Source organism: Cucurbita pepo, chromosome 7, assembly GCF_057944985.1.
Source record: "Cucurbita pepo subsp. pepo isolate OVF chromosome 7, ASM5794498v1, whole genome shotgun sequence".
Lineage (NCBI taxonomy): Eukaryota > Viridiplantae > Streptophyta > Magnoliopsida > Cucurbitales > Cucurbitaceae > Cucurbita > Cucurbita pepo.
Window position 1 is genome coordinate 6967732 of NC_141804.1, and position 72089 is coordinate 7039820.

The 72089-nt window shown below is 37.9% G+C and overlaps 4 protein-coding genes and 1 pseudogene across 6 annotated transcripts; 3 read left to right on the forward strand and 2 right to left on the reverse strand.

Annotated features, from left to right (window-relative positions):
• The first annotated feature begins 9612 nt into the window (after nt 1–9612).
• On the forward strand, nt 9613–11637 carry LOC147791881 (uncharacterized; annotated as a pseudogene).
• A 17413-nt stretch (nt 11638–29050) lies between these two features.
• LOC147791882 (uncharacterized) lies at nt 29051–30822 on the reverse strand. The gene is made up of 3 exons (XM_087125580.1): nt 30622–30822; nt 29527–30469; nt 29051–29433 (listed from the first exon to the last, which is right to left on the reverse strand). The coding sequence occupies exons 1-3, from the start codon at nt 30820–30822 to the stop codon at nt 29051–29053; spliced, it is 1527 nt and encodes a 508-aa protein (XP_086981706.1).
• Nucleotides 30823–33736: 2914 nt separating this feature from the next.
• Nucleotides 33737–49635, forward strand: IPT2 (tRNAisopentenyltransferase 2). Of its 3 annotated transcripts, XM_087125369.1 has the most exons (11): nt 33737–33951; nt 34072–34127; nt 34221–34300; nt 34981–35049; nt 40192–40261; nt 40342–40463; nt 42686–42760; nt 42975–43385; nt 48368–48443; nt 48552–48709; nt 49222–49635. In XM_087125369.1, exons 1-11 carry the CDS (start codon nt 33902–33904, stop codon nt 49357–49359), a joined length of 1305 nt encoding a protein of 434 aa, XP_086981495.1. In that variant the 5' UTR covers nt 33737–33901; the 3' UTR covers nt 49360–49635. The 3 variants fall into 3 exon arrangements, with proteins under 3 accessions (XP_086981495.1, XP_023537419.2, XP_023537421.2); XM_023681651.2 differs by having other exon boundaries at nt 33737–34127; XM_023681653.2 differs by lacking the exon at nt 33737–33951 and having other exon boundaries at nt 33997–34131.
• Nucleotides 49636–52510: 2875 nt separating this feature from the next.
• Nucleotides 52511–53926, forward strand: LOC111798838 (stress-response A/B barrel domain-containing protein At5g22580). Its single transcript, XM_023682184.2, has 2 exons — nt 52511–52689; nt 53421–53926. Exons 1-2 carry the CDS (start codon nt 52571–52573, stop codon nt 53740–53742), a joined length of 441 nt encoding a protein of 146 aa, XP_023537952.2. The 5' UTR covers nt 52511–52570; the 3' UTR covers nt 53743–53926.
• A 10006-nt stretch (nt 53927–63932) lies between these two features.
• Nucleotides 63933–64583, reverse strand: LOC147791883 (uncharacterized). Its single transcript, XM_087125581.1, has one exon. It carries the CDS (start codon nt 64581–64583, stop codon nt 63933–63935), a length of 651 nt encoding a protein of 216 aa, XP_086981707.1.
• Between the last annotated feature and the right edge of the window lie 7506 nt (nt 64584–72089).

Here is a 72089-nt window from a genome sequence, read left to right on the forward strand (position 1 = left end):
TACGTTTTTTTATGCATAATTAGACTTAGTTTAAATTATTTGGAATAAGTTTTGAAGTTAGTTACCCTTTTCATGTCGGCCAAAATTTGATGCATGTTGTACCAACTCATATATATCTCATCCAACTTGTGTCACGAACCTCCCACATCCCCTTTCCGAAATGTCTCACCCAAAACCTCCTGTCCCTCCCTCCCCTCTTATATTTTGAAATCATTCAATCCAATTGAGACAGTTTCTCACCTCTTCCCCCATTTCTTTTTAAGTCTCTCTCCATGGATCTCGTATGTACAGATCACAATCACCATTTTAGTGGTTTCGGCCTCATTGATTTTGTAACAAGCTTAAATTTTCTATTTAATCTAATGTCACTACTGTATATATATTAAGAATGTTTGATTAATCCACCACACCTAAATAGTGTGAAAGTTATCTTATTTATAATCAAATAAATTACAAGGATATGGAAATAGTAACAAATGGAAATAACAATAAATGGAAAGATACCTATGATAATAAGACAAATATTAGATAATAAAATATCAAATATAATATATATGGTAAACTATAATTTATTACTAAATATCCTTAACACCCCACCGCAAGCTGAGCGTCGGATTTGAACGAACGTGAAGCTTGGATCTGAAAAATTCAAAGAGGTTGAAAAACATTTTTCGTGAAGATGTCAACAACCTGGTTCAGAGGAGACGTAGAGAAACACGTTCTTGGCTATCGAAAATTGCAGAGGGATCGCCGTTCAGCGGCGATGCTGCCTTGGCTTCGACAAGAATATGTTTAACCCATGAAGAGGGATTGTCGCTTAGCGACGATGCTGCCTTGGCTCTGGTGAGAATATGTCTAACCCCAAGAAGTAGAAGGGGAAACCTAGAGCAAGGGACAAAAACAATGTTGAAGCCGAAAGAGTTGCCACATTGGGCGAAAGAGCCAATTTTGGCGAGAAGGGCAGCTGGAAGAGTCGCCACATTGGGCAAAGGAGCCAATTTTGGCAAGAAGGGCAGCGGCAACTTGGTTGGCGAAGAGGCCAGTGTGGCACCCAGATTCCAAAGGTAAATCTCTGCAAAAGGTTGATGGGCTTGTCGAGATTCCGTATATTTCTAAAGAGAACATTGATGAGGATCCTGAGATCAGGGTTTCTGTGAAGGATGAAGGGTTGATTGGGAAGAAAATGGGAGAGACTATATTGGATGAGGGAAAACCGATTGTGTTGGAAAAGGTGAGGTTGTATGTAGAAAGTATGACGAAGGATGATTTGGAGGTCAAAAGGGTGGTGCCGAAGAGTAATCAATCGGCTCTGCATATGGCAGCCATGACGACTGCCCCTGCGGCGTCAAAGGCGACAGTGGTGGTGGAGAAGAATAGTAGAAGATTTCAAAAGCCATTAAAAAGAAAGGATCCGGGTTGCTAAACCAAAATGGCTCTGATACCATAAGAATGTTTGATTAATCCACCACACCTAAATGGTGTGAAAGTTATCTTATTTATAATCAAATAAATTACAAAGATATGGAAATAGTAATGAATGGAAATAACAATAAATGGAAAGATACCTATGGTAATAAGACAAATATTATATAATAAAATATCAAATATAATATATATGGTAAACTATAATTTATTACTAAATATCCTTAACACATATCATGAACATTGAGTGTAAAAATACTTAATTTAAACTTTTTCATAAAACATAACTTCATCTAAAAAAAATAGCCATGGACTTACGTGTTCCAACATCTTTAAAATGACACAACAATAACTAAATGAAATAAATAAATATTTAAATAAAAAAAAACATCATTTTCTAGCCTAAGACTAAGAAAATAAGTGCGACTACCCTATGCATGTGTCATGGTCTCGAGTTGCGATGTCGTCGTTAGCCGTACAGGGATGTCTTGCCTTTACATGAAATAGAAATAGCACTGAGTATTACTCATTAAATGACCCCACTATTAAGGTTAAATGCAAACTCATACAATTTCATGAATGGAACCTATCATATCAGTCTATTTTCCTACGTCGGCTATTTTAACGGGCAATTGAGATGTACTTAATTTTCCTACACACGATCCACACGTGTGAATATGGACCCACTAGTCGGTTCGCACACCTCATGTACCCCTTTTCTGGTCGGATGAGCATTCTTTGATAGCTGTTGATGCCGGACACCCGTTAGGAATAGTGACCATCAAGGCAACATTATGTTAAACATAATGAGCGTTCCCGTGCCTCATAGCGTATGCGTTCGTACTATTTTGAAGGATAAGGGGTATCCCCCGATGCATGAGCATACAACAATGCATGAGGTCCCGACATTTTTCCATTTTCTTTATCATTTAATACAACTCCGCTAGCGTCTTCCTTCATATCATATCATATTGTCATATCATTTCTCAATAACTTTTATCATATCTTACATGTATATGTCGGGGTTGTATTTCATGCTAGTTCAACTTTTCGCATATCAATTATATCATATCATTCATATTACATACATATGTCATATCATAACGTTTCCATATTTCCAAACATAACAATCCTCATTATGTACCTATAATACCATATCATATATCACAACAGTTTTATAACATAATCCGTGTATATCTTCCACATATGACACCATAACATATCATTTCACGACCCGATTTTCAAAGCCTCGAAGCTTGAACCGTGACTAAAAAAATGAAAGCAAAAACAATTAAAAAGAAATTAAAAGAAAGGTAATAAAACATAAAAACCCAATAAAATTAAAACAAAAGAAAGAGAAGTTTTGTTTCAAACATTAGGAAGGGGATACAAGCATAAAAGAAAATTCAAATTTTTAAAAGGAAGTTCTCGAATGATCCCTCTGTGACCGCACATCTCTCCAACGCTCCCCCACCTCGACCGACAACCTGCGAACACCTAAAAAAGATAGGAAAATAGGGATGAGTATAAAAATTATACTAGTAAGTCACCTACTTGTAGGCTCTCATCGCATCCTAAGCTTGACAGATTCCCACAAACTTCTCATTGGCTCTTGGACGTCTGGTTTTGGTCTTATCCCCTTGGGGGCTGTTCTGGTTCTCAGTCGTTTCATTTAAACACTAAGAGTTCCTTATGTCGAGCTACAAATGACCGTTGTCTCTTTACGAGGTGCTACCTCTGCATGGCTATCTGAGACTATATGGTATCTTACTTAGGGGTGTACTGAGTACCTCCTAGGTCCATGATAATCCCCCTCATTGGGGGGCACGGCCTCTCCCTTATCCCATGTAGCTAATGGGCTGTATGGCATGGGCTCACGTTTCCCATGTGAAACGGCTAGAAGCAATGGGTACTAATAAGGAACCCCTGGTCCCCCACGAAGCTATAAATATCGTTCACACAACTAGCAGCCTAAGAACACTCTAAGGTACTTCGTTTTCCATAGTGATATGTTAGGCTCCTAGGGAAAGGTTAGGTCTAAACTCAGTGACTTGTCACTCTAACCACAAATCCCTAGGCTTATCATAACAATGGGTCATGAAAAATAACTGAGTGTCCATACAACCGTCATATAGCATCATCATACATAATTCATGCAAAATAAGCATACATGCTTAATGGGGGGATAATCTCCATCAAGCTCCCGGAGCACAAAGTTCACAGATCTCCATCCTTCTTTCAGCATGAATCATACACATACTATTATAGCGGAAGCATAAAGCATAATTGCAACACTTGAATAATTCTCATAATGCTTCACGCATTACATTCATACTCATAATAATCAAATTACTAATTTTATAAATGGAAAGCTACCACATAAGGTAACTTCACTGGCATGCATGCATTCAAAGAGAATCCTACAAGTATTTCTTCCTAAATACCGTGTGGTGACTTACATGATTAACACATGCCTTTTCGTTTAGCGTTCCTATGCGAATATGGTGTCCAAAAATATTGATTTTCGTCAATTAGGTCCTAATTCACATAAAAATACGGTTAAGATTAAAATCAGGATAAAAATCGAGTAAGCAGAAGTCGAACTGGTTGAAAACTGACGCTCACGCGCCTGCACGGGCTTCCACGCGCATACACACACGTGTACGGACGCGGGCTCATGTTCAGCCATGTGGCACATTCTGGGTGTTTTGTCTGAGGTCGAGGATACGGGTTTGAGACTGGAGGCGCGCGCTGAAACTTGAATTTCCTTACATTGACGTGTGGCTCCATGAAGCTCAGGTCAAACTAGGTCGGACGTGGGTGTGAGTCGGAAGAGCTGTCGCATGTTGCATGTCAAGTGGAGCTGTGTCGCTCCACAACGCGCCTGACGTGTTGCTCCACCCAAGCGTCAACAAGTGTCCCTCACACTTTCCAACGAATTTGAAGAAAAATAGTGAAAGTTTACCTCGCCGGTCTTCTTGATTTTTGACGAAAAATGGGACTCTAGTCATCTGAATCTTCTTCTCCCTTCTAAGAAAGGCTCCTTGCATCATGGTCTTGGCTGGAATTGACTCCGACGGTTGTTTCTGATGAGTTTTCAAGAGGTTCTTTCTTCGTGCGCTCTCTAGTTTCTCTCTAGTCTCTCTCTCTCTCTCTTTTTCTTTCTTTTTCTGGTCCTTTGCTAGGGTTCCACTTGGACCCCTATCGTGGTTAGAGGGGCAAAGACAAAATTACCTATTTGCCCCTCTGTTGACTTTTACCTTTTTTTTTTCTTTAAGTGTTACATATTGTATCACAATATATCATATCATATGATAACAATTGATCACATATATCGTACCATAACATATATCATATCATTCTCATATCATATCAAAACATATATCATATCATTCTCATATCATATCAAAACATATATCATATCGTTGTCATATCATATCACAACATATATATGTCTGTTGTTCACATGTCATATCATAATCATATCTTTCGTAAACACTTCATAGTCATATCGTTTCCTTATGCATGTTCTAGTCATATCGTTTTCTAAACTTGTCATACCCTTATCATCCTTATACATCTTATAGTTGTATCATTTCATGAATATACCTTATTCATATCGCTTTCCAAACATATCCTAACCATATCGTTTCATGAATATACCTTGAACGTAAGTCTTTAGGTTCATGCCTCGTATGATAAATTCTAAGGGAAATGTTCTTCGGGCAAAATAAGAAATAAAAACAACAATAAGAACCAAGCACAAGAACAACAACTTAGAACCAAGGATAAAAGCTAGAACATGAATCAAGATCCAACTTCTCAAGACTAAGAACTCAGAACCACGTAGCAAAGGTCCTTAGATCATAACCAAGGTTAAGAACTCAAAACCTAGGATCACGATTGGATCATAAACAAATTTTTTTATTAAAGAATCAATGGCACTTGAGGTAAAATATGTAACTATAAGGGTAAAACGAACTTTTGATCCAGCTATAATTACGAACAATTTGTGAATGGTCGACTTGCTTGTAATGATTATATCAATGGACACAACTTGTCTTAGAGTGCATCAAAGGTCAACTATTGGTCTATAATGAAATGATATATATAGTTAATAAATGAATTAATTACTTAAAGAGTTTAATTAATTAACTTAGTATTATTGGAGCTTATAACCTGTATATCCATAACGTTCTCTTACTAGTGAATAGTCACACTAAAATGTTCAATTTAATTAAAAGAAAATTTTGAAGCGTTCAAATTAATATAAAATATAAAAGATAAAATAGATTTAATTTGGAGGGTTCAAATTAATATTTAATATAATAGATATAAAAAGAAATTATATTTATTGCATTATGTATTGAATATTAAAATAATTAATGTTTATTAAATACATTAAATAAAAATATATACTTAAAATTGAACTAGATTCAAATTAATTAAATATATATTGAAATATATTATGAAATTTAAATATGATTTGAATAAGATATTATATCCTAATATACTAAATATCTAAAACTATTATTTGGTAAGATTTTCAAGTTCCTATGAATAGAAGGAATAGAAGGGTTAGTTCGTTTTATTCATAATTCTCATTTTTATTGTTGGTTTTCGAACTAAGGCAATTTAATTTTTCTGATGAGGGGATTTCTCTCCTAAACTCTCATTCTCCAATCATTTTAGATTTTCTTTCAAAATGCTCTCACAAGGTCTCCTAAACTTTCATTCTCCAATCCTTTTAGATTTTCTTTCAAAATGCTCTCACAAGCTTTGACCTTGTGTTCATGTAATATCCGAAGAAAGAGAAATAGAAATAGAAAAAGAAAAAAAAAAATAGGAAAAGTCAAGAGAGGGGCAATAGGTACTTGCCAAACGGGTCCAAATGAAACCCTATCCAGAGTCCTGCAAAAGAAAAATAGTGAGAGAAAGGGGTTAGAGAACCTAGAGAGAGGAGGAAGAATGAACCGCTAGGAGACTCACCGAAAACTACCGTCGGAGTCTATTCCGGGGTAGATCATGATGCAAGGAGCCTCTCTTGGAAGGGAAAAGAGAATGTGGGTGGCAGAAGACCCATTTTCCATCAAGAAATCAGAAAAACTCGCGAGGTAAGATCTTGAACGTTTTCTCAAATCTACGGTTTTCCTTTGTGAATCAAGATCTGAAATCTTGATATATTCATTTAGGAACAACTCTCTACAGGATCTTTGAAGAAGTTTGGCTGAAACCTCGATCCGAAGGCAGAAATTCGAGAATCGTCCAAGAACGGTAAGCGAACTTCCGATGCTCTTAACTCATCCAGTAGTCAAGCAAAAAATGACAAAAAAAAAAAAAATACTAGGACGTAGCCCGTAACATGATCTAGAACTTTTCCGAAGAAATCATATCGATCCGAACTACGAATCAAAAAATATGAAAATCGGAAAGGGGATACTGTGTTACAGATTGTAGAGGATAGAGATGAAAAAAAAAAAAAAAAAAAAAAAAAAGTCGACCGACGAGCGGCGGAGGGAGGCGTGACAAGCGCCGGACACGCATCGACCGTCGGTTGGAGCAACGCAGCTCCAACAAAGGCAACGACACGTGTAACAACTAAAAAATAAAATAAAATAGTAATAATAATAATAATAATAATAATAATAAAATAATAATTAAATAAATAAAAATTAAAAGAAGAAAAACCTTTGGTAACTCATCCCTCCTCCTTCCTTCAATCTCTAGCCACTCCTTCCCTAAAAAAAAATTTGGCAAATTAAAAATAACTGCATATTTATCGAGAATTTCTTCCTTCCTACAAAAAAACAAATAGAAAAAAAGAATTTCTTCCTTCCTACAAAAACAAATAGAAAAAAAAAAAAGTTTAAGCAGATTTAGTGGTCAATAGTCCTATGTTAAATCTTCCTTTTATTTTATTATATAATATTAATTTGGTTACAATTATTTAGTTTTGAATTAGAGATTAAATTAAAAGAATTCTGTATGAGTTTAGGAAATCACAACCAATTATATTTTAGATTTACTGAATTGTTGCAATGAATTGGATCTACTGAATTGTTGCAATGAAATAGAGATGGAAATCCAAAACACTTTAGATGTAGAAGAAAAGAAAAAATAATAATAAAACTAAAAAGGGAAGATTTGGAAGTAGGAATAGATTAACAAAATTTCCGAATAAGGAATAGATTAACAAGATTGACAAAAGATTTGTCGAAGAGAATTTAAAAATAAAACAGGAAATATTAAAGGGCATGGAACTCCATTAAATTTTGTCTACGAGTAAATATCAGAATTTTAACCATGTAAATGAGAGAAATAATTTTATAGAGTTCAAATTTGAAACTGATGTCATGGGCTCACGTAGGTTGACTTGGATTTCAAAGAACGGAATCAAACTTTCATTAAGGATATATTCGTGACAACGACTTAAGCTAACCAGGTAAGTTACCTTACTATCGGCATGGTTATATTTGATGTTGACACGTGCCCTGTGGTTCTGCACGTGTCATATATATTAATATGTGTGAATTGTCTGTGGATCGATATGCTTCCTATATGTTATGTTATGTTATAATATGTGGTTTGTATGATAATAATTATGGTACGATGTGCTCAAGGATATGTTTGAGATAGGATACGAGAATGATGCACAAAATGAAATGTAACGATAGGAGTAAGATACGTTGATGAACGTTAAGGTTAGGTTATGTACTGGAGTGCTACGGATAGGAGAGATTGATGAAAGAATACGGTTAGGTTATGGGTAGAAAGGGATAGGTTTGTGATAGATTGATAGAACGATAGCGTTAGGATGCGTTATTGTGACGATATGACTAAGGTACGTTACGTAATGATATGTCTGTGATAGGTATAAGAACGTTATGGCTATGGTAAGTTAGAGAACGATATGACTATGAAGTGTTTACGTTATGACTTGTTTATGATATGATACATTGTATGCTAGATTATTGTGCTTAAGTACGTAGTTATGTGAACGTGAATGTATGCTATGTATGCTTTTAGTCTGATGTGATGTGTAACGCATGTAACGATATGAGGTCCTTGAATGATTATGGCATGTTTGTATAGAATATGTGAATGTGAACAGCATGAATTGTATGACATGAAACATGGTAAACTGTCTGGAACCATAACCCTGATAGAAATGTGTATGAAATGTGAAATGAAAATGAGAATGACATGAAGCCTGGAACGTGACAGGGGGGTTATGGTCATTAAAGATAAATGTAGAGTCTTGGGGGACCTCATGCATTATGTGTGTTCATGCATCTGGGGGATACTGTTAAAATGTCATCACTAGCCCAATAGGATTAAGCCCAACCATTGTATGAGTAATTATATTTATGATTTAGGAGTTTAGGAATAAATGTAGGAAAATGATTTAGAGATTTTATGAATAAAGTTAGGAAAATAATTTAGGAATTTTAGGAAAAATATGGAGAAATTTTAGGAATAGATTGACTACCATCCAGTATAAATACCCCTCCACTCTACTTAGTTCATCATTCCAAGAAATACCAAGCAACATAAAGTAGTGGCTTCTACAAAGTGTCTTGTATTCTCTTCTCAATTGGTCTTAATAAAGTGTGTGAGTGTTTCCCACAGAGAGTTGTGTTCAACAATCTGGTATCAGAGCCAGACACCGGACGATGTGCCAGCCTTCTCGCTATTCCCCGAAGGGGGTAGACACGAAGCGGTGTGCCAGGAAGGACGCTGGGCCCCGAAGGGAGGTGGATGTGGGGTGGTCCCACGTCGATTGGAGAAAGGAATGAGTGCCAGTGAGGACGCTGGGCCCCGAAGGGGGGTGGATTGTGATGTCCGATATTGGTTGGGGAGGAGAACAAAACACCCTTGATAAGGGAGTGGAAACCTTCCCCTAGCAGACGCGTTTTAAAGCCTTGATGGAAAGCCCAAAGAGGACAATATCTGCTAGCGGTGGATCTAGATCGTTACAAATGATATCAGAGCGAGGTTAGTGTCGGTTATTTGATCTCCTGGAATTCTTAGTATGCTCTGTGGTTGCAGCTCTGTCTGATCTTCCACATCAGAAACGATTTCTTGAGATTAGTTGTGAGTGAGTTTTTTTTTGTGTCGTGAGTAGTCTGTGACTCTGCAAGTCTTGTGTCGAAAGAGCTTATTTGGTATTACTGAGGTATAGCCAACACGATGGGTGATTTCCAAATCGTTGGAGGAATCAAGAAACTCAACAATAACAACTACAACACATGGGCAACATGCATGATGTCCTATTTACAAGGACATGATCTTTGGGAGATTGTTGGTGGGTGCGAAACTACGCCGCCAGAGGATGATTCTAACGACGCCTTGCGCAAATGGAGAATCAAAGCAGGCAAAGCAATGTTTTCTTTGAAGACCACAATCGGAGAAGAGATGTTAGAGCATATTTGGGATGACAAGACACCAAAAGAAGCATGGGACACGTTCATGATATTGTTCTCAAAGAAGAATGATACGAGGCTACAACTTCTGGAGAATGAGTTGTTGTCAATTTCACAATGTGACATGACGATTGCTCAGTACTTCCACAAGATCAAGTCGATCTGTCGGGAGATTACTAAACTAGACCCGAAGTCCGCCATTGTAGAATCTCGAATGAAGAGGATTATAATCAATGGATTGCGACCAGAATATAGAAGCTTTATTATTGCTGTACAAGGATGGCCCACTCAGCCATCACTTGTAGAGTTCGAAAATTTGTTAGTCAGCCAAGAAGCCATGGCTAAACAAATAGGAGGCATCACATTGAAGGGTGAAGAAGAAGCACTCTACACAAGTGAAAGCCGGAGCAATAATAGGCCGTCTACAAAACGCGGATACAATGGTAACAACAGAAGAAGTCACCAAGGAACTGTACAACCAGGGAGAGCTCAGAAGAATGATAACAATAACTCTCAAGGGAAAAGATTTGAGGGCATTTGCTACAATTGCGGGAAGAAGGGCCACATGTCCAGAGATTGTTGGTCCAATAAAAAATCTGTCGAAAGCAATGTGGCATCCTCCAACATGGAGATGGAGGAGGAATGGGATGCAGAGGTACTGTATGCTATAGAAGAAGATGAGCTAGCACTCATGGCGATAATGGGAGACCAGATCGATTATAAGAATGATTGGATCATTGATTCAGGATACTCAAACCACATGATTGACGATCAAAGTGGTGCAATGGAAGAGGGGTGGCCCTCAGAGAAGGAAGTATTACCAAGCCTTGAGCAAATTGAAGAAATTCTTCTACAAAACACAGAGGAGAAAACTGACGAGATCCTTCCACAGAAGACGGGGGAGCAAACTGTACACATTTGCTTAAGTGTTGATGTGCCTGAAAATTCAAGTGACACTAGTGTTGGCGAGTAAGAAGTGACTCAACCAAGCGAACCTAGTGAAAATGAAAAGACACCTCAACAGCTTGGACATTCAGAAATAATCCTAAAGCCAAATCCAGAGTATGCCAACGTAGTAGAAGATAAAGTTAATGAGTCGGAGACATATGAAGAAGCATCACAAAACTCAACTTGGCAGAAAGCGATGGAGGAAGAAATTATAGCCCTAGAGCAGAATCAAACTTGGGAACTAGTGCCAAGATTAGGAGATGTTAAACCCATCTCTTTCAAGTGGGTCTACAAAATATAGCATCGACCGGATGGATCAATCGAAAGATACAAGACTCAACCGGTAGCTCGAGGGTTTTGTCAACAATATGGACTAGACTATGATGAAATGTTTAGTCCAGTGGCGAAGATGACTATCGTACAGGTTCCTCCAGCACTTGTTAATAAAGATTGGAAATTTTGGCAGATGGATATGAAGAATATTTTCTTGCATGGAGAGTTGGATCAGGAGATCTACATGAACCAACCAAATGGATTCGAAAATGAAGTTGGTGTCATTAGTCAGTATATGCGAAGTCTAAAGAAGCCTCATTTGGATGCGGCCCGACGGACCTTGAGATATGTCAAACAATATCACGATACTCGAAGGTCAAGCACCGGGTATGTGTTCAATCTTGGTTCGAGAACAATTTCTTGGTGTAACAAAAGACAACCAACAATATCATTGTCAACTAGAGAAGCAGAGTACATAACAGCAGCTGGAGCAGCTCAGAAAAGTACATTGCTGAAACTCTTGATGGAAGATTGGCACCAGAAAATTGACTATCCAATACCAATTCTGTAACGACCCGGGAAAGAAAGAAAGAAAAAAAAAAAAAAAAAAAAAAAAACTCAGTCGCCGGAAAACCCGCGAGTTTTCCGGCGACCGCCGAGTTTCGCGGAACCCACGCGAAACGACGGTCACAGCACGCCCACCCTCAGCCCACGACACCCAGCATCTTCAGAAGACCTGCAAAGGGAGAAAAGAGAGAAAATTTTGAGAGAGAGAGAGAGAGATTTCGGACAAACGTCGGCGAGTGTCCAATTTCTCCGATGAGCCCTCAAACCACCCTCAAACCGACACCAAACGACCTGTTACCACCATAAGAGGGATCCCTAACGAAAGCACAATGACTCAGGGTGCGTTTTGTGTTATTTCGTAAGAATCGTCGTTGGTAACCGAGGTCGGAAAATTAGGTTTCTTAATCGATTCTTAGATCTATGGCTTTTAGGAGCTTTTAGGCCGCAAAACTCCCAGAAAGGAAAGAAGGACGACGAACAAAGAGGAAAAGGGAAGGAAGAGGACCGAAATCGGCAACGGAAACGCCGCGGGAAGGAGAGAGAAAGCTCGCCGGAAAATCGGCCGAAGTCGGGTAAGGAAGACAAGATCCACGGATCCGGGTCAACCCGAACCCAGAACCCGGGAGAGCCAGCCCGTTCCTCCCTTGGCCTCTGCCTTCGGTCCAGCCCAACTACAGCGGCCCAAACCTCAAACCGGCCCAGAAGCTACGGTTCAGTTGAACCAACCCAGACTAGACCCACGGTCCAATTGAGCCGGCCTGCAAACCAAACACTTGCGGCCCAGCCCAGTAAGCCGAGGCCCAACGATTAGCCTTGGCCCAGTAGCCTTCCACAGCCCGCGACCCGAACCACGACCCGAACCGGACTTCGACCCGCGCTTCGACCCGACACTACCGCCCAACGTGGCTTTCTCTGCTGCTGCCACGTGTCACACAGCGGCACGGCAGTCCCTCGGCTAGGCTCAGTGCAAACGGCTCGGGCTCCCTCCAGTGACGCTCCGGCGGTTGTTCGGCTCGGCTCACCTGTTTTCAGCCCGGTTTCCACTGTTTCGACCCTCCCGGATCTGTTTTCAGCCCCGATTAAGGTATCCGAGGCCGTTTTAGAGCCGTATTTCACATTTATTAAATTATAGGTAAATTAATTGTGAAATACTAACGAAAAGTGGTGAACGGCGTGATAGGAAACAAACCCAGCGAAGTAGGAAGCAGCTCTCACGGAACGGGAGCTTACGTTTAGCTATTTAGGGAGTACTTCGGCCGAGGTCAACCAAGTAAGTGGCCTTACTATAGGATAGGCTAAATAAATTGTATGATGCTTGATGATATGTGCCAGTTTATACATATTTGGTTGAGTGACGCTTAATATGTTTGACGCACGTTGTGGCATTATGATGAGCATGATGATTGCATGATTTTTACCTTAATATGATGATGTTTTCCATATTGAGCATGCTAGATGATGATGAGTGCCATATTGGATCATGTCATTAGATCGACGTAGGACACAACCCTAAGAGCATGAAAATGATATTAATATAAATATCCACGATATGCGTTACCTAGAGTAACAAAGAGATGAGACTAGAGGGTTGTGTCAGAAGAGACATTACGATGGATTTAGAGGGACCTCATGCATTTTGTATGTTCATAAGCATAGGGCTACTTCCCCTAGAGATGATGAGTGCGGACGCGCACCTTATGATGAGCGCGAATGCGCACAGGTGCGAAAGCACACAGATGAGGGTGTTCATGAGGCGCATGACACTATGGGGTTCCGCTGACCTCCGGACGTCGCTACAGATTAGCTTGACTAGAGGGTCCAGGGGGTGTGCGATCGCCCTGGGGACTCACACTCGCACGTGTGAGTCGTGTGTAGGGAAGTACTACACATCCAATTTGTCCGAGACTGGAGGCCACCCCTAAGATGATTAGAGATAGGTCCCTATTCATGATTGCATGTGTTTGCATTAGCATGGCCCCTATAGTGGGGCCACTTACTGAGTATTCTTTGAAATACTCAGGCCGTGTGCCACATCATTTTTTTCAGGTAAAGGCAAGGCGCACTTGTACGGAGGACGGCGGCATCGCGAGCAGAGTCTGTGGCACGTGCATAGGGTAGACTCATATTTGAATTTGTAGTCTTAAGTTAGAATAGGTTGTTTTGCATTTCATTGTTTTAAATTATTTTGTATTTGTTTTTGTTTTCTCTAAATTTCAGTATTTCATATTTAAACACGTAAGACCATGGCTGTGTTTTCCAGAGAAGAAGTTGTTTTAAACGTTTTTTTTTTTTTTGAAGTTTACGTTATCAGTTATATTCATGTAAGAGTTATATTTCCGCATTATAGATGAGCATGAGACGTTAGTAGCGACTCTGAGTATGTGAAAATTTAGGGTCGTTACAAATTCATTGCGACACCCAATCTACGATTCGCCTAGCAGAAAATCTGGTGTTTCATGCTAGAACAAAGCATGTGGAGGTACACTACCATTTCATTAGAGAGAAAGTGCTGAAGGAAGAAATCGAGATGCAACAGATCAAGACAGATGATCAAATGGCAGACTTGTTTACAATAGGGTTGAATACCGGCAAACATGAGAGTTTTCGCTGTCAGCTCAACATGGTGCAACGAATGAGGACTAGTGCTGAGGGGGAGTGTTAAAATGTCATAACTAGCCCAATAGGATTAAGGCCAACCATTGTATGAGTAATTATATTTATGATTTAGGATTTTAGGAATAAATGTAGGAAAATGATTTAGGTATTTTAGGAATAAATGGAGAAATTTTAGGAATAGATTGACTACCATCTAGTATAAATACCCCTCCACTCTACTTAGTTCATCATTCCAAGAAATACAAAGCAACACAAAGTAGTGGTTTCTACAAAGTGTCTTGTACTCTCTTCTTGATTGAGCCTAATAAAGTGTGCGAGTGTTTCCCACAGAGAGTTGTGTTCAATAGATACCCCCATCCCATCACGAGGGTACGGACGCATACATCCAATGGCAGGACAACGATCGTTATGCATTGCATAGCGTTGCCATGACGGTTCTAGTTTTAACAGGTTCCGGCATAAGGGACTCCCAGAGTATGCCCACCAGATAAGGACAGTGGCCCAGCGGTGTGCGAACTAGCTGGTGAGCCCATACTCGCACGTATGGGCTGTGTGTAGAGTATATGGTACACGTTCACGATTACCCGTTAGGACAGCACCGTAGGGAAAACGAAACGAAACAAAACAAAACGAAAGATAGGTCCCATCATTTCATTGCATGTGATTGTTGCATTTAACCCCAATAGTGGGGTCACTTACTGAGTATTTCTTTAAATATTCAAGCCATGTGCTACTACATTTTTTAGGTTAAGGCAAGGCATTCCTGTACGGCTGACGACGGTATCGCAACTCGAGATCATGGCACATGCATAGGATAGTGGTATTTATTTTCTTTGACTTAGGAGAGAATAGGATGTTTTAAACTTAAATACTTATTTATTTTATTTTGGGTCTTTTCTTGTATCGTTTTAAAGATGTTTTCGAAACACGTAAGTCCATGGCTGTGTTTTAAGTTAAAGGTTATGTTTTATGGGATTTAAATGAAGTCATCCGCATTCAATTTTTATGGTACGTATACAGTAGCGACCTTAAATTAAGTAGAAAATTTTGGGTTGTTACAACACGTGTCGCTTGCAAAGTCCGAGCGGAACCGCAAATGCGAGCCGAGCCGAGCCGACCTGCGACTGTGCAGAAGCTGCCGCGCATGGTAGGTGCGCATGCGGCCTGCGACTGACACACTTCCACGTGCGTGGCCAGCGCACTGCCGGCGCGTGAGCACGTGTGAAACGGCCGTTTTGGCCCGTTTGCCCTCTGTTTGCCCGATTTTGTTCCGGTTCTAGTTCTAATACTGTTTTTATGTGAATACTCGCAAGTATGGGTTGTGTGTAGAGTATATGATAAACGTCCACGATTACCCGTTAGGACAGCACCGTAGGGAAAACTAAACGAAACGAAACGAAACGAAAGATAGGTCCCATCATTTCATTGCATGTGATTGTTGCATTTAACCCCAATAGTGGGGTCACTTACTGAGTATTTCTTTAAATACTCAAGCCATGTACTACTACATTTTTCAGGTTAAGGCAAGGCATTCCGGTACGGTTGACGACGGCATCACAACTCGAGATCATGGCACATGCATAGGATAGTGGTATTTATTTTGTAACATACGACTTCTGATCTTAATAAAATAAATACCACTATCCTATGCATGTGCCATGGTATCGGGTTGCGATGTCGTCGTCAGCCGTACATGAATTCCTTGCCTTAACCTGAAAAATGTAGTAGCACATGGCTTGAGTATTTAAAGAAATACTCAGTAAGTGACTCCACTATTGGGGTTAAATGCAACAATCACATGCAATGAAATGATGGGACCTATTTTTTGTTTCGTTTCGTTTCGTTTTCCCCACGGTGCTATCCTAACGGGTAATTTTGGACATGTACCATATAATCTACACACAGCCCTAACGGGTAATTTTGGACGAGTTTGAGGATTTGGTAACTTTCGTAGGAAACATTGTCAAATAGGCTTCTCTCTCTCGGTATACCTTATCTACTATAGCCCAAAACTAATGTTCCTATAACCTTAATGAAAAGACATCACAACCCTTTCAACGCCTTTTTAATATCAAGAATAGGCTTAACACAACTTAAAATGACAGTCTTGAAATTTTAACTATAGTAATACCTTTTAACTAGGTTGACATTGCTAGGAAAAATTGATTGGTAATTTTCTACAACAATTTGTTTATGTTGAGCTTCCTGATTGCATTTGTGTACCCTAAGGAGGATTACCACAAAACTTCTAGTTGATTTAGAGACAATGTCTCACTCTAATCCTCGTGTATCCCCCACCCAAGTTCATCTTAAATCATGATTTCTTAAATTTAAGGTATCTTGACAATCTCACCGTAGTCCCTCTCCATATACCTTTAAAATTTTGACCATGATCGTAATGCCTCGTCCAAACTATGGCTCGATACTTTTAAATCACCTCACAACTTCCATAATTGGTTGTATTATTTTTTTTTTTAATTTTCAACTCGTATTAAGGCAGGAAAGTTTTCTACCTCTCAGTACTTCCAAAGCTCAGCTTCCATTAAAGGCACTTATGTCATTCGCCAATCAATTTAAGTATACATGTTTTAAACTTTATGGTCTTAACTCAATTTTTTTTTCTCACTAATACTTTAATTTCATCTTTACATACTTCAAAGTTATAGAATTTTCTTTCAGACACTACCACTTTGAATATCTATAGTATACTATAAGATATTGACATCTATCAAGTTTCTTAGGTCATTTTATTTCATTTGAAACTACTTACTCTTCCGTATACATTGGTACATTCATTCTCATCTCTATGGTCATAAGACTGTGTAGTTTATCTATGTTCGAGACGTCTAACTAAAACATAAGATCTTGCTTAGCAAAATCATTTTCATGCATACACTAACATTTAGTAGCTTACTAAAACTATAGCTACTAATTCACAGCAACAATCTCAGTAAACCTAAATATCATCAATACAACAATTTACATTCACATTCCATGCAAGGTAAAACATAACGTATTCTAAATTATAATAAATATAGAATTAAACTAACATGAATGCAGTAAATTACAATACAATCTAACAATACAATCAATAAAGTCCAATTATGAGTTATATTTTATAATGACCAAGCAATAACAACATACACAATTAACGACATTTCATTTTCTTATCTTACGCAAGACATACGTGACGGAGACGGGGCACCGACAGTGGGACTATGGAACATGTCAAGCCTACATCGTAGGCTAGTCTACAAGATCTATAACCTAGAGCTCTCATACCAACTGTAACGACCCGAAATTTTCTACTTAATTTAAGGTCGCTATTGTATACATACCACAAACATTAAATGCGGAAGACTTCATTTAAATTCTATAAAACATAACCTTTAACTTAAAACACGTCATGGACTTACGTGTTTCGAAAACATCTTTAAAACGACACAACAAAAGACTAAATAAAATGAATAAGAGTTTAAGTTAAAAACATCCTAGTCTAGCCTAAGTCTAAGAAAATAAATATCACTACCCTATGCATGTGTCATGGTCTCGAGTTGCGATGCCGTCGTCAGCCGTACAGGAATGCCTTGCCTTAACCTGAAAAATGTAGTAGCACATGGCTTGAGGATTTAAAGAAATACTCAGTAAGTGACCCCACTATTGGGGTTAAATGCAACAATCACATGCAATGAAATGATGGGACCTATCTTTCATTTCGTTTCGTTTCGTTTCGTTTTTCCTACGGTGCTGTCCTAACTAGTAATTTTGGACGTGTCCATATACTCTACACACAGCCCATACGTGCGAGTATGGACTCACCAGCTAGTTCGCACACCGCTGGGCCACTTTCATTATCCGGTGGGCATACTCTAGGAGCCCCTTATGCCGGAACCCGTTAGAACTAGTAACCATCACGGCAGCACTATGCAAAGCATAACGATCGTTGTCCTGCCATTGGATGTACGCGTCCGTACCCTCGTGATGGGTTAGGGGTATCCCCCCAGATGCATGAACACACATAATGCATGAGGTCCACTGATATGAACCAAGAGACATCAATCATACAATATACTTCAATGAAGATGTGAAGAAAATGTTGTCAAAATTATCAAGCAATTCATGCCACATTGAAGAGGAATGAAGTTTGATTGTTATAAATTTTGGGTGGGTTACAATTTAGAGTTATTGTATTTCATTATTGTATTTTAAGACTATTAATTTACTTTAGGTTACAATTACATAATGGCTAATTATGGCCATTAAGTATGAATGTTACAACTCTTGGAATGTTTTTAGTAGTTTCATTTTGAGGCTATATAAAACCATGTATGTTGTGATATGAACCAAGAGACATCAATCATACAATATACTTCAATGAAGATGTGAAGAAAATGTTGTCAAAATTATCAAGCAATTCATGCCACATTGAAGAGGAATGAAGTTTGATTGTTATAAATTTTGGGTGGGTTACAATTTAGAGTTATTGTATTTCATTATTGTATTTTAAGACTATTAATTTACTTTAGGTTACAATTACATAATGGCTAATTATGGCCATTAAGTATGAATGTTACAACTCTTGGAATGTCTTTAGTAGTTTCATTTTGAGGCTATATAAAACCATGTATGTTGTATTTGTAAGCAAACTTGAAAAATATTATTAAAGAAGCATTTGTGCTCTTTTTTAGCCAATGGCTAAGTTTCTTTGCAATTCTATGTAGTTTAGGTTGCATGTAGAATCATTCAAGCTCGACATAATCAATCTTGCTAGTGGAGTGATTCGAATCTCAAACAAGTGTTCTTGCGTTGAGATATTTGATCAACAAGAATCATTCAAGCTAGACATAATTGATCTTGCTTGTAGAGTGATTCGAATCTCAAACAATGTTCCTGCCTTGAGAATTCGATCATAAGGTAATCCAAATCTTATTCCTCTTGTATTGATTCCTTATCCCCCATTACTTCTACATTTTCATTATTCTTTAATACAACCCCGCTAGCATTATGTACATATCATACCATTTTTCATATCGTTTTAGATATCGTTCATCACTCATATCATATCGTTTCTCATTATTCAGTTCTCAAATCATACATAATTCTAACGGGGTTTTATTTCATGCCATTTATCATAATTTCATGTCATTCATATCATGTTGTATACACACAATTTAAGAGACCTAACATAACATTCTATGCTTTTAACATAACATTTCATCATATACACATCATACCATGACATATTGCATCACAATGTATCATATCATAAACAAGTCATAACGTAAATCGTAGTCATATCGTTTTCTAACTTATCATAGCCTTAACGTTCTTATACCTATCACAGACATATCATTACGTGAACGTACCTTAGTCATATCATCACAAGAACGTAACCTAACGCTATCGATCTATCAATCCTAACGCTATCGTTCTATCAATCTATCACAAACCTATCACTTTCTACCCGTAGCCTAACCGTATTCTTCCATCATTCTCTCTTATCCATATCACTCTAGTATGTAACCTAACCTTGACGTTTCATAAACGTATTTTACTCCTATCGTTACATTTCGTTTTGTGTATTCTTCTCGTATCCTATCTCAAACATATCATTGAACACATCGTATCGTAATTATTATCAAACAATTCACATATTATAATATATACATAACAAATAAGAAGCATATCAATCCACAGATAATTCACGCATATCAATATATATGACACGTGCAGAACCATGGGACAAGTGTCTGTAATAGCCCAAAAATAAATAAAGAAATAAAGAAATAAAAATAATTATAAAAAAATAGTTAAAGTAGTAATAATAATAAAATAAAATAAAATAAAATAAAAACAACAATAACAACATTTCCCCACTTCTCTCCACTAACCTCTCATTCCTTCCCACAATTATCTCTCCTCAACTCATCCTTATGTCGGGAACTAACAGTTACTACAAATAGAAACAGAAAAACAATAATGGTCGGATTCACTTGAGGAGAGAAAAAAAATGAGAATGACCTTTACCTATTTCAGATTCACCGTAGATTTAGGTAAGATAGATATGATCAATAATGTATATATTAAATCTTCATTTTCTTTTATCTATTTTTTTTAGAAATCAAAGTTAATTATAGTTAGATCTTTATTGAATTGTTACAATGGTTTAGCTCTGAGTTAGAAACTAAATGTCAATCATTTATATGAATTCTAGCAAATCACATCAGATTAGAAATATTATATTAAATTTTTATCAGTAGCCAAATGAATAGATTAAAAATATAATGACTAATAAAACTTCTGAATTCGAAACATTGAGATAAGGAAAGATTTGGAAACAGAGATCACATGATATTTGTAATACATGAGAAAATTAAAAGGTAATAAATAAATAAATAATTAATGAATTAAAAACCACAAACTAAATATAGAGAGAAAGGTAAATATAGAGGGTAAATACATAGAGTAGTAAATCCCAGAATAAATTGAAATAGTTGTATCTACTTTCTTATACAACAGTAACCATGAAAAATAAGATTTTTAATAAAAATATAACTATAGATATATAACATTTCAAGGACCAATGTAAATTAGAGAAATAATGTTGTAAAGTTCAAACCTGAAACTGATGTCATGGGCTCATATAGGTTGACTTGGATTTCAAATGACGGAATCGAACTTTCATTAAAGATATATTCGTGACAACGACTTAAGCTAGCCAGGTAAGTGACCTTACTATCGGCATGGTTATATTTTGATGTTGACACGTGCCCTGTGGTTCTACACGTGTCATATATATTGATATGTGTGAATTGTCTGTGGATCGATATGCTTCTTATATGTTATGTATATGTTATAATATGTGAATTGTATGATAATAGTTATTGTACGATGTGTTCAAGGATATGTTTGAGATAAGATACAAGAAGGATGCACAAAACGAAATGTAACGATAGGAGTAAAATACGTTCACGAAACGTTAAGGTTAGGTTACATACCGGAGTGATATGGATAAGAGAGATTGATGGAAGAATACGGTTAGGTTACGGGTAGAAAGGGATAGGTTTGTGATAGATTGATAGAACGATAGCGTTAGGTTAAGTTCTTGTGATGATATGACTAAGGTACGTTCACGTAATGATATGTCTGTGATAGGTATAAGAACGTTAGGCTATGATAAGTTAGAGGATGATATGACTATGAAGTGTTTACGTTATTACTTGTTTATGATATGATATATTATGATGCAATATGTCATGGTATGATGTGTATATGATGAAATGTTATGTTAAAAGCATAGAACGTTATGTTAGGTCTCTTAAATTGTGTGTATACAGCATGATATGAATGACATGAAATTACGATAAATGACATGAAATTACGATAAATGACATGAAATATAACCCCGTTAGAATTATGTATGATTTGAGAACGGAAGAATGAGAAACGATATGATATGAATGATGAAAGATATCTGAAACGATATGAAAAATGATATGATATGTACTTAATGCTAGCGAGGTTGTATTAAAGGATAATGAAATTGTAGAAGTAGTGGGGACCTCATGCATTATGTGTGTTCATGCATCTGGGGATACCCCTATCCCATCACGAGGCTACGGACGCGTATATCCAATGGCAGGACAACGATCGTTATGTTTGGCATAGCGCTGCCGTGATGGTTACTAGTTCTAACGGGTCCCGGCATAAGGGGCTCCCAAAGTATGCCCACAAGATAAGAAAAGTGGCCCAGCAGTGTGCGAACTAGCTGGTGAGCCCATACTCGCACGTATGGGCTGTGTGTAGAGTATATGGTACACGTCCAAAATTACCCGTTAGGACAGAACCGTAGGGAAAACAAAACGAAACGAAACGAAACGAAAGATAGGTCCCATCATTTCATTGCATGTGATTGTTGCATTTAACCCCAATAGTGGAGTCACTTACTTAGTATTTCTTTAAATAGAAATACTCAAGCCATGTGCTACTACATTTTTCAAGTTAAGGCAACGCATTCCTGTACGGATGACGACGGCATTGCAACTCGAGACCATGACACATGGATAGAGTAGTGGTATTTATTTTCTTAGACTTAGGCTAGATTAGGATGTTTTTAACTTAAACTCTTATTCATTTTATTTAGTCTTTTGTTGTGTCGTTTTAAAGATGTTTTCGAAACACGCAAGTCCATGGCTGTGTTTTAAGATAAATGTTATGTTTTATGAAATTTTAATGAAGTCTTCCGCATTCAACGTTTATGGTACGTATACAGTAGCGACTTTAAATTAAGCAGAAAATTTCAAGTCGTTACAGTGTCAACAACAAATATAACCATGCCGATAGTAAGGTCACTTACCTGGTTAGCTTAGGCAGATGTTCCGTCGTTATCCTTAATGAAAGTTCATTGAAATCCATGTCAACCTATGTGAGCCCATAACATCAGTTTCAAGTTTGAACTCTATAAAATCATTTCTCTAATTTACATTGGTTAGACGAAATTTGATAGAATTCTTTGCCCTCTGATATTTCCTGTTTTATTTTTTAAAATTATGTTGAACAAATCTTTACTATCTGCCAATTTTGTTAATCTATCCTTACTTTCAAATCTTCCCTTTTTATTTATTTTCTTTCTTTTTCACGTAACAGTATTATGTATTTCCTATCTCTATTTAGTTTTTTCTTATTTCCTTTGTCTTCCTCCTGATTTAGTTAACAATTATATTCTTAGCTTTTAATTTAATCCATCATTTCCTTATATTCTTTTCATATAAAATTATTGACAACCTAAATCATTCCTAAAACTCATATAAAATTCTTTTCATTTATTCTCTAATTCAAAACTAAATAATGGTAACCAAATTAATATTACTTCATAAAATAAGAGGAAGATTTAACGACTACTGACCTCTTCAAATGACATATCTCTTAAACTAAATTTGCTTAAACCTTTTGTTGTTTTTTCTTTTTCGATTTGTTTTCATAGGAAGGAAGAAATTCGGGATAAATCTGCCCGTTGTTTTTACAAAAAAGGAATTACTGATTTGTTGACAGATTTATTTGTAGGGAATGAGTGGTGAGAGATTGAAGGAAGGAGGAGGGTTGGGTTACCAAATGTTTTTTTTATATATTTTTTTTATTAGTTATTTATTTATTATTTTATTATTATTATTATTATTACTATTATTATTTTATTTTATTTTTCCCGGTTGTTACATTTTCAAAACACGTAAGTTTATAGTTGTGTTTTAAGATGAATGTGATGTTTTATGAGAGTGATATGAACCAAAAGACATCAATCATACAATATACTTCAATGAAGATGTGAAGAAAATGTTGTTGAAATTATCAAAAGATATTTCAATTCATGCCACATTGAAGAAGAATGAAGTTTCATTGTTATAAATTTGGGTGGATTACAACTTAGAGTAATTTAGAATTATTGTATTTCATTAATATAATTTTAAGACTTTTTATATACTTTCGGTTACATTTACATAATGGTTAATTATGATCATAAAGTATGAATGTTACAACTCTTGCCTGCCTTCAATAGTTTCATTTTGATGCTATAAAGTCATGTATGTTGTATTTGTAAGTAGACTTGGAAAATAGAGTAAAAGAAGCATTTGTGCTCTTCTTTAGCCAATGACTAAGTTTCTTAGCAATTTTATGTAGTTTAGGTTACATGTATAATCATTCTAGCTTGACATGATCAATCTTGCTTGTAGAGTGATTCGAATCTCAAACAAGTGTTATTGACTTGAGATATAAGATCAACAAGGTAATCTGAATCCTACTCCCCTTTACAGTGATTTCCTTATCATTTGGTATCAAAGCCCTTGGATTGATTTCATATTATTTGGTAGGAGAGATTTCCCTTGGTTTGATTCCATATCATAAAGTTTAAAGGAAGTATTTTCGCATTCAAAACTCATGAATGGCGACTTAAATTGAGTAGAAATTTTCTGGTCATTACAAAAATATTTGGATAAATTTAGAAAAATAGTATATGAAACAATGAAAAAAATTATATTTAAAAATAATAGTTACATATTTCATATTAGATATTATCAATGAAACTAATAAAAAAATTAATGAAGAAAGACGAATCATTATCGTAATCTAAAGTCTTGCTTTTTATGATTTAGTTTTAATAATAATTTTAATTATTTTAGATTTAATTCAACATCATACCGGATCAAAAAAATTTATAATTTTTAGCATAATATTGAACAATATGTAGTTGATATATGAGAGCATCAAATTCAAGAAATAACTTAAAGGGTCTACCGTGTAGGTATAAAGTTGAATGTTTTATTCTTGTAACATCGTTCATACCATTCACTTTATAATTACTATAAATAAATGGGTGAATACGAATAAATTCAAACAAATTTTTGTTGATGTCGATCCAAATCAATCTCCTCGTCCGTTTTTTATTGGATATATAAGAAGCGAACATTTGATCGAACTAAAAAAAAACAAAGCATTTAGAGTTCAAGAAAGAATGAATCTTTTGATAAACTTCTGCATCATTTCATATCCTCTAGTGATAACGATAACGATGGAGAAACCATCTTTTGCAAACTCAAAAGAGTATACAGCGCCATTGACAAAATGGAAGGTGACGGTTACTAACCAATTGAGTCGAGGTCAAACTTCATTAATTCACTGCAAATCAAAAGATGATGACTTGGGTGATCAGACGCTACAAGTAGGTCAAAGTTTCTCGTGGAAATTCAAAGTAAATCTTTTATCAACCACCCCTTTTTTTGTGTAATCTACGTACCTCATCGAAAAAGCATGTGTCGATGGAAGTATTTTGGCCGGAGAAACATGATTGGCTTGGTTATAGATGCGCCTACGAGACTTGCAATTGGATGCTAGAGACACTGGCATTTATTTGGAGAATCGTATTAAAAATGTAGATGTGTTTGTGCGTACTTGGGAAAGCTAGGATAAGTATGTCGTGATTGAGGATGGATCGTTGAAAATATTATCTTCCAATAACTTTTATATAAATTTATACATATGTAATTTTTAAACCTTCATCATCCCGCCTCAATATTAATAAATATTTCACATCAATTTATACTAGAAAATTTGAAAACAACAAATTACTCTTAGTGATAAAATATCTGGATAAATTTAGAAAAAATATATAAAACAACTAAAAAAATTATAATTTTAAAAAAGAATCTGACTTAAATATTTTATTTCAGATATATCAATCAAATTTATATAAAAACAAATAATAAAGAGAAAAAGGAAATAATAATTTGTATATATATTGAAAGTGTTATTTCATTTTTTCAATTATTAATTTATTGGTTATTCAATTCCATCACAAATGATAATAAATTTTTTTAATCTATTTTTCATTCCATCTATGTATAAATTTGAATATCCTCGTAATTCTCTAAATGAAATCTTTTTCATTTATTTCTTTTTATCTCTTACCATTTTTAAACCGTCCATAATTGATAAAATAGATACAAATAATATTTGGATCACAATCAATTTATGTTGGGATACAAGAAGGAAAAGATAGGCCAACCTAAAATAACACACTATTCCCAAGTTTGAGAAAAAATGAATCTTTTTAAACATTGCTTCATGCCTTTGAGTGATAATATATATATATATATATATATATATATATATATATATATATATATATATATATATTTATTTATTTATTTTAAGACAAACTTTATGATGCTCGCATGAAGTCTAACACGGGAGCATTATAAAATATAGAGAATTGAACTTGAAATTGATGTCATGAGTTCACATAGGTTGACTTGGATACAAAAGACAAAATCGAATTTTTATTAAAGGATAAATGGGTGACACCAGCCTAAATTACTCAAGTAAGTGGTCTTACTATCAACATGATTATATCTGATGTTGACATGTGCCCTATGGTTCTGCACGTGTCATATATATTGATATGTGTGAATTGTTTGTAAATTGATATACTTATGATATGTTAAGTATATGTTATAATATGTGAATTGTATTAAAATACTTACGGTACGATGTGTTCAATGATATGTTTGAGATAGGATATGATAAAGATGCACTAAACATAATGTAACGATAAAAGTAAGATATGTTCATGAAACGTTAAAGTTAGGTTACGTATCGAAGTGCTATGAATATGAGAGATTGGTAAAAATGATATGGTCATGATCGATTGATAAAACAATACGATTAGGTTATTTGTAGAAAATGATAGAATTATGATAAATTGATAGAACGATAGCATTAGGATACGTTCTTGTAATGATATGACTAAGGTACGTTCATGTAACGACATGACTGTGATATGTATAAGAATGTTAAGGCTATGATAATTTAGGGAACGATATGACCACGAAGTGTTTACGATATGATATGATTATGATACAACATGTAAATAACGGGAATATATATATATCTATATATATATATATATATATATATATATATCTATATATCTGTGTGTGTGTGTATGATATGTATATGATGAAATGGTATGTTAAAAGCATGAAATGTTATGTTATGTCTCCTAAATTGTATGTATACAACATGATATGAATGACATGAAATCACGATAAATGACCTAAAATATAACCCTAAACCCTGTTAGAGTTATGTATGATATGAAAACTGAAAAATGAGAAATGATATGATATGAATGAAAACTGATAGTAAGGTTATATTTAAGTGATATTGAAAATGGAAAAATATTGAGACCTCATGCATTATTGTGTGCTCATGCATTGGGGGATACCCTTATGCCTTCACAATGGTACGAACGTGTACACCAATGAGGAGAGGAATCGATCATTATGTTTTACATGTTGCTTTCCCAGGTAGGAAGTGTGCCAACTTGGTCAACCTATCGACAACTACCTAGATCACTATATAGCCCTTGGGCGTTTTGGGTAATCCTACTATGAAGTCCATTGCTATGTTTTCCCACTTCCACTTCGGTATGCTTAGAGGCTACAACAACCCCACCACCTTTTGTCTAGGAGCTTTCGTTTGTTGACAAACTAAGCACTTGCTCACAAACTCGGTCATGTCCCTCGTCATGATTTTCCACCAAAAGTGTTGTTTTAAATCTTGGTACATCTTAGTACTTCCTAGATGCATGGCAAATGGCGAGTTGTGAGCTTCTGTCAATATCTCTTTCCTTAAATCCTCTATTGTCGGAACACATAGGCATCCCTGATATAATAGACCTTCATCTGAGGACTTCGAGAATCCATCTACTGGACTTTCGTCTAGTTGTCCTAAGACTTTCTGTAGGTTAGAATCCTCTCGTTGGGAGGTAAAAACTCTCTGCATAAGCGTAGGTTGTACTATGAGTCAGGCCAGCTGTGCTATGACTCCCTTGGTTGCTACAACTATGTTGGCTCGCTCAAATTCTCTTTGTACCCTCACTTCCCTCGTAATGAGGGCCGACGAGTGGACCATCTTTCTACTCAAAGCATCTGCGACAATGTTTGTTTTTCCAGGGTGGTACTAAATATCTACATCATAATCCTTCACCAATTCTAATCACCTTCTCTGCCTCATATTTAACTCTTTTTTGTGAAGAAATATTTTAAACTCTTGTGGTTGATAAAAATTTGAGTTTTCTCTCCATACAAGTAATATCGTCAAAGTTTTAGCGCGAACACTATAGCGGCCAACTCTAAGTCGTGGGTAGGGTAGTTCTTTTCGTATTCTTTTAGTTGACGGGACGCATATGCCAACCTTGTCGTGTTGCATTAATACACATCCCAGTCCTTTCATGGAGGTGTCACTATATATCACATACCCTTCTGAGCTCTCGGGTACTGTGAGTACCGAGGCGGTTACCAATCTCTCTTTTAGGTTCTGGAAGCTTGCCTTAGAAGCATCTTTCCATAGAAATGGTACCCCTTTTCTTGTCAACTTTGTTAAAGTCGAGGCTATCCTAGTGAAATCCTGCACGAACCTTCAATAGTATCCCGTCAATCTTAGGAAACTCCTACTTCTGTTACCGTAGTTGGGCATTCTCACTTTCTGATCGCTTCGACCTTGGCAGGATCTACAGATATTCTGTCCTTTGTCACCACGTGTCCTAGGAAAGAGACTTATAGTAACCAAAATTCACATTTGTAGAACTTGACGTACAACTTGTTCTCAGGGTGGTTAGGACTTTTTGGAGGTGTTCCTCATGTTTTAGGTCTGTTTTCGAGTATATTAAGATGTCGTCAATGAACACGATTACGAACGTGTCTAGACATTCCTTGAATACCCAGTTCATTAACTCCATAAATACAGCTGGGGCATTGGTGAGGTCAAATGACATCGAACTCGTAGTGACTGTACCTTGTCCTAAACGTTGTTTTTGGTACGTCTTTTTCATTGATCTTAATTTGGTGGTAACCAGACCGAAGATCTATCTTGGAGAACACAGTTGTCTCTTTAAGTTGATCAAATAAGTCTTCTATTCTAGGCAGAGGATATTTCTTCTTTATGGTTCTCTTATTTAGTTCTCTATAATCGATGTACAAACGCATCAATCCATCTTTCTTCTTAACAAACAACACTGGCGCACCCCAGGAGGATACACTAGGTCGAATGAACCCTTTATCCAGTAAGTCTTGCAATTGCACCTTGAGTTCCTTCAACTCTGTTGGCGCCATGCGATAGGGTGCTTTGGAAATAGGCCCAGTTCTCGGTTCGAGTTCGAGGACGAAGTCGACCGCTTGGGAAGGGGGTATTTCAGGTAGGTCGTCCGAGAATACATCCGGGAAACTCATTTACTATAGGCACGTTTTCTAGGGTCTTTCTTTTTCTCTTACATCTACTGCACACGCTAATATCGCCCATCCACCTTGTTGGACTAGCCTCTTTGCTTTCAACATCGAGACTACCTTAGGGGTAATCTCGGTACTTGTGCCTTTAAATTTAAAGGTAGGTCTCACCGGTGGTGAAAATTTTACTTCCTTTTTACGACAGTCTATACTAGTACGGTTTTCGTCTAGCCAATCCATACCTAATATGACGTCGAAATCCGTCATGTTTACTACGATCAGGTCAACGTTTAGAGCTTGGTTCCCTATGATTACTTGGCCATTTTTTACTCTATCCCAAGCTACTAAGTCTACCCCCGAAGGAGTGCTTACAGACATTTCATGCAATAAGGGTTCTAACTCAAACCCTGCTTGTACAATAAAAGACATAGAAATAAAAGAATGCGTAGAACCAGAATCAAATAAGGTAAAAGCGAAATGATCTAAAATATATAGTGTACCTGTCACCAAGGTGTCGAACCTCCTAGTGTCCTTGCTCGTAGATGCGTAGGCTCTAGCTTGAGCTCGCGGTGGTGCTGGTTGTTCCATCTGTTCTACTACTCTAGGTGGGTTTGGTTGTGCTTCAGCGTTTCTGGCCATGCAGTTCACGGCGATGTGCCCCTCTTGACCACATCTGTAACACGCTCGACTACCAGCCATGCACCTCCCACCATGTATTCTTACACAATTAGTCCACCCCTCTTCTCTCCTTCCTCTAGCCCCATCTTGATTCCTGGGGTTCCTGTTAGTACGTCGAGGAGAGTGTCGCTCATTCCATCTTGGAGCAGATCTATTGTTGGAACGATGCCTATGTGCTAGTGGCGGATGGTCAAAGCCTCTTGATTCATGTGGGCGCTTTTGCTCAATTACTACCGGCTCCTCATGTCGTTTCTCATCCTTTGGTTTCTCTAAAGCCTTGGCAATTCTCAAGGCTTCCTCATAGGTCTTTGGGTTGAACACTTCCAACATGCAGCGGATTCTTGGTTCCAGACCCGGTACAAACTTCTCTGTCATCTTTTCTTTGGTGTCCACCATGGACGGCACAAATCTCTTGAGTCTCTTAAACTCTCGGTTGTATTTCTCCACTGTGAGTCCGCCCTGTACCAGATGGGCGAACTCCTGCTGCCTCTTAAGTCGCTCTGACTTAAGATAATATTCTTTAAGGAAGGCCTCCTTAAATCGTTTCCAGTTCATATGTCCCCCTTCTGGGTTAAGAAGGGTTTTGTTATCTCTCCACCATATTTCTGCGTCCTTCCGTAGGACGATTGTTGCGCAGGCGACCTTTTGGTTCTCTGGGCACTCCATAGTCTCAAAGGTGGTTTCTGCAGCTGCAATCCACATTTGGGCTTCTATGGGGTCTTCTAAGGAACCGACGAATGGTCGAGGGTTATATCTCTTAGAATCCTTTATACATTTGAACATCTAATAGGTTGTGGAGGGTTTATTAGGGCGTTGGCTTGAGCATCGGCCTGTGCCTGTGCCTATGCCTGTGCTTGTGCTTGGGCCTATTCCTGGGCCTGTTGGCTGGCTAGTAGATTGTCTTGTTGAGTGGTTACCAAGGTTTGAATTAAGGCTTGGATAGACTCACACATTAATTTAGTATTAGCATCTACCCCGGCCGTTGAGGGTGCAGCCTCAGGTGCGGCTTGTGGTGGTAGAGCAGACTGGGGTGGAGGTTCAGCTTGTGGTGGAGGCTCAACTTGTAGTGGAGGCACTAAAGGTGGTAGCGCAACTAGTGGTAAGACTGGGGGCGACATAATTGTTACCGACCCAACCTCTAATCCTTCTCGAGGTGGGCCCTCTACTGCCACACATCGTCCTATTCCTCTAAGACGAGGTCGCCCCCATCCTCATCTTCCTCTTCCTCTTTCTCTTCTTCGTCCTCTGGCATGGTTCTATAAACCAATATAAGGTTGCTCAAGTCTAAAGCCTTAATTCTATGCATAAATAAATAACAATATACACACTATACAATACATCATAAAGCCACATAAGTAAACACTCAACATGCTATACATCATATCATACTCATTAATAAATACTTAAAATATACCACAATTTCAACAATATTAACAAGAAAATGCATGCAAGTTTGAAAACATTTCTCATTTCTTATCTTATGCAAGGTGTACCTGACGGTGACGAGCCATCGATGTTGGGACCATGGAGCGTGCCAAACCTACATCGAAGGCTAGTTTACAGAATCTAAAACCTAGAGCTCTGATACCAATTGTAACGACCCTAAATTTCCACATATCCAAAATTGCCACTAACGTCTCATGCTCATCTCTAATGCAGAATATAACTCTAAAAATACTCATCTTAAATAGCGAAAAATTTAAAACTTCAGAATACATTAAATCACTAGAAAACACTGCCAGACTTGCGTGTTTCAAACATCATGCTGGAGTTCAAAGTAAGATAAAAACAATTACAAATTAAATAATTTAAACAAATGAAATGCAAACACCCTATCCTAACCAAGACTAGGAATTCTAAATATGCAACTATCCTATGCATGCACCATAGTCTTTGATCACGATGCCACCGTCAATCGTACATGGGCGCCTTGCCTTTACCTGAAAAACAATATGGCACACAGCCTGAGTATTTAGAAATACTCGGTAAATGAACACATTATAGGAGTCATGTTAATGCAAACACATGCAATCATGAATGAGGAACCTATCTCTAATCATCATAAGGGTGGCCTCCAGTTTCGGACAAATTGAATGTGTAGTATTTCCCTACACACGACTCACATGTGCGAGTGTGAATCCTCAGGGCGCTCATACACCCCCTGGACTCTCTGGCCAAGCTAATCTGTAGCGACGTCCGGAGGTCAGCAGAACCCCATAGTGTCATGCACCTCATGAACACCCTCATCTGTGCACATTCGCACTCATCATCATACGGTGCACGTCCGCACTCATCATCTCTAGGGGAAGTAGCCTTATGCTTATGAACACACAATATGCATAAGGTCCCTCTAAGTTCAATTATACGTCTCTTCTGACACAACCTTCTAGTCTCATCTCTTTGTTACACTGTGTAACACGTGCTCGTGGATATTTACATCAATATCATTTTCATGCTCTTAGGATTGTGTCCTATGTCGATCTAACGACGTGATGCAATATGACATACAACATCATAAGACATGTTCCACATGGAAAACATCATCATGTTAACAACATTGTCATGCATACATCATACTCATCATAAAAGCCATTAAGTGCATCAAATATAACATGTATGTCATGCATCGAAACATAAATAACGTACATATAACATACATCACAACACAATCTCATACTCATACATCATCATAATTCATACAATCTTCAGCCTATCCTATAGTAAGGCCACTTACTTGGTTGGCCTTGGCCGAAGTACTTCCTAATTAGCTAAACATAAGCTCACGTTCCTTGATAGGTGCTTCGCTTCCTATGTTGCCAGGGTTTATTTCCTATCACACCATTCGCCACCTTCCGTTAATATTTCACAATTAAATTACCAATAACTCAATAAATGTGAAATATAGATCTAAAACAGCCTCAAATACCTTAATCGAGGCCGAAAATAGGTCCGAGTGGGTTGGAACGGTGGAAATCGGGATAAAATCTGAGAAGCCGAGTTGAAACAGCCGTTGGGAGACGCCGGAGGAGTCGCTGGAGCTTCGCCGGAAGGAGACCAAGCCGAGCCGAGGGACTGTCTGCGCCGCTGTGTGCCACATGGCAGCAGTAGAACGTGCCATGTCGTGCGGTGGTGTTGTGTCAAGGCGTGGGTCACAGTTCGGTTCGGGTCGTCGGCTGCAGAAGGCTAGTAGGTCGGGCTGATCGTTGGGCCTCGACTTACTGGACTGGGCCGCAGGTGTTTGGGTTGTAGGCTGGTTCGGAATTTGGGCCTCGATTTCGGGTTGGTTGGGATTGGTTTGGGCCTCGAGTCTGGGTATTCGATACGGGATGCCCCGGATCCGATGGATCCTTCTTCCTTACCCGACTTCTACACAATTTTCCGGCGCTTTTCTCTCTCCTTCCCGCGGCGTTTCCGTTGCCGATTTCGATCCCCTTTCTTCCTTTTCCTCTTTGTTTGTCGTCCCTCTTTTCTTCCTCGAAGTTTTGTGGCCTAAAAATTCCTAAAACCATAGATCTAAGAACGTTTAGGAAAACCCAATTTTTCGACCTCGATTACCGACAACGACGCTTACAAAAAGGCATAAAACATACCTTGAGTTATTATGCTATCGTTAGAGATCCTTATTGTGATGGTAACTGGGCGTTTGACATCGATTTTCGAGTGGTTTGGGACTCGTCGGGAAAATTCGAAACTCGCCCGACGTTATTCGAAATATTTCTCTCTCTCGTATTTTCTTTCTTTTCTCTATTTACAGGTATTCTGAGGTGTTCTGAGAGTCTTGGGCTAAAAGCTGAGCGGGGTGCGGTTGTCATTTTGCGTGGGATCCGCGAAATTCGACAGTTGTCAGAAAACTCGCAGGTTTTCCGGTGACTGATTTTTTTTTTTTTTTTTCCTTTCTAAATTTTTCTTTTTCCCTGGTCAATAAAAAAAAAAAAAAAAGATATATAGATTTTAGCATAACTTTCAACAATGATATTGATGTAATCCAACCCCGTGAAACGACAAATAAAAGAAGGTTAAAAGGTTCTAGGATGGCGTTTTAATCCAACCCCCGTTTTTCGGGGAGATTTTCGTTCATCTTCTCTCTCGCGTCTGTGACGTTCAGCTGCCCCGATTCCGACTGCAACTCCCTAAATCTCTTTACCTAGATTTTTCCTCATAACTAGCAATTGCCCCTGATCCTCGGACATAGAAGAGATGGTCATCGTGGACGGAGGCACTCAATCTCAGTCTGCAAATCCGAACATGGGAAGAGAAAAGCCGAAGGTTGTCGTGATTATGGGGCCGACTGGTTCTGGGAAGTCACGTCTCGCCATCGATTTGGCTTCTCACTTCCCCGTCGAGATCATCAACGCCGATTCTATGCAGGTTTATCGCGGCTTGGACGTTCTCACAAACAAAGTTCCTCCCCAAGACCAAAATGGTCGGTCAGTTTCGTCTATTTGCATGCTGTCCTCTCCAATTGTTTGTGCTACCCCTGGTTCCGATTAATTACTCAATTTTTTACGTTATCTAGGAGTACCGCATCATCTTTTAGGTACAGTGAGTCCAGACGTTGAATTCACGGCTAAAGACTTCCGAGATTCTGCCATTCCTGTAAGTTAGCAGCACTGCATCATGTCCAGGTTTTTTGCTTCTAGCATTACGCATTTCAGAGATGCAAGCTGAAAAAATTGAATTGATATGTGAAATTTTCAATTCCGTTAAAACGGCAACAATTGTGGTTTAAATATGTAGTTATCACTTGGCCCATTCTACTATAGTTTTTTGAATGCTGTTTTCCAATGATGTGGGTTGATGAGCTTATATTTACTAAGCTACAGTTTATCGGTCAATAGCTACCTGGATTAAGGTCGAGAAGTTAAACCGCTGGAGCAACCCTGTCATCATACTCTAGTCGCTGGTCTCATCCAGACATATAGGAGTTTAGGCCTCTCGTTGCACAGTACTTGTGGCACATAGGTGAAGGAGTAGAACCATAGGTAAATTGGGAAATATCAGTTTTGTACTTGAGTCTTAGGATGAAGGTGGTTGGCAACTGAATAACCGGCTGATCAGAATTTAATAACAAAAGTTAGAGTGTTATAAAGGAATTGAACAAAAATGGACACTGACTTATGGTTTAGAGACCATCATTTTAGGTTAGTAACTCTACAATCCTGTGTTGTTTGTTGCACATTCAATTGTATCGTTTATATGAAGTGTGTGGGATGAATTTCCCCTATAGTTAATGTTATTTGGGTGGTCTTGTCCTGATTCTGCTTTTTGATTCTCAGGTTATTGATGACATATTATCACGTGGATGCTTGCCAATGATAGTGGGTGGAACGAATTATTATATACAGGTAAGAAAATGTCCTATTTCGTCATCTAATGAGATAATTTGAGTGCTTCTAGCGGCAATTATTATTGTTGAAGTTCTTTTAATTGTTCTTGTCCAAGAATGTTGTCATGTAGTCTGAGGAAATTCGGGACATCTTAAGACTAGTTCTTGACATTTTAGAACAGAACATGTCTCTTGAGTCTTATCATTAGGAGCTGCCTATAGGGATCATCTTTTGACCTAGTTTCTGGCATTGTACTTGAAATATGATCATTTGACTGGAGAAATACTAGGTGTAAGCATTCAGCTGGACTTGGTTTCTGGCCAAAGTCATCTATGATTTTTTTCAAAAATTCAAACGAGCTAGACACCTGCTTTAATAATCCAAACAAATCAATAAGTACCAGCTAAAATATCAATTGAGTCAACCAAAATTGGCCAAACTCAAAATCTAACTGGGTCCTTGTTCTTCTTTGTTTTGTTTTGTTTTGTTTTTGAGAACTGAATAGGGTCCTTGTTAATGAATATGATGCCGATATTCTACGGTGTATATTGGCTTCAGTTGTCAGCTGTAAATTCTATGACCAAATTGATCGGCTATAATAATAGGATGGTCTCCTAGAATTTTAGAAACATTGGATGGCCAGCATACACTCTTGAGGGGATTTCTAGAGGTGTTCTCTTTTTGCGATTCTGGATCTTAGGGTGTTACTGTTACCATTTGATTTAAGTTTGGTAATGGCATTTTGGATTAGAAATTTGGAATTAAGGCAATAGTCTTGTGGGCATAGAGGACATTTCTGACAAGAAATTGAAGATTTGGTAGGGATGTATGATTGCTAATGGATCTCAGAGAACTTACGTCGATGAATCGTCCTCTCTTGATTCATTTTGCAATAGCATACACCACACCTCTACTTGGTGGTGCTCCTATAATATGAAATTCTTTGGTAATTGTAGCCTTTTGATAATTATTAACGATTGGAAGAATTTTCTTTAGTAGTTCTTTGAACAAGCATTCATCTACTGTGCCCCTAGGATGTTATTGTGCCTTTTCTTTGGAATATATTCGCCTAGTTTCTTATCCAAAAAGAATAAGGAAAAGAAAAAAAAAAAAAAAAAACAAAAAATCTGTGACAGCTAATGTTGTTTACAGGTGATTTCAACGTTTTGTGATGGCCTTACAAAAAATTCATTAGTCTCCCCATTGGCCATGCCCCATCAACCCATAGTCTCCCCACATAAACAAAAGACCACCAACTTCTCACCCTACTTTTCACCAATCTCAAAAACCCCATCTATTATTCCACTTCTTATCCCCGACCCACAAGTTGTGACAACATCACCAAAAAAACATGCCATCATAAATAACCAAAAAACCTTCCTCGTCCCATGAACAAAATTCTCCATTGTTGGCATTGATCAAGAATTGGACGATGAATATGCATCTAGCTCCCTACCCCTCTCCGCTGCCTCACCACCCCCCACGGCGGGTAAGGCCAACATCTCTCACCCGTTGCTAGAGATCACCCTTGCAGATACGAAGCTTGACACTCTTTTTCAGGAAAAGCAGAATGAAACAGAGGTAGAAGAGGTCACCCCGATATCAGCGACACTCACACCAACAATGACCATCTAAATCTTGGCACCATGGTTAAAGAAACACCACATGTGCATCATGACTATTCCATTTGGGGAAAAGAAGCCTAGTACGGCCAAGAAGCCCGAGCAAACTGACTAAAGAGAACCTCCTTTTAAACATCAATTATTAGAAATCGAGCAAGTCACAATTGGGAGGTCAATACCTCGTATGATTATTATCTCTTGGAATGTTAAGGGTTGGGAGATTGGCAAAAGAGAGCCCTAATCAAGTCCTTCCTCCTCAAATACAATCCACTATGGTTGTTCTTCAAGAAACAAAATTAAATTACGTTGCTTGCTAGATAGTTAAATCCCTTTGGAGTGCTAGACATATTGGTTGGTCAGCTTTGGATGCTCGGTACGTTGAGGGATCTTAATTGATACAATGCCACTACAAGTGTACACACTTTACACTCATGGCAAAAAGAAGCAGTCACGTATGGAACTCATTAGTAGAATTTTTCTTCATGCAGTTTTTTTTTTTTTTTTTTTTTTTTTTTTTTTTTTTTTTTTTTTTCAGTTTCTGTATTGTAAGGATTCCACCTTCATTTTAGTTATTACCCTTGTTTAATGAGGATGATCTTCCATGATTGAGTCATGGTCCACTGATGTAGTCATGGTCCACTGATGTAGCAATGGTTGTAAGGACTCCACTTTCATTTCTATTTTCAGTTTCCTTTGTTTTAGGAAGTGATCCTCCATGATGGGTCATCATTCCACTGATGTACCAATGGTTGTTATACAACTTGTATAAATAGTCATAAAAACTTGTATAAATAGTCATAAACATCAATGAAGATTGTACTTACAAATTTCTAATTTAGTCATGAGTACTTCAACTCAGAGGTATTAAGGTTCCCTCTATCTGAGCCTTACAACTATTCAAAATAGGTCGAAAGAAGAATTGTACTTCTTCCCTTACACAAACACCGTCTACCTCCACTTACAAGAGACCCATAACTCGATTGCAGACTTGGGCCCGAAACATTAATCATGTGGAATGACCCAAATTTGGTCATTTCAGAAGTCACCAAAGGCTTATACACCTTAACCACACATATTACACTGGCTGATAATTACAAATTTTGGATTACAGGAATCTATGGTCTCAATAGATATTAAGAAAGACATCTATTCTAGCAGCAATTACAGGACCTATCTTGCCTCTTTTGGCGGGTGATTTCAATATCTCTCGATGGGCACATGAAAAATCAAGTGAAAAAGTCCCCAGAGTCATGAGACACTTCAACAATTTCACTGGAGAAGCTGAACTCATTGACCTTTTTTGAGTAATGGACTCTATACATGGTCAAACAACATATCTCCACCCACCTTGACACTCATCGATAGATTTCTAGCCACAAAAGGCGTACTTGAAAATTTTAGTAACGTAGGTGTTCAAAGATTGAATGGACCTACATTTGATCATTATCCCATTCTACTTTCCATGGGTTGCTGTAAATGGGTCTCCTCTCCCTTCCGATTTGAGAATATGTGGCTGAACCATTTTGAAAATTTGCCAATGGTGGAATACGGGTGGAAGAATACGCCCCTTCGTGGAGCATTGGGGCACAGTTTCATCAACCAACTTAAGACTAAAAGAAGTCTTAAAGAAATGGAACAAGGAGGTTTTCGGTTGTATTTCCACAAAAAGAAACCAACTACTAACTAAAATTGCTCTCCTCGATCAGATGGAGGAAATTGACTCTATCACACTAGTTCAACACACAGAAAAATCTCACGAAAGCAGAACTTATTTCGTTGGCAGCCAAAGAAAGAGCAATATTTGAGACAAAAATGTAAAAAACAATGGTTAGAGGAGGGTGACATAAACACCAAATTTTTCCATCGTATCATGGCTACAAAGAAACGGAAGAGTACCATCATGGAAATTCTATTCACACAAGGCAGAAGTTTAGTAAACAAAGAAGAAATTGTCTCAGAATTTGTTCCTTTTACACGTTCTTATATACAAAGGACAATGCCCTCTGCAAATTTCCCCATGATCTTGACGGGAGTCCTCTTGATCAACAGCAAGTTGCCTCCCTCGAGGTTGTTTTCACTGAAGAAGAGGTGGTAGAGGTGATTTAGCATTTGGGCTTCGACAAAATTCCAGGACCAGATGATTTTACCTCAAATTTTTTAAAAAAATGCTGGAACTTTTTGAGAACTAATATCATGAGAGTATTCCAAATATATATATATATATATATATTTTAAACATAGTTATCAATGGCCACCTAAACGAAACATACATATGTCTGATCCCAAAGAAACTGGATGCCTACACTATTGCAGACGTTCGCCCCATAAGTCTCACGATCGGACTATATAAAATCATAGCGAAGGTATTGTCTGAACATCTTAAAAAGGTTCTCCCCTTCACAATAAATGGGCAACAAACAACTTTTGTAGAAGGGCAACAAATTCTCGATGCATCCCTCATGGAAAACGAACTCATAGATGAATGGGAAAGAAAGAGACAAAAAGGTGTAGTCATCAAACTTGACATGGAAAAGGCCTTTGACAAGGTTGATTGGACATTCCTAGAAAACATTTTTGTGGCAAAAGGCTTTGGCTCAAAATGGCGAAAGTAGATAAAAGGATGCATCTCTCCATCATCAATGGAAGACCGAGAGGGAAGATTTATGCCACACGGGGTCTCCGACATGGAGATCCACTACCCCTTTTTTTTTTCATCATGGTAACGGACTGCCTCAGTCGCCTACTAACAAAAGCAGAATACTAAGGGCAGATAAAAAGTTTTTAGATTGGTAATGAAAGCTTAAGCATCAACTACCTTCAGTTTGCGGACGACACAATCCTCTTTTATGACTTGATAGATCCTTCTCCCATAAAAAACATGATCTAGACGGTAAAAACTATCGAAAGATTCTTTGGATAAAATATCGATCGGCATAAAACAAAGATCATAGGCATCAATATTCACACAGAGATATTGAAGAATTTGATAGCATATATGGTTGTAAAAAGGGAGTATGACTGAATATGTACCTAGGACTACCTCTGAAAGGAAACCACAAATCTTTTTTCTTCTCGAAGAATATTATTGAAAAAATAGAAAGGTTGTCAACATGGTCATCATGTTATACTCCAAATTGGTGTCCATTATACAAGAAAAAAACGAATCACAAAGCCACTTATTTATGCAATGCACGTATGCTCAGAATTTTTGGACAACGATTTTCAATATATTTGGATGACATCTCACATTTCCTAGGTAGGTAAATGATCGATTGGACATGACGTACCACTCTTTCAAGAATAGAAAACCAAGGGGTTATCAAATGACCCTAAGTTTTCAAATTATTTTGCAAAAGAACAACAGATATAAAAAAAAAAGTAAAAACAAAGAAAGTATATTAAAATAACTGATGTATAAAACAATATAGAATACATCCAAAGAAACTCTAAATTATCATAATTAGCAAATTACTTCTGTGAAATGTATCTTCATTAGGAAGATGTGAGACTTCATGTTCCTTTTCTATTTCTCATGCAGGCTCTTTTTAGCCCACTTCTTCTGGATGATTCTACTAAAAATATCGGCGGAAGTTGCTCCAGTTATCTTGGTAATTACTAACTCTACAGCTTTAATAGTATTTCATCTGAATCTGGGGTTTAAATAATGTTTTTATTCATGTTTTTCCAGGAGATGAGGAGATGGATATTGAGTTGGATGAGGGAAGAGATGGTCTGAAGTATGACCATAGCTATCTTAAAGAGATTGATCCAGTTTCGGCTGGTAGACTCCATCCGAATAACCACCGAAAAGTAAGGCTGCCCTGCTTACATTATGTGCAATTGTTCTTATGAATATGAGAACAAGTTAAGTCATCACTTTTTTAAATTTGAACGATTGCTTTGAATTACAATGTTATTCTAGTTTATAGTTCTTTAGGGAATTATGTTGAATCATAGCAACCAAGTTGTAGAATAATGCAAATCCTTTCTAAACACGAGTTGTTGTGATGTCATCATGGCCTCAATCAAGCTCAAGGAGATCCAATTAAATCAGGAAGATTCTAAGATGCGGTTGAGAAATAGATCCAAGGAGCTAGCCCTCCCATTTGAGCCATGGCCCGTTGATCAAAGGCCATGTGCGGTGCCTATGGAGCCCCGCCATCTGTGCCAAGCCATCAACATGCACACAAGGTCCATGCCCCAACTCATCAATGTGGACATACAGCTCGCTCACCAGCCCATTGGCATGCACACCCTCTCAAAGCCCGACGACGCACGTATCCAGCCCAACAGTGCCTGCTATGTGTCCCATCCACACACTTGGAGGATCTTCTACTCAAAAGAGAACTCGTCCTTATCTCAAGGTTGAAGCACTCCACAAGATTGGTGACCAACCAAGCTTAAATGCTTTAAGCCATGCAACCTTAACACAAGGGTTGCAAAGAAATGTAAGAAATGTTCTCAGCAGTTCTAAAAGAGAATTGTTTTCATTCATTCAAGTATATCTAAAATAGGAGCTCTCCTTGGGTTTATATATCCAAAGGAGTGAATCTAATTGATAAATCTTCTTAGATTCAACTACCTAAGTTATTCTAAAATCCTATTTAAAAAGGGGAAAATGCTTAACAAATGTTAAAAAAGCCAATCAATCAATAATCTATTCTATCAATTCTCCTAAAGATCATGAATGTTCTTAAAACAAACTTTGACAAAATTCTTCTAGCAGTTCTCATGACAGGTGGTAGCATGTGGGCGGGCAAGGCAAGTGCACAATAGGCTGGAGCTAGGTGCAACAAGGGCGTGCTTGGGAGGGTGCCGTGTGTATGGGCTAGTGGCTGCACACTGATGGGCCATCGTAGGTGAACACGCGCATGCAGATGGACTAGAGCACGCGGACGAGCATTGGCATGCCACAGGCCGATGGATGGTCTTGTGCGGACAGTCTAGAGAAGGTGGGTGCATGTTAATAGATGGCCTTGCATAGATAGGCTGGAGCAAGTGGGCAGACATGCATGGGTGAGATGGACGTAGCAGGTGCTGCTGGCTTGGATGCACACACAGTTTTTGAATGGGCATGCACATCAGTAGGTTGGGGCATGAGTTGTGTGTGCACGACGATGAGTTGGGGCATGGGGCCTTGTGTGCATGCCCGTGGAGGGGTGTCATTGAGCTGGATGCGCGAATGGGCGCCGCACATGACCTTTGGTCAATGGGCTATGGGTGTGCTTGCTCCTTGGATCTCTATCTCTATTTCATCTTGGACTGTTCCTTGCTTAATTGGGTCTCTTTGGGCTTGATTGAGGCCATGATCACATCAGGTTGAGAACAAAGTTTTGCATGAAGTTTTAAATGCCTTCTCTTTTGTATGATCTTAAGTGGTTTCTTACGTGTCTGGATGTTCATCGTATATTTTCTCTAATGTATCCTAGATCATTGCAGAGGATTATATCCTCACATTTTTCATTTAAGAGGCACTGGACACCTTATACTTATTCCTTTTGCTTACCCTTTTTTGTAGTTAAGTTTTTCCTTTTTGTTAATAGGTGCTAAACTTTGGACTTCTATGAATTCATTCTTCTTTTTGTTTATGTTTTTTAAAAAAAAGTGCTAATTCAACCTGTATTTTTGGGTTTAGTCTTTGACCTTAGGCTTCTTGACTATTATGTATGTTCAATATTTTATGACCGTTTTGGAGTGCAGTGAATTGTTCTCAAGTTAAGTAACTAGATTGAAATTGAGGCAAAGTTAAAGGATCTTAAGTACAATAACCTTAAAGCTAAACTAGAATATGGGGAGTTTCTACATTGTTTATCAGTTTTTTTTTTCTTCAAAGGGTCAGTGCCCAATACTATTCACTATGTTGTTGCTTATGCTTCTGCATTGAAATGCAACTATGATTCCCACCTGTCTGTGGGATGACACAGAGGCCCTTGACAGTACCGTCATATGTTCCACTACTTAATCTTGCATAAATTAATTGAATATCCTACCCAACTTTCATGTTTTCGCTATTGACATTGAATATGTTGCAGATAAATCAATACCTGAGTTTGTATTACCGCACTGGTGTTCTTCCCAGCACACTTTTTCAAGGGAAGGCTGCTGAGGTATGTATCTTCTTTTAATTTAGCTATGTGACTATGGTAATGTGTGCGTGTGTGTACCCTCCTCTTAATTCTTCCTCGATGCTTGGACACTTTTAAATAAGTTTCATTTTTTTTAGATTATTTATTCTTCATTTCACCTTGCCTGCTGAAGTACTTAAATGATACCACACCCATATCTCTTGTACATCGTGTAATATTGCATGTGTCAGGGCAGAGTTGGGGTCAAGCTGATAGTTTCAGATACGAGTGCTGCTTGATATGTGTCGATGCTTCTATTCCACAAATTGATGGACATGTTGATTCTAGAGTTGATAGCATGTTGGCTGCTGGATTACTTGATGAGGTCTATGACATTTACAATCCAAATGCGAACTATACTAGAGGATTGTGGCAAGCTATTGGTGTTCGGGAGTTTGAAGAGTTTTTGAGGTATTATGTACCTAACGGTAGATGCGACGAAGATAGCAATGAGCTTAGTCCAAAAAATTCAATGGAGTGTAATGAGATTTTGAAAGAGAATATGAGGTCCATCCTAAATTCAACGAGTGCTGGCGAATCCAGTTTGCTACTGAAAGAAGCCATAGATAATGTAAAGTTAAATACTAGAAGACTGGTTCGTCGTCAGGTGCGAATTTCTCTGTTAACCTTCTTTCTTTCTCTATGTGATTTTGTCAGAGAAGTAAACATGTTTTTCAAATATAAATATCAATAAAAGATCAGGTAGGAATCCTGATTTACGGCCTGTTTCATAACCAATTTGTTTCTTATATCCTGTTTTTTTTTTAAATAAGTATTTTTGAGTTGCCAGTTTCTTCTGTTTTCTTTCTTTTAAAGTAGTTTTTTAAGAAACGGATGCCTTTGCTGAAAGTATAGGTGCGTGTATTTGTAAAATTCTAGCTGAGGCCTTGTGGCAAGGATGAAGAGAGCCTTTCTTGGTATTATTTTACTTTACAATCCACCTTCATTACAACCAGATTAATTGTTAACCTGATTTTGGTGCCGAATGAAGCAGTATACTAGTGGAGGTGCAAGAAAAGAATAAGGGCGTTCTTAAACCTCTCTAGGGAGAAGCCCTATGACAAAGTTAATTGGGGGTTCTCATTAAGATTCTGGAAGTTAAAGGTTTGGAGAACAGTTGGTGGACAAATGGAGTTCATGATTTAGGGATGCGTCCATAACCCAGCCCAACTTTCTCAGTCATCATTAATGATAGACCAAGTAGTAAAGCCAATGGGGATGATTTGTTTTCTTTTCTTCTTGTTTTGTTGGGTGATTGTCTTAGTTGTCTTTTGGAGAAAAATAGGAGAGATGGTTTAATTGAAGGCTTTTTATGAGTGATGATGAGGTCTATATATCCTACCTTTAGTTTAAAAATGACACTCTTGTTTTCTACCTTGGATGAGGGAAAGTGAAAAATTTGTACAGCTTAGTCGAGCATTTTTTGCTTCTTATGGGGTTAAACATTGCTCTTTAAAGTCTTTTATTGCGGGTTCAAACATCAAGAAGCGGTAAGTTTAATTTTTTTTAAAAAAATAAACAAATAAGAAACCAAGCTTTGGTTGAGAGAAATGAAACAATATAAAAGGGCATACAAAAAATAAGTCCACAAAAGGAGGCCTCAACTAATGGAAGGGGCTCCAATCCAAAAGAATACAACCAAGCTCATAATTATAAAAGATTCGATTAACGAACGACCATAAAGATACATTAATTCTCACCACCTCCCATAACTCCTTCAAGTATCTCTATACCTCTCTAAAAATCCTACTATTCCTCTCAAGCCAAACTCCCCATAGAACAGCAAAACAACAAGCATGCCACAAGTCCCTCTCTTTATCTCGAAAATGAGAATTTATCATGATCCTCTCAATCATAGAGCGACCGTCTCTTTATCTCGAAAATGAGAATTTATCACGATCCCCTCTATAAAAGATCGACTCTCACGACCACCGCAATAAGTTTAAAACACTGACTCCAAAGAAATTAAGCAAACTAGTAGCTCCCGAAAAGATGATTTAGATCATTGTCCTGCAGTCTGCAAAGGACAAGACAACTACAGCAGACCCAACACTAAGGTCGAATGCCCTAGATATGATCTCGAGTATCCATCCTCCCATGTAAGACTTGCCAAGCAAAAGAATTTAAAAAAAAATCACTTTCCAAGGAATTTCTAACCTTTGAGAGGGAGGAAAAAACTAAGGCCCCTAAGAGGGAGAGCGGGAACAAAAAATAAGAAAGAACCAGCGACATGAGAAACCCTCTGAAGGATTTAGATTCCCAAACCTGAAAATCTCTTCACTAGTACGCAAACCTTGTAATCTATAGTAAAAATAAGGTCCACCACCTCCAAAGACTCACAATCAGCAAGAGGCTGATGTAATCTCAAAGAAAGCGGGGGAGAAACCTCAAAAGATCATAATACAAAGGCAATTGAAGGTAACCACCCACCAACCCTCCCAAAAATAAGTATTAGGCTCACCCCATAGACCATTGTACAAACTAAGAAAAAACAGAAAAGCCCAAAGCAATAGTTGGTTGGAATGGTGTTCAGATTTGAATTTTTTCACAGTTGGTTGGAATGGGGGTCGTATGAGCTTCTAGCCTATGTAGATATGCCTTTGGAGGCAAGCCTAATTATATTTCATTTTGAACTCCTTTATTGGAAAAAGTTCAACTGAGGTTTTGGGATATATTGCTTTATGTTGGACTCCTAAATGTTAAGCAGTCTTTTAAGATCTGGAAAAAGATATGATGGAAAGGGTCGGTGCTAAGAATCACCAATGTAACACTGCCCTTTGAAGTCAAGACAAATGCTTCAGACTCCGCCCTTGGGGGCGTCCTTTTGCAAGACGGGCACCCCATAGCATATGAGAGCAGGAAGCTGAATGAGGTAGAGAGGAGGTATGCCACCTCTGAGAAAGAGATGCTGATGGTGGTTCACTATTTGCGGGCTAGGAGACTACCTCATTGGGGCTAAATTTGTAGTCCAAATCGATAATAGTTCGATATGCCACTTCTTCAACCAGCCCAAGTTGTCCTTTAATTAGTCTCGTTGGCAAGAGTAGTAAAATTTGGTTTTTAGCTTGAACACAAGCTTGGGAGAGCTAACCAAGTTGCAAACCCTCTAAGCCGAAAAGCGAACTTACAGCCCTGTACATGTTACCCACTTACAGGCTAGTAATTTATGCAAGACGGTGCAAGATGACATCAAAGAACACTTGCACAAAGACACAGCCACCAACGCCATTATGCAGTTATCCAGAGAGGGAAAAACCAGCCAGTTTTTGGTTGAGAAGGACTTACTCCTCACTAAAGGCAACCGATTGTATGTCCCCACTCAGAGAACCTGAAGAGAATGCTAATGAAGGAATGTCATTCCGTTGACAGGTCATAACAGATGATGGCAAACCTACGCCCTGCTTAAGTGGGGATACTACTGGCTAAACCTTTGAGATAATGTTATGCAACTCATGAAAACTTGTATTTTCTATCAACATGTTAAAGTCGAGCAAACAAAAATTGCAGGACTATTGAAACCCCTAAGTCTCATCTCGATCGTGGGAGAGTGTATCTCTCGACTTCATCACCCATCTCCCTAAAGTGGGAGAGTTCAAGTCAACTCTAGTGGTTGTTGACAGGTTTTCGAAGTACGTCACGTTCATTTCGACCACTAGGTCTTGTTCTACCGATATGACTGCCCAACTATTTTTCAAGAATGGGGTTAAACAATGGGGCGTGCCAACGAGTATATGCACCGGCTATTCGATACGGAATCCGTAAATGATATGACATGGACATGAAAGGGTCCAATGCCTCGATAGAACCTGGATGGATGGATGTTCAAGATGTCCAGATGATATGAGCGAAACATGGGTCCGTTCTTGATGGGCATGATCGAGTGAAATTCAATGGCCGATGACATTCTGGGACTTGGGATGACATCAAGATATGTTGGCCGTGTTAATTGGGAACCAAGATGAGTTGTGATGTTGCATACAAGAAACCTTTGCCTCTTGCGCTAGATGACTTGACCTAGTGTAGAGGTAAGTCAGTTAAGGCGGCAGACGATTGAACATGCATGCACAGACAGTGTGTGTTGCCGAACAAGCTTAGATTTCGCATGAGTTGTGTTCGGTTGGCGAAGATAAACCTCGCCTAAAGTCTGACAAAACCACAAAGACGGACGAAAAATGTTTATGGGGCTTAGGTTCTCCTTAAGGCTTGTCATGAGCGTGTCGAGATCAGGACGCCGCACGGTTGAAAGTATACGACCGCGACTCAGTGGAACCTAACTATCTAGCTAGATGGTAGATGGTGGTTGAATTGGAAGCTGGTCTCCCTTCCCCTTATTAATGGGTATTGGCGTTGGTAATACATAGAAAAGAAATACTGATGTCCTCTTCTAATGGATATCGCACTTCTCTCCTTTAACTGATTTTCGAGGGAAAGAGTTATATGAGTGTGTTAGGAACCAAACTGATATTAATTAATATGGAGATGAAAATCCTCCCCTACTCTTCCGGGTCTAGGGAAGGGTTTCAAGTCTCACAGTTCCTAACATGTCAAATCCAAATTTTCTCTTTGGATTTTGATTTCTTTAGAAAGAGAGTTTTAATCTCTCTGTACCAATTTCTCATTGTTAAGGGTTTTTTTTTTTTATGTTTTTAATCTGGGGTTGTGCTAAGGGAGGATTTTGTTGTAGTGTGTTATTGTATGATGAGGATTACTTCTGAAATTATTTGTCTTTTTACTAAATCAATAAGAAATTTGTTTCTGTTTTTCAATAGTAAAAAGAAAATATTAGGTACGAATCTGAAATAACTTACCGTCATTTGGAAAGGCTCCTACCGAAATAAAATAAAATCTTTCCTATGGGAGTTTTAGCTGTGGGGGAAGAAACACGGGGCAACTGACTTCAAAGGAGAATGCCTAAATTTATTTTTTCCCTTCATGATGTGTTATGTGTAAGGAAGTTGTAGAATCACAATGGTATCTATGTAGCTTCTGATTTGCTAAGAAAATGCAGAATCTCAATCGCATCGATTTAGCTTTCGTCCTTTGCTAAAAAGTATTGGATCCATATGTTGTAACCTTTGGCTGGAGCATCGTCATGCCTGAAAATATCCATGATCTCATTGCTTTAATGTTTGTGGGATAAGAAGGAAGGAATACTCTGGCTTGTTTTCAACAGATCCTTCTTTTGGAATCTTTGGCATGATTGAAGTCGAATCTGCTTCTCGTTTTAAAATTCTGGAAATCCTTAATGATAAACAATCTTCTTTTGATTGTTTTATGGATTTGGTTTTGTTTCATGTTCTTTATTGGTGGAAACATTTACACCTTTACAACGCCTAGGTTTTCTACTTTAATCTCTGTTGGAGATCCTTTTTCTAGTCCTCTAATGGCGGCGGGAGCTTTTTTATTCCCCTTCTGTACATTCCATTTATAAATGAAATCCCTTGCTTTCCACCTGAAAGAAACAAAGGGACTGAGTTATATATTTGGCCTAAATTTTAATTATTAACTACGTACAAGTACATTTATGAAAACAGTACATAATACGTTTTCATTGAATGCTTTCTGTAATAGATGTTTTATTGGTTTCAGCGGAGGCAGATAAAGAGACTGGAAACTTTGTTTGGATGGAAGATCCACTATGTTGATTCCACTGAATATATAACAAGTGGGACTTCTGTGATAATCTTAATCTCTTTATTTGATCAATTATTTATTTTATAAGCTATCTTGCCTGAACCCATTATCTTGGAACTTCTGCTATTTCAAATGCTAGGCAAAGTGGAGGATTCATGGACTGCACAAGTCGTTGAACCTGCAGTCCAGATAATTAGGTCTTTCCTTGAAGATTGCTGTTCAGCGACTGAGACAATGAACCCACAGAGTTCTGGGCAAACAATCAAAAAGGACTTGTGGACACAATATGTTTGCCAGGTAATTTATTTATTGGATGTGTTTCAAAATAATTTTCTTTTGCTTTTGAAAATTGAAGATAATTTTCTGCTACAAAATAGTTCATTTGATTTTTCTGTCAAAAGTTTTAAGTGAATATAATAGTAGAAAACTGGGAAAAGGAGAAATATTCTGTTGCTTTACGTATTTTCTGGACATATTTTGTGTAACGGCCCAAGCCCACCACCAGCAAATATTATCCTCTTTGAGCTTTCCCTTTCGGGCTTCCTCTCAAGGCTTTAAAACGCGTCTGCTAGGGAGAGGTTTCCACCTCTTATAAAGGGTGTTTCGTTCTTCTCCCCAACCGATGTGGGACATCACATTTTGAGGATTACAAACCATTGAATGACATAATTGAATGCATAATCATCCTTTTTTTTTTTATATTGTTACATAAATATTATTGAAAGTACTCGAATACATAATAATAATTATAAAAAAGAATGGAATACCAACTATAAAACATATTCCTGGAAGTAATTCTTTTTGTATAGGCTTGTGGGAACAAAGTACTAAGAGGAGCACATGAATGGGAACAACACAATCTAGGTCGCTCGCATCGAAAGCGAATGTATCGGCTTAAGAAGCGTGAAGGGTCGTCTTTCCTGCAACAGAAACTACCTCAAGAGTAACTCTTATGGCCTGCAATTTTGGTATTACAAAGTAGAATATGCTTAGTCTTTTGACATTGTATTAACCCTTTAGATTCAACCACATGTAATCTAAGCTCTTAAGAGTTAAAGTGCATAAGCTTCATCTAAATATGAGGCCTGTCTCGGTATACGATCCCTTCGCTCCCTTTTTCGGGCCCTTTCTATTGTATGACTGTGAGCCACTTGTTGATCACTCTTTTGTTAACAGTGAGTGATTTTACATTTTCTTGTTGGCATAGAATCTCTACTTTTTTTTTTTTTTTTTTTACTCAATTGGTGTAGTTCAAAGAATGGTTTCAGGCCTTTTATTCCAAGCTCCTTTTTTTTATTCTCTTCTTCTTTGGAAAGGATAAAATTCTGTAGAGAAAGTGAAGTGTGGATGAATAGGATGTGTTTGTTCTTTTTCTTCTCGCTATGTTTGGACTTGCTGTATCGAATTCTTTTTTATCACCTTCTTGCCAATAGACCTGCCTTGTTCATGCTTTTATATCATTTATTGTTTGACTATCATACTCCAATGCCTTGGCACATCAATACATATATCTATATATATATTTATTATCATTTTCAAAAGATGTTATGGAAATATTTAAAAAGGTTTGAGGGCCGCGGTGGCATGGTGGCTGTGCTAAGGTCGATCCATGAATAGATGTGTCTTCGAGTATTTTCTTGTACCAAAAAAACGAAGAAAGAAAAAGTAGTTTTAGGTAGTAATCATTTATTAAGACACCCATTAGATGGGTATATAAACCCATTAACAGAGTATCATTATTGTACTCTCTAGATCTAACTCTAGACTTGTGCACGCTCATGCAGTCGAAACTGTTTGAAAGGAAAGTAATGTATTTTATCATAAATGTTCGTGTTATCTCGTAAGACTATCAACTATATCCATACATGATCATATATATATGTGTATTCTCTATTTTGGAGTAGCACATACATAAAACATAAAATATCGTACATAATCATGACTAATCAAACCCAAGGATGCATACATCAGTAATTAGATTATTATAATAACTTGTGATTAAGTAAGAACTCCGGCTAAAATTGAAAATAAACTAACTTAGAAGGTCTTGAATAAAACTAAAGCTCTTAAATAGGCGGTAAATTGAACCAAAATACTCTAAGCTAATCTAAACTGGTTAGAATAACTCTAAATCTCACTTAAACTATGGTGAATCAAAGTTGTGTGTATTAAACTAAAGCTATGTAAAATCAAAGCTATCTTTGTTGGAGATTACGTACTTCACCTAATTAATGAAAGAATGGGTCAAATCCGACTTAGACTCAATAACTTAAAATGGGGGACCCTATTTTCTTTTTTTAAACTATTCTACTTTTTCACGAGGACAATGTCATCTGTAGAGAAATTTTCACTTTGTATGTACTATTTAGCATATCTTTATAATGCCCCATTCTTAGATTTAGCAAGTGTGCACATTCCCTTACATCTCCCGAGACATGTTCACATTATTTACTTCTTTTTTTTTAGAAAGTCACCTTGTTAGGAATCAAGAACCTTCACAATGGTATGATATTGTCCACTTTGAGTATAAGTTCTCGTGACTTTGCTTTTCGTTTTCCCAAAAGGCCTCGTACCAATGAAGATTTATTCCTTACTTATAAAACTCATGATCATCTCCTTAATTAGTGAATGTGAGACTACTCCCACCATGGACTTAAAACGTTCACAAAGTAAATATCAATAGAATAGCAAAAGTGAAATAACAATAATTTCAAAATAATGAAAACGCCTAATCTATTCTAAGGGCTACAATTTAAATAAAAAATGCAACTATCATTCGACTGTGTAAAAAAAAAAAAAAAAAGTAATGCGAAGGTTACAAATTTAGATATCGATTTCAACTAACCCATTTGACTCAAACCCGAAGCTAAGAAGAAGAATAAGATGATGATGGAATATTCTTAAGGCAACCTAATCCATTTGACCATCTTGGGCTCACCTACTCAAAGTCGTAGGCAATCAACCAGCTATTTCGAGAGAATAAGAGCCATCTCGAGGTTCCTCTTATCGTGTTAGCCTTTGGGTATTCTCTCACAATGTGATTTTGATTGTTGTTTAGTAGTAACGTAGATTAGGGTTTAGGGTTTTGATCGTGGTTGAGTTTTTGAGTAGTAAGCATAGATTAGAGGTTTAATAAACGAAAGAAAAAATAAAAGAAATTGAAAAAGAGGGAAGGTGTAAAAAGAGTGAATTAATTGAGTGTGGGTAATGTGTTGCTTCCTGCCTTGGTTTTTCTTTTTCTTTTCATACCAAAAAGACTTCTCTCTCTCTCTTCTACTTTTTTTTACTGTGGGTAAATCCAATGTTCACTGATCTAAAGTCATTTAATCTTTAATAATAATGATTCTAAATATCTACATCTTTTAGATTCATACTCGTATCGTTCAAACTTTAAATCACTTATTTAGGACATAAAAATTTGGAGACGAGAATATTAAATCCATCAACCCCAAGGACAAAAAGATGTAATGACTTAATTTTGATTTAATTTTAGTAATAATTTTAACATTATCCCTTATATGAAAAAATTAAGATTATTGGTGTAGTCTTAGGTAGTATACTACTGACATACATGAAGATCATGTTTAAAAAATAACTTAGAGGGTGTATAGTATCATCGACATGCTTTTTCATAGACCCGTTTTGTAATTATTACAAATGATTTATTCTAAACCGTTTACGCGGAGATATGTGAGTACAATAAGTTAAGATTGGATCATATGTGATTCAATCATTTGATTTGCTTGGGTGAGAGATTTATTAAGCCTATTATTTTGGAGACATGACCAAACAGGCAGTTGGAAATGTAATTTGAATGGGAGGGAAATTTAGTGGAGGGAGGAGAGAGAAGGAGAGGGTCGGAAGGAGGGGAAAGCAGGAGAGGAGGACAGGTCCAACCGTGCGGGGCAGCGCCGAAGCGGCCGACTTGTGGGTCCTTTCTCCTTTAATCCTTTTGTAAGTATTCATACCCATTTTTAGGTGATTGATTGCTGCAAAAGCCAACCAAGAAATTATGGAACGTGGGGGTGTGTCAGCGCTCACAGGGGGACTCGACGTTCACCTGTTCGACGAAATGCCTCTCTATAAATTCTGCTCTTCTATTACCCCGTTTCACCTGTGTTGTGAGTGAGTGAGTGAGCTTGGTTTTGCTACCCTGCCATGGCCGAGTTCAAGCACCTTGTCATTGCCAAGTTTAAGGAGAGTGTGAATGTGGAAGAGATTGTTGAGCAAGTGGAGAAGATGGTTTCTGATATTGACTATGTCAAGTCCTTTGAATGGTATCTCTCCCCTTTTTATGCCCTTTATCAATCCACTCATGCTATCTCTCTCTCTGTTGTGTAAGATGTTATCTGCTTTCAAGTCTTAGTGCCTTAGTGAATTCGAACCTATTAGATATTGTCCTCTTTAAGCTTTTTCTTTTCAGCTTCCCGCAAGGTTTTTAAAATATTCCTGTTACGGAGAGGTTTCCACACTCTTATAAATGGTGTTTTGTTTTCTTCCCCAACCAATGTGTGACTTCACAATCTACCCCCTTCAGGGCCCAGTATACTCACTGGCACTCATTCCTTTCTCTAATAGACATGGGACCCCCACCAAATCCACCTCCTTCGAGACCCAGCGTCCGTGCTGGCACACCGCCTCGTGTCTACCCCCTTCAGGGAACAGCCTCCCGCTGACACATCGCTCGGTGTCTGGCTCTGATACCATTTGTAATGGTCCAAGCCCATCGCTAGCCGATATTGTTCTCTTTGGGCTGATTATGAGATCCCACATCGGTTGGGAAGGAGAATGAAACATTTTTTATAAGAGTGTGGAAATCTCTCCCTAGCAAGACACGTTTTGAAAACCTTGAGGGAAAGTCCAAAGAAAACAATATCGGCTAGCGCCTAACGGTGGGCTTGGATCGTTACACTAGAAGATTATAGATTATAGATTATAGTTGTTATTTTTCAAAATTATGGGCGCATGAATGGTGATTTTTTGAGTGAAATGTGGTTGGTTTGGACAGGGGACATGATGTTGAAGGGCAAGAGATGGTGACACAAGGCTTCACGCACGTCTTCTCAATGACATTTGATGACAAAGAAGCCATCGCTTCATTTCTTACCCATCCTAAGCATCTTGAGTTCTGTCCCACTTTCAGTGCAGCCATTGAAAAGATTATTGTCCTTGATTTCCCCTCTCTTCTTCTCAAGCCACCTGCACTGCCACCCCCATCACCCGAAGCTGTTCCACCATCTGTGATGGCATCCACACCTTTACCACCACCACCACCACCGCCAGTATCAGCACCAGCACCACCACCGACACCGGCATCTGCTCCGGCATAAGATTGGAAACGTTAAAAAAATCGTAGTCTCATCTTTATTTGCAGTATGTAGTGTTGTGCTCTTCTGTTTGCTTTGAGAATCATGGAAAGTGATGTGTTTAGTTAATGGGAAGAATGTGGTTGATGAAGATCCATGCATTTGGTTGCTAAACTAATATAATATGTTCTTGCTATGTTTCTTTTTATTTCCTTGATTGATACTTACGTAGGATGCCCCATCTTCCAAAGTTAGTCTGCCTCTTAAACCACTCTTTATGTGTAACTACTTGGCTAGATGAACATAAGATCTTTTTTCAGCTATCATATATTATCTTTTTTCGGCTTTTCTTTCTCGGCTTCCCTCTAAAGTTTTTAAAATACTGTATAATAGAGAGAGATTTCCATACCCTTATAAGAAATATTTTGTTTCCTTGGAGTAGAATCTCACAATCCACTCCCTTCCGGGCTACACACTTATTCCCCTCTCCAATCGATGTGGAGTCTCACAATCCACTTCCCTTTAGAGCCCAACACCCTTGTTTGCACACGGCCCAGTGTCCACCCCTTTGGGACTCAGCATCCTCGCTGACACACTGTCCGATGTCTAGCTTTAATACCATTTGTAACAGTTCAAGCCTCTAACAAATATTGTCCTCTTTTGGCTTTTCCTTTCGAACTTCCCCTCAAGATTTTTACATACGTCATTAAACTAAAATTGTGTAGATGGTGGATATGATTCATATATGGAGCAATATAGACGTATCCTACTTGATATCTTCACCTTTGTTTTTTACTTTTGTTGTTTATATCTTTTAGAGGGAATCTTTAAAAGAAGAGAGAGTCAATAATTTACTGCTGCATAAGTGTGACAGGTGCGAAGGAAGAAAATGAGGTCTCATAACTTATAAAACTGGAAAATATGGAAGAAGCCTCGATCTAAGAGACTGATTTTCTATTGCTCTCTGTATTCAACCATTGTCTTACTTAACCACATAAGAACTTCTACACTCTTTCCTGAATTTCTTGTTTAGTTTCTTCCATTTCTCAGAAAACTGACTCAAATGCTTGTAGTAATATCCAAATTCAACCCCTTTCCTCAGCTCCAATCCAACTGGGTCCTGCTCCTTCTTCTTCTTCAACCCAACAAAACCCTTTTCTGAATCTTTACAAAAGCAAGAACAAGGATCCCAAAAAAAACAACTGTGTAACGATCCAAGTCCACCCCTAGCAGATATTGTCCTCTTTGGAATTTTTCTTTTAGTCCTCCTGGAGAGGTTCCCACGTCCTTAACATTCTGGAGAGGTTCCCACGTCCTTACCAATAATGTTTTGTTCTCCTTCTCAACCAATGTGGATCTCACAATTCACTCCCTTCGGGGCTCAGCGTCCTCAATGACACTCGTTTCCTTCTCCAATCGATGTGAGACTTCCCAAAACACCCCCTTTGGGGGGCCAACGTCCTTGCTGACATACCGCTTCGTGTCCAACCACTTTCGGGGCTCAATCTCCTTGCTGACACATCGCTCGGTGTCTGGCTTTGATACTATTTGTAATGACCCAAGCCCACCACTAACAAATATTGTCCTCTTTGGACTTTCCCTTATGGCCTTCCTCTTAAAGTTTTTAAAACGCGGCTGCTAAGGAGAGGTGTCCACACCCTTATAAAGAATGATTCCTTCTCCAATCTCACAAACTTGTTTGATATTGTTTGAGGAACTTGGAAAGCTGAACAAGAGCTTTCATCCAAATTAGTTGAAATGCTTCCCACTACAGAAGGGTTTACTGTAACTCCTGATTTTGAGCTCAAAAATGGATATAAATTCGTGATCATGTGCCAAATCAGTGCAAATGACATGTGTTGTTGAATGCAAAGAAATTAGTTTTTGACATTTGATTTGAGGCTCATGTTTTTACTGCTTTTTCTATGATTGTGCAGAAGATTAGGCGTCTTCTGAGGGTGGGATTGTCAGAGCTGGTGCTAAATTTCTCCTTTCTTTGCTGGCTGCTTTAATGATGTTCATTTTGTCAATGTAATGAATGTTTGGTCTACAAAAAAACGCTCCTGCACGATGGAATTGTCCGATTATAGCCCTACGCACTGCTTTAATGGCTCGATAGGAAAGATGACCAGCTCTACAACTTTGAGTGTCATATCTTCCAAAACCAAGTTGTGTACCCTCCGGTTTGCAACCCCTACTACATTTGCCTTTACGAGATTTACTATATTTCATACTTTTCGGATATAATACGTTCCTTTTTTTGTTTTTTATATGAAATCCACATTTCGACACCTAAGATTCCATCACGAGTAGATACTTCCGCAGGAGCATAATCGATTTTCTGATTAAGCATTTGAATTTAAGAATTCTACTTGCACAAATCTACAACACAGATCATTACATTAAAAAGAAATTATGTGAAAATTTAATGTAGGTGGAAAAAGACTAGTGTCATTGATCCATAACAAACTCGAAAAAAGCTTTGGATGAGAGACATTCACTCTTATTCAAGGTAGGACACGAGTAGAGGCTATCAATGACGTATGTGTGAGGTTTAAGGTTGATTAATACATAATGAATTTGAATATTTAAAAATATAGGAAGTAAAATAAAATAGGCTTGAAACTTTTTGTACACGTCCATGTTGGGTCCCTTTGCAAATTATTGTAGTTTTGTGAAGAGTTTACTTAAAAGGACAAAACATAGTATCAAGAAGGAAGTGTGAAATATCAAATATGTCCTTGTATCATCCTCCCAAAGTGTATTGATTAAGGGTAAAAAGGGGCTGTGTTTTGTTTATTTTGTTCTTTTAAAATTATATCATGTTTTAGCGTGAGATCCTACATCGGTTGGGGAGTAGAGCTAAACATTTGTTTATAAGGGTGTGGAAACCTCTCCCTAGCAGACGCGTTTTAAAAATTTTGAGGGAAAGTCTGAACGGGAAAGTCCAAAGAGGACAAGATATGCTAGCGGTGAGCTTGAGCCGTTATAACCAAAGCTCTAGGTTATAGATTTTGTAGACTAACCTACAAGATAGACTTGGCATGTTCCATGGTCCCACCGTCGATACCCCGTCACCGTCACGTATGTCATGCATAAGATAAGAAAAAAAATGTTTTTGATTGCATATACTATGATTACTTACTATTGTTAAATGTTGCTTATGATTGAATTTGATAGCTTTGATTTTATTATTGTTGAACCATGATGTTTGACCTATTTATATGTTTGTGAAAATATCGTACTTGCCAAATTGTATGTTTATGATGATATGTAATATGATGTGAATTACGATAGCAACTAATAGACTTAAGGAAAACTATATGTTGATTTTAGAAACATGTCGCCTAAAGGACGTGAAAGAGGATGATGAGGAAGGGGACGATCCCCTATTAAAAGAAGGAAGCAAGTCATCTTAAAGAAAGTGAGAAAGTTTAAATTAAGGTCAAGTATCGAAGGTTTTCCAACCTTAGTGTCCACGTGAATATTGATTTCAAGGAAGCGCCTGAGTCACAAACCTACTAAATGAACTTTGTTGCTCTTGAAATTTTAAGAGAATACTCAATATGACATGATAAGGTGATGTATGAAATTTAGTGATCATTAGATTATGATAAGGGGCTAAACCAAGTGTACCTGAAAAATGACTACAATACCCTTATAATTATATACGACTGGCTTATGATCAAAGTGACCTCTAAATGACATGAAATTTGATGAGGAGTCATATGTCATGGTTTAATCGGGTTATACAAAGTTACAAGGCCATTTGAATATGAAGAGGATTTAAACCAAGAGTTGGGGTGGTAAATGACCAAAATACCTCTATGAGAATTCTAATATGTTTTCAAGACCTTAAAAGACTCAAAATAGTACGAAAATTTATATGAGACTCTTATATGATATTAAGGTTAAGTACAAAAGATCTTAAAAGGAGATTAGGACAGCTTTGAGATATTAACCAAGAGGAAAAGTACTAAGTGACAATATGCTTATGCAATATTTATACATGTAAAGAAATGTTTATGACTCATATGAATTAGAGTGTACTTGTAATAATTTTTCCTTAGTTGTACTCCAAGACTTAACAAAGAACTTTTAGAACGAGAACCCAAGATATCTTAAAGACTTCCCGATGAGCAATGCAACATGGTCCTATGACACAAACTACATCGCAGGGAACACATGAAGCCCTGGACGTAGGTACTCAAACTATATCGCAAGGAATGCATGAAGTCTTGGACCTAGATACGCAGATTGGATCGCATGGCACACATGAAACCTTTGATGCAAGTATTAGACTATGTCGCAGGGTAAGCATGAAGCCTCGGGCATTGGCCAGGATTGAGTTGTTCACTTAGCATAATGTTGAGGATCATTGGGAGAGAGTCCCACGTTGGCTAATTTAGGGAATGATCACGGGTTAATAAGTAAGGAATACATCTCCATTGGTACGAGGCATTTTGGAGAAGCTTAAAGCAAAGCCGTGAGAGCTTATGCTCAAAATAGACAGTATCATATCATTGTGGAGATTCGTGATTCCTAACACAGAAGACACACAAGACCCACAAAGTCTAGAGGGAGAGTCCACATTTTGACCACGTTCCAAGAGAAAATTTCAGTTCATTGGGCTAGGCTTTAAAGCCCATTTTCAAAGGCCTATTTCACAAAGTTTCTTAAATTCAAATTAAATAGTGCTACGAGTACGTAGATTGGATTGAAGTAATCTAGTATAGGCAGGGTTAGATTGTAAAGGGGTTAGGTTGATCGAGTTGACCCAACAAAAAAATGTCAACCTACGAATTACCCCAAATTTTTAATTTTTTTCAAAAATTTAATCGATCTTTATGACTTGAGTTAGATAATCCAAGTTGATAGGATTCTCATGCCATTTCTAATAAATTTCCATAATCCTTACATAATAAACATGAATCAAAATGGGAAGAAATCGACCTTGACCTTGTAAAAAGAAAATAATAAATACTTTGGGTCGTAGATGTGGACAAGGAAGTTAAATATTCAATGGAAGATTATGAAGAGTTGTAGTCGAGGACGTTTGTTATTACTCATATTTTTGTACCAAATCCATGATATCAAATTAAAATTTGGTTTGGTTCCATTAATAGAGTCGTTAAAATTGAACCTAAATGGACCTTCATAGGTTGTGTAATGCACCTACCTTCTTATATTTGTTAGCCTAACTCATTTTCATTCAAAAACCTTAATAATATAATAATAGAATCAAATTATTCAACCAAATAAACCCACTTCACCATATCATTTTCATCATTCTACTTTATCTAATCCTCTAATACAAATTTTAAGATCAAACTATAAATAATGTCCTTAAATAATTATATATATATTTTTTATATTTTTTCTTTTAAAAAGTTTACTACTTTTATTTATAAATTTTAAAGACTAAAATAATCATTCTTAAAAAATAAACATAAAAGTTTGAAACTTGATGATGAAGACTAGACTCGGATGATCCTATATTTTATATTTTAATAATATTTATGTTTTTTCATTTTAATGATTTTTTTTTTTTTTTTTAATTTTTAAAATTTGAAGACTCTAATAGTGAGTGTCTAGCAAGGTAGTTGCGTTGAGGGCAAAAGCATAATCACTAGATGTATGAGTTGGTACAAACCCTTATAGAGAATGAGGAGGTAGACGGCCGTCATGACCACCTCTCCCCAAAACTTTTCAGGCATCCCGGCCGTCATCAACAATGACCTTGCTGTCCCAATGATGGTTTGATTTCGACGCTCCACCACCCTGTTCTGCTGGGGAAGTAGGGCATCGTTAGGTGCTGCTGCATGCCGAGCTCGTCGCAATACTTACCGAAGCTTACCGAGGCAAATTCTCTGCCTCGGTCCGTGCGCAACACTGGCATCTTCTTCCCACATTCGGCCTCCGCTCGCACTTGAATGCGCTTAATCGCCTCTGCCACCTCACTTTTTGCTTGCAAGCAGGATCAGCCACATGAAGCAGCTTTTGTCATCGACTAGAAGGAGGAAGAGGGTCTTGCCGCCTGGGGTTGCCGACTTGATGGGCCCATAGATATCACCGTGCACGAGCTCCAACGGCTCACCGGCGCGAAAGGATGCCTGAGACGGAAAGGGAGTGCGCCTCTGCTTACCAATGAGACACCCGTGGCATAGCCTGTTCACGCCTTCGATTACCGGCAAACCGTGCACCATCTCCTCCTTGTGTAATTTTTGTAGAGCAAGAAAGTTCAAGTGCCCGTATCTTGCGCACCACCTCCAAGCAACTTCTTTGGTCCTTGCCGAGAGGCTGACCGGTTGCTCTATCTCCAACTCCAGGATGTAAAGGTGATTTGTCGTGCGCAGAACTTGCGTGAGCAACTATCGTCGATCATCATCTTGAGTAGCCCGCGCTCAATGAAGATGAAGCAGCCGGCCTCGTCAAGTTGACCCAGGCTCACAAGGTTAGCCTTGAGCCTCAGGATGAAGTAGACGCCGGTCAGCTTGTGGTGCTTGCCTCCCTTGCCGATGAACAAGATGGTGTCGCACCCTTCGATCTCGACGACAGAGCCGTCGCCGAACTTCACCATCCTGCGAATCCTCGAGTCGAGCTCAGAGAACGCAGACCTGGTCCAGGTCATATGATATGTTGCCCCCGTGTCGAGGACCCATCGTCGGTGCTCTTGCTGCTCGCCTCTTTCACCGATTTGAGCGAACACTCGCTCCTCCTTCAGCTGAATTGGCTCCCCAACCGGTGCCTTTGTCACGCCCAGCTAGAGCTCTTCCTCAGGTTCAACGCTCACTGAAGCAATTACGCTGTCGTTGATTACCTCCGTGGATTCGAAATCGAAATTGGGGACATTGGGTAAGACTGATGCGCTCACCATGAAAAGAGTCGACTCTTCCTCCTCGAATTGGGCCACATGGGTCTTCTCCTTATTCTTGAGCTTGCTCCAGCAATTCTTGCTCAGGTGGTCCTTCTTCCGACAGTTTGAGCATTGGATTGGCCCGCCATTAGTCGACTCCTTCTTTTGATCCCCTTCTTTCCCGCGCGTGCGCCCGCGAGATTTCCATTGCTTCTTACCGCCTTTGCCGCTGGAGGACCCGTTGCTCTCGTCAGAGTTGTCGCGGATCTTCAGGCGTGCAGGTCTATGCCAACACCAACCACAACTCCTGCTATGCCCCTTAAACCAGTGGAGTTCGCAACACTACGTACTATAGACTCGACACTGGATGTCGATCATGATGATGGTCTGGCGGCCAAGTACTGGAGGATTGAAGACCTACTGGGAGGAGGTAAACCACCGGGACTGGCGGTGTGCGAGCTCAAAGAAGAGGTGGCTAAACTGCAGCGTGGATGAACCGAACTCCATCGTCGAAGCAGAGAAGAGCTCGTGCTGGTTTAAGGCAATGCAGGAAGAGATGCGCAATCTTAGTGAGGAGTAGACAACCCTGCTTGTCGACAGCTGAAGAGGCATTCTTATTCCTCTGCTCGACGTAATCTTCCGGTCACCTCTTCCACCGTTAGGTCTCACGTCAAGTAATGTCTCGATCGAAATCGCGACTTGCTCGAGGTGATCTAGGGCGACCTACAGCTTATTCTTCACGATTTCTATCTCGCTGATGCTCCCACCGAGAGTGGTGATGCTATTGGCGAGCCTCATGATCTGCATTGAAAAATCATCGACAGATTTGCCGTCCTTAAAGCGGATCTCCGAGAGCTCCTTCGACAGCTGCTCGATGTTGGACTCCCGCACTCGCTACACACCAACCCGACGAGATTTGATCCCCTCTTAGGTCGATTGGGCGGTGCGCTTGGTGGAGAGAGATGCCACCATCTCTGGAGGCACAGACCACAATACGGTAGCGAACGCCAGCCAGCTGATCCTCCCGATACTCGATCGTTTCTTCTTCCTCTGGCTCAACAGCGTGCCACAACCCTTACGCTTGTAGGTTGACGTTCTAACCAATTGAGCTATTCAACTTGGCTTCTCCACAATGATATAACACCGGTAGATGAACGAGGCTCTAATACCACGTGTTATCTTTGACTGAGTGAATGTGTAACGCCCCTAATTTTCTTTAACCTAATTAGTGACGTCACCCATGCATACTTATCTCATTAGGCGGAAGCTCATCATAAATAACCTTGAAATAGTCTTTCATAAAAATTCATGAATCCAAAACAAAACCTAAACTCCGAAAATAAACCTTCAATACTAAATTCAAAATAAATCCAAATAAAACGATACTCAATCCTATACCTTAAAATAGTCTAATAAAAGTAAACTCCTAAAAATATCCCGTCTCCAACTTCCATGGTGGCCTCAGCTCCGCCGTCAACCGTACATTGGCGCCTTGCCTTTACCTGAAAAATGTAGGTAGCACGTGGCTTGAGTATTTTATGAAATACTCAGTAAGTCACCCCACTGTTGGGGTTAGGAATGCAAACACATGCAACATATGAGCGGGACCTAACTTTTCATAAACTTTTCATAGCCTTGGGCGCTTTTCTATTCCGGGTAGGGTTGGATGTGTGGTACTCCTTCACACATGGCCCATGTACGTGTACATGAACCCACCAGGCGGGCTCTTATAGGTACCCCCTGGGTCTGACTTGGTCGGGCACAACGTGTTACACGTAGCCGGACACCACAGAACAGAAAAGGGCCCGCATGATATCATGGCGAACATAAATATCGTATTTCATTCTTTTGTATCATAAAGGGGAAGAATCCCGATGCACGTGACATACATATATGCATGAGGTCCCTTAACATATTTAACATGGCATTACATAAGCAGTGCTAACATTGCATTTACGTTTCTTACATCACATGACATCTCACATGACTTATATTACATGGCATATTACATAACATTCCAGTTGCATATACATCTCATAACATGACTCGATAATTCTACGTGTATCTATGGCATCAAACAACATATTCATGGCATACAATACTAACATCTCATTCATGACATAACATAAACAGTCAACAGTCAACACAAGTTCATACGTCACATAACATACACAATCTACGGTCAACACAATCTATACATCACATAATCATATCACATAAAATATGGTGCATGCAGGGGCCACAGGGCACGCACCATCATACAACACGTAGAAAGCTAACTCCAATAGTAAGGCCACTTACCTCGATGGTCTTGGTTGAAGTCACTCACAACGAGCTAATCCCAGCGGTTAAATATGTCCTCGGATGGTAAAACTAAGGGTAGAAACGGCTTCGGAAGGACCAAAAACCTTGGAATCGATATATTATAGTGATACCGATTCACCAAGCCGAGCTGCCGAGCCGACCAATTAAGCTGCCAAGCTGAGCTGCGGGATTTGACGGAGCCGAGCTGCGGGTTTTGACGGAGCCGAGCCGCCGTACACGTCAAGCCGAGCTGAGAGCACGCGTGCGGAGCCGAGACCAAGGCTGCAGCTCGCGTCTGCGTTGGGCCGAAACGCACAGGGCCCGCATTCGTTCCGTGGGCTGGTCCAGAGGCCGAACGTGAACCCGACCCGTTTTCCTTCATCTTCCTTACCCGAAATCTCACGAAAACCCTAATCGTTGCTGCGCCGCCAACGACGACGTCACAATCCCGATTCCGATGATGCGACGACACCCCTCGCCTATTCCGACCGACGCGCAACGATATTCAACACCGATAGCCTCGGTCGCTTCTCCCTCCGGCCACTCACCGAAGAAAATCCAGCGAACCACCTCACACGTTTTTCCTGGCTAACCCTCTCGATTTTTCCATACTCTCAGATATCCTCGAAAACCCTAAACGTTTGGAGAGCAAAAGTTGTTTTCAATGAAGGTGGAGAGTTGTATATGGGAATATAAAAGGTCTTTATGACTTTTCCATTAAGGCAGTAATTTCCTTGCTAGAAATCATACATTTTCCAGCGACAATAAATGCAGCATAATATCTTTTCGTTTTGGCAGCAAAAATAAAATCTTAGCATAAAATGTAAAATAAATAAAACAAAAATTCGAATCCTTACATTATCCCCTCCTAAAAAGGACTTTCGTCCTCGAAAGTCTCCCTAGAAATAACTCTGGATACTTTTCTCTTATCTCATCCACTTGTTCCCATTACGTAACTTCCCCTACTAGTTTTTAGAATCCTTTGTGCCGCCTCCCGAGCAATCCTTGGCCACGTGGTCCTCCTTTCCACACCGAAAACAGGCTCTAATGTGACCTAAACATTTACCCCAGTGATTTTTTCCACACACTTATTACACTTAGGCTTGCCATCTAATTCGTTTTCATGTTCGTGACGACGTTTTTGTCCCACTGACGATGAAGGGGTTTCATGCGAACTATCAAGTCCTTCCATAGACTTAGCTGCTCTCAAGGCGACAGCGTAAGTGGCAGGTGCAATCGCCTCAATAGTTTTACGAATCTTCATATCTAACCCCAGCACAAATCGTCGGGCTGTCTTGTAGTCTGTGTTCACTAATTCTGGGGCAAAACGCTTTAGCTTAGAAAATTCTCTGGCATAGGTAGTAACAGTACGCCCCCTCTGACTCAATTGGGTAAACTCCTGCTGCTTTCGCAACTGGATATCCTCTGGATAATATTCTTCAGAGAAGGCATCCTTGAACTCCACCCACGAGATTGCACCACCCTCGGGACTAATAAGGTCGCGGGTGGCCTGCCACCACAATTCTGCATCATCACGCAGCATAAACGTAGCACACTCTACCCTATGGGCCTCAGGGCAGTTGGTCAACACAAATACTGACTCAATGGACCTCAGCCACATTTGTGCCACCGTTGGATCTTCAGATGCCCCCTTAAAAGTTCGAGGGTCACCCCTCTTGAAATCCCGCAAGTACCTAGCCTCCATAGTTGATGTAGAAGCATTTGCTTGCTGGTTGGCAGTCAGATTTTGAATCACAGTTTGTAATGCATTTACTAGGGCAGCTGTAGGATCTGGTGCGGCCTGAGGTGCCGCTTGTGGCGGGATAGGCTGCTCTACAGAATCCTCTCATCTCCCATTACGTCCCCTTCCTCTTCCTCTACCCCTAAGTGGGGGTCGTCCCCTAAGACCTCCTCCTCGAGTTCTAGGTGGCATCTCGACAGTGCATGTAACCACTATGTCACACACTTATCTAATACATTCTATTCTAACATTCGTAGTCATGCAAGTCACGCATACATACAACTATAGCATTATCATAACCATCCGATAGTACATGACATATCATAACTTATGCCAACATATGAAACATGTATATCATATCATTCACCACAAAATACACATTCACTACTACATACATCATTAATTAAGAAGCTTTATTTTAAAAAAAGGCGTACCTGACGGCGACGACGCGTTTGCTGGAGGACCATGGAAGTACGTTAGGCCTACATTGAGGGGAAGCCTTCCCCTAGCAGACGCGTTTGCTGGAGGACCATGGAAACTTTCCCCTAGCAGACGCGTTTTAAAGCCTTGAGGGGAAGCCCGAAAGGGAAATCCCAAAGAGGTATCTGCTAGCGGTGGATCTGGATCGTTACAGAATGTGAGGAAATCGTTGACGGAGGAAAAAAGTCGAAAGAAAATGTTGGAAGAAGAAAATAACGGAAAAACAAAGAAAGAGACAGCATTTCAGATTCTGCACCGAAGACAAGATGATTTTATTCTTATTCAATTGACATATTTAAATAACCATTATATCCTAAAAATGGAAAGGAGTTGCAATTTAATTAAAGTCATTCCACTCCACCTATACATCCCACTAACTTTAGTTGTGAGGCGCTAACTAAACTAAAAAATAATAGGAATGACTTTTAATCTAAAATAAGATTTATCTAACAACGTCTATGAAAATCGTGGGTCGCCCTCGGCTGGTTGCGTACACCAAGTTGGGTCAAGTTCCTCTTTTGGGTTGAACAAATTAATGGACGTGCCTTGGGTTAATGGATGTTAGGTTGTCCAAACTTTGACATTCGAGTCAAATCTCGACCCATGGACTTCGTCGTTTCAATTCAAAATTGTAGAGGTCATGAAACTTTCTCCCTCTCCTCTTAGATCAATACTATAACGACCTCATGCTCGATTCCAGCCACTGTTCGTTCACCAATCACTTGCACAACAACTCCGAAAACCTCAAACGTGTTCCTAGCGCTAACATTCGTTGAAACGAGATTAGAAACGCATCGACGATCTCAACCTCGCAAACCCTCGGATCTGTGTTTCCAACTTGTGCGTTTTGTAGAGCAGTGGTGGAAGGTATTGAATGAGTTGAGGGAATGCACATGGGCTTAAGTAGGAGGTTTTTTTAATTGCAATTACAACATATTAAAATATTAATGTTCTAATTGATAAATCCTTAGGGTCGCATTTTATAACCATTTGATCTATTTTTTCCTTTTTTTTTAAAAAAAATAATAAATTCTTAGTCAAAATTTTTTTACAAAAAGTTTTTAAAAACTATTTTAATAGTTTAAAATAATAAAACAAAAATGAAAAAAATCTTAAATTTTGACTTTTTAGTTTTTAAAAATGAAGTTTATACCATTAAAAATGTAAAAAAGAAATAGAATAAAATAATAATAATAATAATAAAATAATTGGAAATAGACGTAGAAGAATAGGATATATTAATTCCGTCAAATCACTTGAAAAGGTCGTCGGTCAACTTTGTAGCGCCAATTAATGTCTTCCTCTCTCTAAAATTATTTTATTTTATTTATTTATTTATTTATTTATTTATTTTGAAGATATGAATGCTGGTGTTCCAATACACTAAATGTTCTCACATTATACGTATACTATTAATTAAGAAATTACAAGTAAAATACGTTTAACTTTTTTTCTTCTTTTTTCTTTTGTCGTCGTCGTGGTCGTCTTCGCAGTCAAGTTCAAAAATACCAATAGACTTAAAAGATTTAAAAAATATTATTGAGTTTTTACGAATTTGATTATACTCTTAATTTAAAAAAAGAAAAATTCAAAAATAACTTTAAGCCTTTTTTAAAGGTTTAAAAATATTCTTATCATCATGCCATTCATACTAAATTAAAAAAATATATATATCTATTAACTTTTTAAAAAAATAATATTAATACTTTATGCCAAAAACAAAAAAAAAGTTTAAAAAGTTTTTTTTTTTTTTATTGTGAGTACCCTTAGAATTGAAGAGGAAGATAATTCATGAGGTGTAATTAGATAGTTTCGGTGAATATATGACATAAAAAAAAAATGTGATGTCCCACGTTTGTTGGAGAGGAGAACAAACCACCATTTATAAGGGTGTGGAAACCTTCCCGCATTTTAAAGCCCGAAAGGGAATGTCCAAAGAGGACAATATTTGCTAGTGGTGGATCTAGGCCGTTACAAAATTAATAGTAAAGTTACTTTGTAATTTTTTTAAAAATTTAAGGATATTTTCTTTTATAAAATACAAAAATTAGAGATATGTTTATTAATTTAGCGGGATAAATATCTCTAAACTTGTGATTTGGCCTCTAATAATTAATTAATCTTTTATTTAAAAAATGCAAGATGAATAGGTCCCACGTATATTCTCTTATAAGGCACCCAACTTTCATTTAGACCCTTTCTCATGACCCTTCCTCCACTAAACACATCATGGATCACACATTCTTAATGTACAATTTCTTCTTCTCCCACCAACAAGGAAATAATTAGACAAAAGTAAACTCCTTTCCAAACCACAATCCAAATAATGATCCATGTTTTAAATTTTTTGAATCTTCATTCGACATGTAACCATCTGTACTTTAGAAAGAAAAGAAAAGGAAAATAAAATAAACTACCTTAATATGGTGACGTTTTTCATGTTAAGCATGTTATATAATTATGAGTGTCGTATTGCACCATGTCGTTAGATCGACATAGGACACAACCTTAAGAGCATGAAAATGATATTAATATAAATATTCACGCGTATGTGTTACCTAGAGTAACAAAGGGTTGTGTCAGAAGAGACATTATGATGGATTTAGAGAGACCTCATGCATATTGTATGTTCAGAAGCATAGGGATATTTCTCTTAGAGATTATGAGTGCAAACACGTACAGTATGATGATGAGTGCGAGTGTGCACAGTATGATGATGAGTGCGAATGCACATAGTAGGATGATGAGGGTGTTCATGAGGCGCATGACAGTATGGGGTTTCGCTGACATCTGGACATTGCTACAGATTAGCTTGACCAGAGAATCCAGGGGATGTGCAAGCGCCCTGGGGATTCACATTCGCACGTGTAAGTCGTATGTAGGGAAGTACTACACATCCAATTGTCCAAGATTGGAGGTCACCCCTGTAATGTTAGAGATAGCCCCTAAATCATGATGGTATGTGTTTGCATTTGCATGACCCCTTATACTACGGCAACTTACGGAGTATTCTTCGAAATACTCAGGCCATGTGCCACATCATTTTTCAGGTAAAGGCAAGATGCACTTGTACAATCGACGGTGACATCGCAAGTAGAGACTATGAAACTATGACACGTACATATGGTAAACTTATATTTAAATTCCTAGTCTTAGGTTAGAATAAGTTGGTTCGCATTTCATTATTTTAAATTATTTTGTATTTGTCTTATTTTCTCCAAATTTCATTATTTTGTATTTAGACACGTAAGGCCATGACTATGTTTTTCAAAGGATAAGATGTTTTAAATGTCTTCGACATTTATATTATAGATGATGTTTTCTTTTAAAAGTTACATTTCCACATTAGAGATGATGAGCATGAGACATTAATAGCGACTCTGTGTAACGCCCCGTTAGGTTTAATATATATATATATATATATATATATATATATATATATATATATATATATATATATATGTGTGTGTATTAAAATAAAAATAACAAAACAAAGAAAAGAAAAAAAAAATTGATCACCTCCTTTAATCTCTCCGTCCATCCCCTAAAATACCTCCTTCATTTGGTATCAATAATTCAGCAAAAACAAAAATAGAAAGAAAATATTTTTCTGGAGGAAAAAAATGCATATAATGGAGAGATGGTTATACAATAATGGAGAGATGGTTATACAATAATGGAGAGATCGGGACCTAAAATACCTCCTTCATTTGGTATCAATAATTCAGCAAAAACAAAAATAGAAAGAAAATATTTTTCTGGAGGAAAAAAATCCATATAATGGAGAGATGGTTATACAATAATGGAGAGATCGGGAATGAAGGCAGAGGAAGAGATGAAGGCATATAATGGAGAGATGGTAGGCAGAGGAAGAGATGAAGGCATATAATGGAGAGATGGTAGGCAGAGGAAGAGATGAAGGCATATAATGGAGAGATGGTAGGCAGAGGAAGAGATGAAGGCATATAATGGAGAGATGGTAGGCAGAGGAAGAGATGAAGAAGGCAGATAATGGAGAGATGGTAGGCAGAGGAAGAGATGAAGAAGGCAGATAATGGAGAGATGGTAGGCAGAGGAAGAGATGAAGAAGGCAGATAATGGAGAGATGGTAGGTAGAGAAAGAGATGAAGGCAGATAATGGAGATGGTAGGCAGAGGAAGAGAGATGTCATTTGAAAAGGTTAGTAGTCAGATTTACCTTTTTCCTCCCTACACAGGATATTAGCAATTATTTAGATTTAGAAAATTATATTAGAAAATTATATGTGGAATGATTTGAACCAGAAATTGTGCTAGCTAGTCATTAAAATTGGTCCAGAATAGATAGATAAGAAAGAGAGGAAGACATATTCAAATAAAAAAAAACTAAGAGAGGAAGATAGGGAAAAGAAAGATCTGGAAGACATATTCAAATAAAAAAAAAACTAAGATTTGGAAAACAGGATGAAAAGGAAGATCTGTAAAACATATTCAAATAAAAAAAACAAACCAAGATTTGGAAAACAGGATGAGAAGGAAGATAGGGAAAAGGAAGATCTGGAAAACATATTCAAATAAAAAAAAACAAAAAAAACATATTCAAATAAAAAAAAAACAAAAATTTGGCAAATAAGATGAAAGAAAGATCTGGAAAACATATTCCAATAAAAAAAGAACGAAGATTTGGCAAATAAGATGAAAGAAAGATCTGGAAAACATATTCTAATAAAAAAACTAATAAAAAAACTAAGATTTGAGAATAGTAAGGTCAAAGAAAATCTGGGAATAGAATTAAACTTCTGAACAGAATTAAATGAGGTGAGAATTAAACTTAATAAATTTAGATATGGAGTAGACTAAGATTTGGAAAACAGGATGAAAAGGAAGATCTGTAAAACATATTCAAATAAAAAAAAACGAACCAAGATTTGGAAAACAGGATGAGAAGGAATAGTAAAGTGAAAGAAAATCTGGGAATAGAATTAAACTTCTGAACAGAATTAAATGGGGTGAGAATTAAACTTGAGAATTAAACTTAAACTATTTAGATATGGGAGTAGACTAAGATTTGGAAAACAGGATGAAAAGGAAGATCTGTAAAACATATTCAAATAAAAAAACGAACCAAGATTTGGAAAACAGGATGAGAAGAAAGATAGGGAAAAGGAAGATCTGGAAAACATATTCAAATAAAAAAAAAGAACTAAAATTTGGCAAATAAGATGAAAAAAGATCTGGAAAACATATTCCAATAAAAAAAAACTAAGATTTGAGAATAGTAAAGTCAAAGAAAATCTGGGAATAGAATTAAACTTCTGAACAGATTAAATGAGGTGAGAATTAAACTTAAACTATTTAGATATGGGAGTAGACTAAGATTTGGAAAACAGGATGAAAATGAAGATCTGTAAAACATATTCAAATAAAAAAAACGAACCAAGATTTGGAAAACTGAGAAGGAAGATAGGGAAAAGGAAGATCTAGAAAACATATTCAAATAAATAAAAAAAGAACGAAGATTTGGCAAATAAGATGAAAGAAAGATCTGGAAAACATATTCCAATAAAAAAAAACTAAAGATCTGGAAAACATATTCCAATAAAAAAAACTAAGATTTGAGAATAGTAAAGTAAAAAAAATCTGGGAATAGAATTAAACTTGAATTTAAAGTAAAAAAAAATCTGGGAATAGAATTAAACTTGTGAACAGAATTAAATGAGGTGAGAATTAAACTTAAACTATTTAGACATGAGAGTAGATACATGGACAGAGATGGGAGTAGATACTGGAGAGAGGGAGATTAGATTTGGAAATAGTAAAGAGAAAGAAAAAAAAAATCTGGGAATAAAATTAAACTGCTGAATTAAACTATTTAGATATAGGAGTAAAATTAAACCTCGAATAAACTGCTTAAAAGAATTATAGAATTAAACTTGTTCGAGAAAGTGCTTAAAAGAATTAGATTTAAATTGCTTAAAATAATTAGATATGGAGGTAGAATTGAACGATTCAAAAGAATTAGAGTTCAAAGGAAAAAAAAAACAAAAGAGAAGATTTTAGGAAAAAAAAGAAAATTAGAACGGGTTGAAAATGACAAGTACTGTTCATAACAAGTAATGTAAACAGAATTAAAATATAACATAGAAAAGAGATAAGTGAGGGAAGGAAAATGGAAAATATGAGAAATTATTATATTTGTATTTATAGGATATAATGAATTATACAAGCCACTTCAAATATTAATAATATTGACATATTATTAATTTAAGTTGTAAGTTTTATTATCCTATATAATTTAGAAACAATGAAAATATGGAATTCGATTTTTATTGAGACCGTTTAGAGCCGTATTTCACACGGTTAGTTGGATTATTAATTAAAATGTGAAATACTAACAAAAGGTGACGAACAATGCGATAGGAAGCAAACCTTGGCAACATTTGGTGTAGCTCTGGAGGAACGGGAGCTTACGTTAAATAAATTAGGGAATACTTCGGCTAAGGCCAACCAGGTAAGTGGCCTTACTATAGGATAGGCTAAAAAATTGTATGAGTTACGATGTTGTATGAACTATGTCGTATGATGCGGTATATGAGTTATGATGATGTGTGGGTTATGATGATGTGTGGGTTATGATACCTGATGATGTGCTCAGTATATATATATTTTGATGAATGTCGTACTTGATATGTTTGATGCACTTTGTGGCAATATGATGAGTATGATGATTGCGTGACGTTTACCTTAATATGATGATGTTTTCCCTATTGAGCATGCTATATGATGATGAGTGTCATATTGCATCATGTCGTTAGATTGACATAGGACACAACCCTAAGAGCGTGAAAATGATATTAATATAAATATCCACGAGTATGTGTTACCTAGAGTAACAAAGAGATGAGACTAGAGGGTTGTGTCAGAAGAGACATTATGATGGATTTAGAGGGACCTCATGCATATTGTAGGTTCATAAGCATAGGGCTACTTCCCCTAGAGATGATGAGTGCGG

What these genes read in the sequence shown, in the direction of transcription:
- IPT2 (XM_023681651.2), top strand. Translation starts at nt 33,902, where the DNA reads ATGGTCATCGTGGACGGAGGCACTCAATCTCAGTCTGCAAATCCGAAC. An exon ending in AAGTTGCTCCAGTTATCTTG is followed by an intron (nt 40,262 to 40,341) that starts GTAATTACTAAC and finishes ATGTTTTTCCAG; the next exon opens with GAGATGAGGAGATGGATATT. An exon ending in GAAGACTGGTTCGTCGTCAG is followed by an intron (nt 43,386 to 48,367) that starts GTGCGAATTTCT and finishes TATTGGTTTCAG; the next exon opens with CGGAGGCAGATAAAGAGACT.
- LOC111798838 (XM_023682184.2), top strand. Translation starts at nt 52,571, where the DNA reads ATGGCCGAGTTCAAGCACCTTGTCATTGCCAAGTTTAAGGAGAGTGTG. An exon ending in TATGTCAAGTCCTTTGAATG is followed by an intron (nt 52,690 to 53,420) that starts GTATCTCTCCCC and finishes TGGTTTGGACAG; the next exon opens with GGGACATGATGTTGAAGGGC.
- LOC147791883 (XM_087125581.1), bottom strand. Translation starts at nt 64,583, where the DNA reads ATGGAGGCTAGGTACTTGCGGGATTTCAAGAGGGGTGACCCTCGAACT.
- LOC147791882 (XM_087125580.1), bottom strand. Translation starts at nt 30,822, where the DNA reads ATGTCGCCCCCAGTCTTACCACTAGTTGCGCTACCACCTTTAGTGCCT. An exon ending in AAGCCTTAATTCAAACCTTG is followed by an intron (nt 30,470 to 30,621) that starts GTAACCACTCAA and finishes AAATGTATAAAG; the next exon opens with GATTCTAAGAGATATAACCC. An exon ending in GTTCGACACCTTGGTGACAG is followed by an intron (nt 29,434 to 29,526) that starts GTACACTATATA and finishes TTGTACAAGCAG; the next exon opens with GGTTTGAGTTAGAACCCTTA.